This window comes from Stenella coeruleoalba (assembly GCF_951394435.1).
Source record: "Stenella coeruleoalba genome assembly, chromosome: 11".
NCBI lineage: Eukaryota > Metazoa > Chordata > Mammalia > Artiodactyla > Delphinidae > Stenella > Stenella coeruleoalba.
Genome location: NC_137157.1, coordinates 101,067,345 through 101,124,032, shown reverse-complemented (window position 1 = coordinate 101,124,032; position 56,688 = coordinate 101,067,345). Strand labels below are relative to the sequence as shown.

The window sequence follows — 56,688 nt, the reverse complement described above, 5'->3', positions numbered from 1 at the left end:
GGCTAAGAATCCGCCTGCCAATGCAGGGGACACGGGTTCGAGCCCTGGTCCGGGGAGATTCCACATGCCGCGGAGCAACTAAGCCCGTGCACCACAACTACTGAGCCTGCGCTTTAGGCCCTGTGAGTCACAACTACTGAGCCCGTGAGCCACAACTACTGAAGCCCGCACGCCTAGAGCCCGTGCTCCACAGCAAGAGAAGCCACCGCAATGAGAAGCCCGCGCACTGCAACGAAGAGTAACCTCTGCTCGCCGCAACTAGAGAAAGCCTGTGCACAGCAACGAAGACCCAACACAGCCAAAAATAAATAAGCAAATTTATTTTTAAAAAAAGTTAAATTAAACCAGGGTCCTCCACTGTGACAAGTCTGTGCACTTAGGAAACTCCTGTCCCCACTGGGCACGTAGCACCCTGTGAGCCGGGGTCCTCCCACTCCATCCCGCCCCGCACGGGACTCCAGCCTCGGTGTCCCGAGCTCTGCCAGCCCCAGGGCCCCCCTGGGTCTCTCTGCCGGGAATGCTGCTTCTCCCGCTTGTGTCTGACTCTTGTCACCCTCGGGCTTCATGTCCTTGTTTCAGAAAGGCTTCCCCCTCGGGGCTCCTTGCTCTTCCCTCCCACTCCACCGTGATGTGTAATGACCATGTATTTAGTTCTGCGGGGCCGCCCTCCCCCACGCCGCCTCCCCCACGCCGTCATCTCCCCGTGGACAGGCACGAATGACCGGTTCACGTCCACCGCGAGCCCGGAGCCCAGCCCGTGCCCAGTCAGCCCCCAGTAAACACTGTGTTGCAAGAACGGACGTGCCCTGTTCGTGCTGAGCTGGGGTCGGGTCCCGGCTCCCAGCCTGGTCTCTGGGAGAAGGTAGGCGAGGAGCTGGCCCTGGCCTCACGTGGCCCCAGGCTGCGAAGGAGAACCGAAGACGTCATTACACGTGCCCTGTGGATGCGGAGAAGCCCACCCTCTCCCTGGCTCCTGGCTCCTGGTGCTGGGACAGCCTTGCTGACTAGGGTGCTCAACCACAGGCTGGTATCCAGAGGGAACCAGATGCCCTTGAAGACCTTTTGATTCGTGGCCTTAACCAATGCCAGCAGGGGGCACATGGGTCCCAACTGAGCTGACTTCGATTCAATGAATGGTGACAACGGAACTTAGCAGAACGGGCTTCGGTAGCCAGCTGCCACGGTCATGGGGGTCTCCCAGGGGTGTGGGGTCTCTGATTTGGGAAAACTAACCGGCTGTGGTGCCTTCGTGCTGGTTCAACAGGCAGAGTCCCCGCAGAGAAACAGAAACACCAGCAGAGCCAGACCGGGACTCGCCAGGAGGGAGGGGCCGTGGCCCGCGGGTTCTGCGGCGGGCAGAGAACGTAGAACCTGTTTCACTCACTCCTCCTGTGACTTCCCAGAGGGGCCCTGACATACAGGTCTTCGGGGAAAACTTGTGTTAGTTGAATTCTTATAAGCAAAACCTTGCTGCACCCGGGGGCTCGCTGTTTCTTTAAAGGAAATCTGTAGCAAAACCTCCTGTTCACAAAACACCTTTTGTGATTTGAACTCCTGGAGTCTGTATCTATCTGTTTTTAGAGTGAGGTCTCCTTTGTCAGATGAAGGGTCTGGGCTGGAAAACCAGAGTCCCCATCGTCTGGCCCCGATGGGTGCCCTGGCCTGGCCTCCCGGCCCTGGAGTTCTGCTTCCGTCCAGGACGGCTTGGGGTGGGGGGCGGTTCTGGAAGATCCAACTGAGGGAATGCCGTTGGAGATGTGAATCATCCCCTTTCCCAGCAGTTTAGAAGTTGGGATCCAACCTCAGGGAAAACCATGGAACATTTAATCTTATAATCTTGAAATAATGTGAAACTTCAGAAAAGTAGCAAGAATAGTACAAAGAACTCTAAACATAAATAAATAAACCATGTTTATTAGTTTCTTGTGTTTCTTTGTACAAAATAAACAAATGCACGTGTAAACTCTGTTTCCTCTTTCTGTGATGAAAGGCACACATTGCCCACTGTCCTGAGCAACTGAAAACATAAATGAAGAAGGTGATAATCAGAAGATCCTAGAATAACAGGAAGGAGAAACGACACTGACCTCTGATGAGAAACTAGCTTTAGGCAAGAGAGAATGTGTATCCGCTGAGGATTAGTGTCTGAATCGAGACATTACTCCCCTCGAGGCTGTTTTAGTTACCTAGTGCTGTACAGTAAATTATCCCAAAGTTTAGTTGCTTAAGAAAGCAATAAGACGTATTGTCTCTCACGGTCTCTGTGGGTCCGGGATTTGGGGTGGGCCCAGCTGGGCAGTTCTGTTTGCAGCAGTTCCGTCTCTCTCGTGCGTTGGAGGGGTGGGAGCGGCTGGGGGCTGGCTGGGACCTCCTTGTCTCCACATAGCCTCCCGCCTCAGCCAGGGGTCTCTGCACAGGCCCGGGTGGGCTTCCGCACAGCATGGCGGCCGAAGGCTTCAAGAGTACGTGTTCAGGGAACAAAGCAGAAGTTCTATTGCCTTTTCTGATATAACCTTGGAAGTCCCCTGGCATCACATCTGCCATACTCTTGGGCCATATCTCTCTAGGCTAAACCCTCCCGGTTTCAAGAGGAGGGGGAGAGACCTTGCCTTCTGATGGAAGATGGTCAAGGTCACATAATAGGAAGGGCATGTAAGATGCCGTAGAAAATATCTGGAAGAGACAACCACCAGATGGTGGTTTTTCTGGTGCTACCATTTCTTCCATATGTATGAGCTGCCATTCTGCTGTAAGAAGAACTTTCTCTGATCGATCGATTGGTTATCAGGTGCTGCCCAGAACTTCCTCAGGAAGACCTGACTGTTTAATTTTTAAAGTTCACCAGAACAGGTTTCTGCGACCCATCTCGGCCACCTTGTCCAGATCCCCAAATGTCCCTTTCCCCAGGTCAGGAGTTTGAAGCACTGATGTGAGCCATGCCTCTTGCAAAACTGGACTCCTTGAGGTCTGGCTACGTGTAGATGCATCTATCGGCCGAAATTAAGTCAGTTTGCTAGATTATAAATACCACTTTCACATACATAATATATGCTATTTTAATTAGCACTCATCCTAAAATAATGTAACCTTCTTTGTTCTTTCTTCTGCGTCCTGAAGCGCGGACGTCAGAGGTGTGGGATCTGGGATCACGGTGGGGACAGGCAGCGATTTCAGACGGGTTTTACCCTGAGAAGCTTCTGTAGTTCCCGATTCTCCCCGCCGATGGTGCGGCTGGGGCAGAGACGCTGGGTTCCACGGGGTCCAGGCTTTTCAGCCAATAGCCTCTTCCTCTTCCTCCTTCAGGGTGGCCAGGATCCAACCTCCCAAAGGGCCTTTCCTTGGGGACTGTCCGGAGACCGTATGTTAGGAAATGAGGTCTGCCCAGTCCAGCCAGACCTCCCAGAGAGGAAGAGGTGGGAGGACTGGAAGTTTTAGATTCACAGAATATCAGAGCGGGGAGAGGCCTAAAGATCATTTTATCTACCCTCTCTGAGGGACAGAGGGCTCAACTGGGGCCCAGAGAGGGTCAGTAACTCTCCCAGGTCACACAGCAGGTGATAGCAGTTTCCTGAGTCTTGCCTCAGTGGTCACCCTACAATACGGGGCTGTTTTCTCTCCTGTCAGGGGCCCATCACCCTGGTGGGCCTGGGTCAGTTCTCTGAGGGTGGGGTTCGCACTGCTCAACCCCTAACCCACACACGACAGCCGTTTCACCCCTGCTCTGGCTCCATGAGGCCGGGACGCATCAGCCCTCGGGGGACAGGTTGACCGCTCTCATGACCCCTGGCTTCCCTTGGCCTCGGCTTCCTGTGGCCCCGGACGAACGGATTCTTGCCCAGAGCCTTTGTCCAGGGTCCTCCGCCCCCGCCCCCGGGGACCTCCGTTTGGTGGGAAGTGCCCGGAGGAAGGAGTCTGAAAGCGAAGGCGATGCTTGCGGCCCGCACCTTCGGCACCTGCGGCACCTGTGGCGGCGGCAACTGCGGCGGGCGGCGCGCTGCTGACCCCTGGTGGCCACACGCGGCAGCGCAGGTGCCGCCGCTCGCTCCCGGCGCCCTTTCCGCCTCAGACCCACAGGGGCAGGTGCGCTCGCTTTGAAAACACATCGGCCGGAATTCCACTTGCTCCTTCCCATGGTGACCAGACCTGGGGTCCGTTCCCCTGGCTCCGGCCGTCTCACTTGCACTACCTGCCTCCCCTGCTTTGCTTTTGCTCCCCATCTCCTCCGGGAGAAAGGCCCGCTCCTGCCATGGGCGTCCTGCCCTCTGGCCACATTTAGAGCTCGTAGCAGGACGGGAGGGCAGGGCCATCGACGTGTTTACATTTTGTTATAGTAAAATAAGAAGTTCGAATAGGTATGGAATCACATTTCAAAAATCAAAAAAACATGAAAAGGGAAATGTTGAAAGATTTATACCCACCTCTACTCCCCACGCCTCTTTCCCACCCCACCTATGTTTCCCACCATGTTTATTAGTTTCTTGTGTTTCTTTGTGCAAAATAAACAAATGCACATGTAAACTCTCTGTTTCCTCTTTCTGCCATGAAAGGCACACGTTGCCCACTGTCCTGAGCTTTGCTTTTAGCTGAGGGTCTTTCCCCACCCTCTGTCTCACTGTTTCTCAGTGGGGACACACCAGAGCTTAATAAACAAGGCCCAGATAGCTGACACCTGGATTGTTTTCAAATAGCTGTTATTATAAACTCTTGGGAATTCCCTGGTGCCCCGAGGGGTTAGGACTCCACGCTTCCACTGCAGGGGGCACAGATTCAATGCCTGGTTGGGGAACTAAGATCCCGCATACCTCATGGTGTGGCCAAAAAAACCCCTAAAGCCAAAAACCAAACAAAGAAACCATACACAACCCCCCCCCAAAAAAAACCCACAAAAACTCTTGCAACGTAATAAGTACCTACTATATGCAATGACTGAATAAATGGCCAGGTGACAGAAGCCCTGAGGCCGCCTCCCTGGGTTTATACACACGCCCCTTCCTCCAAGGCACCAGCTCCAGGGAAGGCTCTAGGACGTTGAAACAGTCATCTATGCAGCAGGGGGAAGCAGGTCTTGCTTTATAGGTCAAACACCCGGTCCAGGCAGATTATAAGTAGAAATGAAAAAAGGAAAATATATGAACAACATTTTGAAGGAAAAAATAAGAAACCGGACATAATTTTCTGTAGATGAGGGACACCTGCAATTCTGTCTGCTCAGAAGGGGGTTGGAGGCCGAGGGGTCAGCGCCTCAGTCTGCGACCTCCGGGAATGCCGTCTCTCTGACCCCCTCAGACCTCCTTGCCCCAAACATCCTCTGACGCTGGGAGCCGTATCTGGGGCCCCAGACCGCTTCCAGAAAAGCCCACACTTCAACCCCAGTAACTCACCCAAGGCCAAATGCAACAAAGCGGCCAGGAGGAGAGGTGAATGGGTCAGAGCCTGGGAGGAGCGTGGCAGGGCCGCGAGCTCTGGTTCCACGTGGATTCCTGCCCCACAGACTGGGAGGCCCGTGGGAGGTGAGGGGTCAGATGGGGGTGCATCTGGGGAGGTCAGCGCGGGAAAGAGAGAAGAATGCTGGTCCCTGAGGTCTGAGCGCCAGCCAGAGGTCTCTGCCACCGTGTGCAGCGCTCCGACCCTCGTCCACGGCTCACAGGGCTTCTGGGCTGATGGCCTCATTTTATCACAGGAGGTGCTGGGCCCGGTGTGCTCTTAGAGCCCTTTCTGGCTCTGACGGTCAGTTCTGTACTCTGAAGGAGGTGTTACCACTGCAGGGAGAAAACTTGGTCCATGGGGAGGCGGTAGCGCCAATGGCTAGAGGGGAAGGAGGTGCCAGCCTCTGAGTGAAAACCGGCCCTGAGTTCATCTCGGCAGGAAAGCCTCTGGTGAGGACCGGGGTGCAGCCGGGGCCTGAGACGAGAGGCCGGCCAGCTTCCCCAGGAGGACAGCAGGCATTACCGCGCACCATTTCAGCAGCACCTCTGCAGGCTCCGTCACTGCTCTTTTTTCTTTTCTTCTGTTTCTTCCAAGCTGTTTGTCCTGTAGAGCGACCCCGTCCGGAGCTGAGGGCATCCCCTCGATGCTCCTGACCCGTCCCTCTGCCCTTTATTTCCTGTCAATCGGTGGTTGGACCTAAAGTCCTGGTGAGATGTCACTGATCCTCTCGCAGGCAGGACTAGGTCATGAGGCGTAACAACGCACACCAGCGCGCAGCAGCCAGGCTCAGGCTCAGGCTGTGCCCCGCCCAGGGCTGGAGACGCGGGGCAGCCCCCCCATTTGCTTCGCGCAGCCACCTGTGGGAGGACAGTCAGACTCCCCAGGAGCCTCCTCTCCCCCCGTCCCCCGAATGCCCTCCCCTCCGTGTGAGGCCCAGGGCCGCAGCCCTGCGTTCATCTGTTCACGGAAGACGTTCTATAGGACTTCTAGGAGGGGCCAAGGTGTCAGAAGTCCCCCTTCCGCCCTCTCTGCAGTCGGGGCGGGAGGGCAGAGGTGGCGGGCGGGGCTCGATGACACAGTGCTTTACCTCAGCAGGTTTTAAAGATTTTCTGTAAATGTTACCTGGCTGCAAATCAGGGCCAGGTAATCCATCTGACACTGTCCCACCTGGTGGACCAGGGCTCCCACCCGGACCCACTGCAGCACGAGGTCATCCAGGAAGCAAACCCTGTCACCCAGGATTAACACAGCCATGTCCCCTGCCTGCCTTTCCCGAGCAGGGGGCACAGGTGGGCCTGGAAACACGGAGCAGCACAGTGACCTTGTGTTGGGGGATCTGGTGGGAGCTGAGCTCTGAGCCCTCGGGCCCCTGTGGGCCTTTGCTCTGCCCACTGCCACCCTGTGGTGCCTCGACGTCCCCCTCCTGCCCACTTACAAAGCCCGCATTCAGGATGGGAGCGTCAGCCATTTATACCATGGAGTGAATTATCTCAACTTTCTGTGTCCCTGTTTGCCCCGTCTTCAGTCAACGTTCTATGCAAGGTGTAGACGGTGATTCCTTGGGGGCTTGGGGGGAGGGGTCCGGGAGCTGGCCTGGGCACTGGGGGACCTCCCAGCCACACTGGAGGCCACTTATTCCACTAATCGGCAGGGCATGTGAAGGCAGTGGGAGGAGGCTGTCGGGGTTTGGGGGCTAAATCATAACCGACGACCTTGCTTTCCTGCTTACATCTAACTCGGTTGGAAAACAGATGTGGGGCAGATGGAAATAAGGTCAGATGTATTCCTGCTGAAAGCTTGTTGGAGAGCATGGCTTATTTGGGAGACGAATGGACTTGCTGACACTCTACCCTTGAATTATACTTATCTAGCCTTCCCTGGCACAGCTGAAACCCCAGCCCCGGTGTTCGGTATTACTGGACCGAACACCGGGGCCCCTGATGGGGCAGCTCCCAGAGGGAAGAGAGGCCGAGCCGCAGCCACCCATTCTTCCTTCCAAGCTCACCCATCAGGAGAGTCCCGTGTCCTCGGCCTGGGTGGAGAGAGGCCAAGTGCTATGGACCGATGTTCCTCTTCAGGGAAACGCGGGGAGGGGATCAGCCTTCCTCCCAACAGAGGCGAACACACCCTCCTCTTGGGATTCTCCTGCAGCACCACCCAGGGGGCCTGGGAAAGTAGTTGTGAGATAAGCCCCCCTCTGTGCCCTCACTGACCAACCACCATGCCCACCCGCCTCCCTGCTGCCCATCCTCCACTCTCCTTCAAGCCATAGCATCCCTGCCTTTCCTCGACTGGGAACCCACAAGCTCTCTGACTTGTTTCTTTTGTCTGCTTCCTCCTGGTGTGAGGAATAAAATGCCAAACCCCTCCCCCCCACATATCCTTTATTCCCTTCTTATGTGGAAAAGGAACCCCTGATTTTTAGCCAGGCATAAAGCTACATTTCCCAGCTTCTTTGCTGCTAGATGTGGCCACGTGCTTAAGTTTTGGCCAGTGAGGTGTAAGCAGAATGGGTGTATAAGACTTCTTGGAATTGTACCTGTAGGGAGATGGCATCCCCTTTTTTGTCTCCTCTTTCCTGATGGCTGGAATGCGAACATGATGGCTGGATCTTGAGCAGCTATCTTGGACCATGAAGTGGAAGCTGTGCAGCGAAGATGGCAAAGGAGAAAAGCAGGAGCCTGGGTGCCTGACAAGTTTGTGGAGCCACAATACCAAGCTTGTGCTCTTCTCTCCCAGCCTTGTTCACACGAGAGAAACAAATCGCTTTCTTATTTAAGCCACTGGTCTTTGGAGGTTTCTGTTAACGGCAGCCAAACCTAACCCTAACTAACACAAAGTCTGTGCACGGGTGTGAGCCGGCTTACACTCGCGTGTGTGCACGCAAACACGCGTAAGCGATCCTAACTAACACAGTCTGTGCACGGGTGTGAGCAGGCTTATGCACACGTGTGTGCACGCAAACACGCGTAAGCGATCCTAACTAACACAAAGTCTGGGCACGGGTGCGAGCCGGCTTATACACACGTGTGTGCACGCAAACACGCGTAAGCGATCCTAACTAACACAAAGTCTGTGCACGGGTGTGAGCCGGCTTACACGCGCGTGTGTGCACGCAAACACGCGTAAGCGATCCTAACTAACACAAAGTCTGTGCACGGGTGCGAGCAGGCTTACACGCGCGTGTGTGCACGCAAACACGCGTAAGCGAGTTTATGGGGAAGTAGCAGTGTGGATAGTCATCCACTTGCCTGTTAATTTTTTTTGGGGGCGGCGGGTAGGAGTTTATTTATTTTTGCTGTGTTGGGTCTTCGTTTCTGTGCGAGGGCTTTCTCTAGTTGTGCCAAGCGGGGGCCACTCTTCATTGCGGTGCGCGGGCCTCTCACTGTCGTGGCCTCTCTTGTTGCGGAGCACAGGCTCCAGACGTGCAGGCTCAGTAGTTGTGGCTCACAGGCCTAGTTGATCCGCGGCATGCGGGATCCTCCCAGACCAGGGCTCGAACCCGTGTCCCCTGCATTAGCAGGCAGATTCTCAACCACTGCGTCACCAGGGAAGCCCGCCTGTTAACATTAATTGTACATCTGTCATGTGCACCTCACCCTGACAGGCCTTATGAGAGAGACAAAGATGAACAGAGAGGGACCCTGCCCCCAGGGATTTTTGTTGTTGTTGTTGTTAGAGGATGGTTCTTAACCTCTTCTTCCTGAAGAACCCTAGAGGATCTAAGGAAAGCTTATCGATATTTGAACACACAGGCACACAGAGTTTGGATTACAATGATCAGGTTGGAACCCCCCAGAATGCACCTTCTGTTCTGTCATCATTTCTGAAAAACACCAGCCCATTTCTGATCCCTGCCAGAGATGGAGCTGAGTTCACAGCCAAGGAAGACTGAAAGCAGGGCAGACCCAGACAGGGACAAACCTGACCCAAACTGAGAACCCTGGAGATGAAAGAGCAGTGATTACAATACAATTTTGGTCACCACGTTGCATAACAAATTTCCCCAAAACTTGATGACTTAAAGCAACACACATTTATTATCTCCTAGTTTCTGAGGGTTAGGACTTCAGGAGTGACATAGATGAATAGCTCCATCTTGGGGTCGTTCATGAGGTTTTGGCCAATATGTCTGCCACAGCTGAAGGGTCTGCCTTCAAGATGGTTCTCTCACTCAACTGTGGGCAGGAGACTTCGGGTCCTCATCTGTGGGCCCCTCCAGAGTTTGCTAGAGTGTCTTTATGACATGGCATTTGACTTCCTTAGAATGAGTGATGCAAACAAAGGCAATGTGGAAGCCACAATATCTTTTATGACCTATTAGCCTTGGAAATCACATACCATCACGTCTGCCCCATTTTACTTATTCAAAGTGAGTCGTTAAGTGCAGCCTACACTCAACGGAAGGGGAATTAGATTCCACCTCTTGAGAAAAGTATTGTCAAATAAACCGTGGACATATTTAAAAACCACTACACCAAGAAATGCTCTAATTACTGAAGTAGTTTGATAGCAGGAAGAAATTGAGAACATTCTAATCCTGGAAAGCTATGTCCCCTGGCAGGGTTTATGTGTTGGGCTATTGTAGGTTTGAGTAATGTGAGTCAGTCTTCCAGATCCTGCTTAACTGTGGGTAAGCTGACATTATTAAGATCTTGGTATGATTCCAATCTTTTGAAATTTGTTAAGATTTGTTTTATGGACTAACATATGATCTATCCTGGAGAATGTTCCATTTGCACATGAGAAGAATGTGTATTCTGCTTCTGTTGGATGGAATGTTCTGCAAATATGAGACCATCTGGTCTATCGTGTCACTTAAGTCCAATGTTTCCTTACTGATTTTCTGTCTTGGTAGGCTATCAATTGATGTAACAGGGGTATTCAAGTCCCTTTCTATAATTGTATTGATCTCTATTTCTTAACAAATATCTTTTGTAACAAGTGTTAACAAATTTAAGAAGACCGAAATCATATCAAGCATATTTTATGACCACAATGGTATGAAACTAGAAATCAATTACATGAAGAAAACTGGGAAATTCACAGATATGTGGAGAATAAAAACCATGTTACTGAATAACCAATGGGTTATTAATTAACCCATTAATATTGAAAGAAAAAATTTTAAATGCCTGGAGACAAATGAAAATACAACATACCAAAACTTATAGGATGCAGCAAAAGCAGTTCTAAGAGGGAAGTTCATAGCAATAAATGTCTAGCTTAAAAAACAAGAAAAATTTCAAATAAACAACCAAACTTTATACCTCAAGGAGCTAGAAAAAGAAGAACAAACAAAGACCAAAGTTAGCAGAAGGAAGGATATAACAAAGGTCAGAGCAGAAATAAATGAAATAGAGACTAAAAAGACAATAGAAAATATCAATAAAACCAAAAGCTGATTCTTTGAAAAGACAAACAGAACTGACAAACCTTTAGCTAGACTCACCAAGGAAAAAAAGAGAGAGGACTCAAATAAATGTCAGAAATGAAAGAGGAGATGTTGCAGTGGATACTACACAAATACAAAGGATTATAACAGACTACTATGAACAGTTATATGCCATGAAATTGGGCAACCTAGAAGAAATGGATAAATACCTTGAAACATACAACCTTTAAAGGCTGAATCATGACAAAATAGAAAATATGAACAGACTGATAACTAGTAAGGAGACTGAATGAGTAATAAAAAAAAACCAACCTTCCAACAGGGACTTCCCTGGTGGTCCAGTGGTTAAGACTCCATGCTTCCATTGCAGGGGGCACAGGTTCAATTCCTGGTCAGGGAACTAAGATCCCACATGCCACATGATGTGGCCAAAACAAACAAACAAACCCTCCAACAAACAAAAGTCCAGACCAGATGGTGAATTCTACCAAATATTCAAATAATTAATACCAATCCTTCTCAAACTTCCAAAAAAACAGAAGAGGAGGGAACACTTCCAAACTCATTTTTCAAGACCAGCATTACCCTGATACCCAAACTAGACATGGACACCACAAGAAAAGAAAATTACAGGCAATATCCCTAAAGAATGTAGAGGTAAAAATACTGAACAACAACATATTAGCAAGCCAAATTCAACAGTACATTAAAAGGATCATACACCATGATCAAGTGGGATTTATTCCAGGGATGCAAGGACAGCTTGTCATCCACAAATCAATCAATGTGATACACCACATTAACAAAATGAAGAATAAAAATCATATGGTCATCTGAATAGATGCAGAAAAAGCTTTTGAAAAAATTCAACATTCATTTATGATAAAAACGCTCAAAAAAAAAAAAACTCTCAACAAAGTGGGCATAATAAAGACCATATATGACAAACCTACAGCTAACATCATACTCAATGGTGAAAAGCTGAAAGCATTTCCTCCAAGATCAGGAACAAGACAAGGATGCCCACCCTTGCCACTTTTATTCAACATAGTATTGGAGGTCCTAGTCAGAGCAATCAGACAAGAAAAAGAAATAAAAGGCATTCAAATCAGAAAGGAAGAAGTAAAAGTTTCATTATCTGTAGATGACATGATACTATACATAGAACTCTAAAGACTTCACACACACACACACACACACACACACACACACACACACACACACCCTGTTAGAATTGCTAAATTAATTCAGTAAAGTTGCAAGATACAAAATCAATATACAGAAATCTATTGCATTTCTATATACTAATAACAGAATATCAGAAAGAGAAATTAAGAAAACAATCCTATTTACCACTGCATTGAAAGGAATAAAATAGGGACTTCCCTGTTGGTGCAGTGGTTAAGAATCCGCCTGCCAATGCAGGGCACATGGGTTTGAGCCCTGGTCCGGAAAGATCCCACATGCCTCAGAGCAACTAAGCCTGTGCGCCACAACTACTGAAGTCTGTGTGCCCTAGAGCCCATGCACTGCAACTACTGAAGCCCGTGCACTCTAGGGCCCACGTGCCACAACCACTGAGCCTGCATGCTGCAACTACTGAAGCCCGCGCGCCTAGAGCCTGTGCTCTGCAACAAGAGAAGCCACTGCAACGAGAAGCCCGTGCACCGCAACGAAGAGTAGCCCCTGCTCGCTGCAACTAGAGAAAGCCCACACAGAGCAACAAAGACCCAACGCAGCCCAAAATAAATAATTTTTTTTAAAAAAAAGAATAAAATACCTAGGAATAAATTATACCAAGGAAGTGAAAAACCTGTACACTAAAAAACTATAAGACATTGACAAAAGAAATTGAATACACAAATAAATGGAAAGATATTCCATGCTTATGGATTGGAAGAATTAATATTGTTAAAATGTCCATACTACCTAAAGCAATCTACAGGGGCTTCCATGGTGGCACAGTGGTTAAGAATCTGCCTGCCAATGCATGGGGCACGGGTTCGAGCCCTGGTCCGGGAAGATCCCACATGCCGTGGAGCAACTAAGCCCATGCGCCACAGCTACTGAGCCTGTGCTCTAGAGCCCATGAGCCACGACTACTGATCCCACGTGCTGCAACTACTGAAGCTCATGCGCCTAGAACTTGTGCTCCACAACAAGAGAAGCCACAGCAATGAGAAGCCTGTGCACTGCAATGAAGAGTAACCCCCGCTCGCTGCAACTAAGGAAAGCCCACGTGCAGCAATGCAGATCCAATGCAGCCAAAAATAAATAAATTAATTAAAAAAATAATAAAGCAATCTACAGATTCAATGCAATCCCTATCAAAATTCCAATAGCATTTTTCACAGAAATAGAACAAACGATCCTAAAATTTGTATGGAACCTGAAAAGACCCGGAGTAGCCAAAGCAACCTTGAGAAAGAATAACAAGCTGGAAGCATCATGCTCCCTGATTTCAAACTGTATTACAGAGCTGTAGTAATCAAAACAGTATAGTATTGATATAAAAACACATAGATAAATGAAACAGAATAGACAGCCCAGAAATAAACCCACATACATATGGTCATTTTATTTTTGACAAAGGATCGAAGAACATACAAACAGGGAAGGACAGGGTCTTCAATAAATGGTGTTGGGAAAATTGGACAGTCACATGCAAGAGATGGAAACTGGACTACAGTCTTACACCATACACAAAAATTAACTCGACATAAAGACGTGAATGTAAGACTTGAAACCATAAAACTAGAAAACATAGGCCGTAATGTCCTTGACATAGGTCTGGGTGATGATTTTTTTGAATCGATACCAAAAGCAAAGGCAACAAAAGCAAAAACAAACAAGTGGGACTACATCAAACTAAAAAGCTTCTGCACAGCAAAGGAAACCATTAACGAAGTGAGAAGGCAACCTATGGAATGGGAGAAGATATCTGTAATTCATATGCCTTATAAGGGGCTAGTATCCAAAATATATAAAGAAGTCATTCTACTCAATAGCAAAAAAGCAAACAATCCAGTTTAGAAATGGGCAGGAGATCTGAGCAGACATTTTTCCAAAGAAGACACACAGATGGCCAAACACAAATGAAAAAATGCTCAACATCAGTAATCATCAGGGAAATGCACATCTAAACCACGAGATAACACCTCACCCCTGTTATAATGGCCATCATCAAAGACAAGAGGTGACAAGAGGTGACAAGTGTTGGTGAGGATGTGGAGAAAAGGGAACCTTCATGCACTGTTGGTTGGGATGTAAACTGGTGCAGCCACTGTGGAAACCAGTATGGCGGCTCCTCAAAAAGTTAAAAATAGAACTACCATATGATTCAGCAATTCTACTTTTGGGTATTTACCCAAAGAAAACGAAAACGCTAACTTGAAAAGATATATGCACCTCTATGTTCATTGCTGCATTATTCACAATAGCCAAGATATAGAAGCCACCTAAGTGCCCCTCAGTGGTTGAATGGACAAAGAAGATGTGATATATATACATATAATATATAATATATAGTATTCAGTCACAAGATAATATTATAAAAATTATAAGTTTAAAATTATAAAATATTATATATCATTATAAATATATTATATATATAAAAAACAATATTATTCAGCCACAAAAAGGAAATGCTGCCCTTTGCAGCAATGAGGATGGACCTTGAGCATATTACACTTAGAGAAATAAGCCAGAGAAAAACAAATACTGTATAAGTTCACTTGCATTTGGAATCTAAGAAACAAACTAGCCAAGCTCATAGATCCAGAGAACAAAATTGGTGGTTGCCAGAGGTGGGGGGTGAGGTTGGCGAAGTGCGTGAAGGGGTCAAAAAGTACAAACTGGGCTTCCCTGGTGGCTCAGTGATTGAGAATCCACCTGCCAACGCAGGGCACACGGGTTCGGTCCCTGGTCCAGGAAGATCCCACATGCCACGGAGCAATTAAGCCCGTGCGCCACAACTACTGAGCCTGCGCTCTAGAGCCCGTAGGCCACAACTACTGAGCCTGCGTGCCGCAACTACTGAAGCCCACGTGCCTAGAGCCCGTGCTCCGCACCAAGAGACGCCACGGCAATGAGAAGCCCGCGCACCGCAACGAAGAGTATTCCCCGCTCACAGCAACTATAGAAAGCCCACGTGCAGCAACGAAGAACCAATGTAGCCAAAAATAAATAAATAAATAATAAATAAATTAAAAAAAAAAAAGAAGTACAAACTTTCAGTTATCGGATAAAACCCAAAGACGGAGGCGGAACAAAACGGAGTTTGTTTTGCTCCCGAGATGCCCCACGCCCCACCCCACCCCAGACACGGAGGCGGGACTACAGCTCCCGAGGTGCCCCGGGCGCCACCGGTCCGTGATTGGCTGAGCGGCGGTCAGGCGTGCGCGGTGCGCGCAGGAGGCGGCCCATGGCTGCCCTCGGCGAGGCGGCGGCGCGGTGGGCACCCGGACTGTGGCGGCGGGCGGCGCGCTCGGCCACGGGGTTCGGGGGCCGCCGTTTCGCGAGCGGCTCGCAGGTGAGGGCGGAGAGTGCGGGGCGGCGGCGGCGGGAGGCCGTGAGGCCTCGCGGGCCGGGCTCGGAGCAGGGTGTCCGGCCTCCGGACGTCACTCCCCCCGCTCTGCCCGCGTGTGGTGACATCACGTCCCCTGGGGCCCCGCCGCGCGGGTCCCTGGCTCCCCGGGGCTCCGTCCACAGAGCCCGGGGGCGAGGCGTGACCCCGTCGCTCGCGGGGGCGACCGGGGGGCGGGGACGCGGGACCCCGTGACTCGCCCGCCGGGATGTGATCCAGGAGGACTCTGCGGCCCCCGCCCCGCGGGTCCTGACTTTCCGGACTTTCCCGGTGGAGAGAGTAGGAGGAGGGAAGAAAGGATGCGGCACCGGCTAAGGGATCAGTGCTGCCCGGGCCGCTTACTGCCTGTTTGACTTAAGGCAAAGTGCCGCTGCCCCTCAGTGTCCGCAGGGGACCCCTAAACCCGCGGGTGCTCGAGTCCCACAGCCGACCCTGCTTCCGCAGACTCGGCATCCGCGGAACCGGCACCCGCGGATCCACCAACCGCCATGGTGTGTGAGGTTTGCGATCAGCAGTTGGTTGAAACCACACGTGAGGAGCCCGGGGTTACCGAGGGCCGACTGTATCTTTATTGGAAAATATCCGCCTGTGAGTGGATCTGCACAGATTAAACCTGTGTTGTTCTAGGGTCCACAGTACTTAGCTTTCTAAGCCTGGCTTTCCCCGTGTGTGTACCAGGGTTGGTCCTTACCTTGCAGTGTTTTTGCTAGAGGTACTTGGGGTACTTTGTGTGATGTGGGTGCAGTGCTTTGCACAGTCACCGCATGTAGTAAATTCTTACAAACATGGAGCTGGTTGGAGTGGACAGTGTGCTGGACGGTAATTGTGATGCTGTTGTTGGAAGCACACCAGCCAGTTCCAGATAAGAAGCAAAAACACAAGGAACATCTTAGTGGTCCCTTCATTTAAAACTAATCCGAAGACCACACTTCTTTTTTGTTTTCTTTTTTTTTGTTTTTTGCGGTACGCGGGCCTCTCACCATTGTGGCCTCTCCCGTTGCGGAGCACAGGCTCCGGACGCACAGGCTCAGTGGCCATGGCTCACGGGCCCAGCCGCTCCGCGGCATATGGGATCTTCCCGGACCGGGGCACGAACCCGTGTCTCCTGCATCGGCAGGCGGACTCTCAACCACTGCACCACCAGGGAAGCCCCCACACTTCTTTTTTTTTTTTTTTTTTTTTTTTTTTGCGGTACACGGGCCCCTCACTGTTGTGGCCTCTCCCGCTGTGGAGCACAGGCTCCGGACGCGCAGGCCCAGCGGCCATGGCTCATGGGCTTAGCCGCTCTGCGGCATGTGGGATTCCCCCCGGACTGGGGCACGAACCCATGTCCCCTGCATCGGCAGGTGGACTCTCAACCACTGCGCCACCAGGGAAGCCCAACACTTCTTTTTTTAAAATTTAAATTTTTTTTTGGCCACGCCATGCGTCTTGTGGGATCTTAGTTCCCCAATCCGCGATTGAACCCAGGCCCTCGGCAGTGAAAGCACGGAGTTCTAATTCACTGGACCACCAGGGAATTCCTAAGGCTGCACTTTTAAAAATTCATGTATAGTTGATTTACAGTGTTGTGTTAGTTTCAGGTATACAGCACAGTGATTCAGTTATACATATATATTCTTTTTCAGATTCTTTTCCATTATAGGTTATTACAAGACATTGAGTATAGTTCCCTGTGCTATACAGTAGGTCCTTTTTGTTTATTTTATATTTAGTAAAAATCCACACATTTTATCACTGCCACAAATATGAACTTTAATTAGAAGATCTGCATAAATCCCAGGACTAGTTTAAAAAAACATGAAGTGAGAAAGAAGAAAAATCAAAATACAGATACAGAAGAGAATGAAAAGAAAAAAAAAGAATGAAAAGAAAAAAACCTAACCCTATGTCCTTTTCTCGAGGTGCCTTCACTCAAAAAAATATTTAATAGATGTTATTCTTTTAAAGCAGTTTTAGGTTTTCAGGAAAGCTCAGCAGAAAGTGTAGAGAAGCCCCACATACCACCCCTCCCCCTGTTTCCCCTCTTGCTAACATCTCACACGAATGTGGCATGTTTGTTAACAATTACTGGGGGCCTTTCATTTCTAGGTGGCTGGGTGCCTGGTTCTCTGTGTGCACTCACCTGAGGGGTTGGGGGTCGTGGTTACACACTGCACAGAACAGATGAGGGAGCGTCGGGGATATTGCTAAATTGTCCAACAGATGAGGGAGCATCAGGGATATTGCTAAATTGTCCAACAGATGAGGGAGCATCAGGGATATTGCTAAATTGTCCAACAGATGAGGGAGCATCAGGGATATTGCTAAATTGTCCAACAGATGAGGGAGCATCAGGGATATTGCTAAATTGTCCAACAGATGAGGGAGCATCAGGGATATTGCTAAATTGTCCAACAGAGGTGGGAGCGTCGGGGATATTGCTAAATTGTCCAACAGATGAGGGAGCATCAGGGATATTGCTAAATTGTCCAACAGAGGTGGGAGCGTCGGGGATATTGCTAAATTGTCCAACAGATGAAGGAGCGTCGGGGATATTGCTAAATTGTCCAACAGATGAGGGAGCGTCGGGGGTATTGCTAAATTGTCCAACAGATGAGGGAGCGTTGGGGGTATTGCTAAATTGTCCTGAGACTTCCTTGTTCTAAGTAGCAGGGTCTGTGTGTTCTTATGTCTAAGGGAGCAAATCTTGTGACTATTTAGGATATGGTCACTAAGACCAGTAAAACTGTACGGTTAACTTTGGCAGCCATCAGCACAAACAAGCTGTTTTATTTTTTTAACTATGTAATTGTCAAAAATCTAAGAACAATATTATGAACTCTAAAACCCATCTTCCAGATTCAGCAGTTATTAACATTTTGCCGCACTTGCTTTGCTTATCTCCCCCCCACACTTTTTTTGTGTGTGGCTCTAAGATTTTAAAACAAATCCCTGATTTCTTGTCCTTTGAACCCTAAATTCTTCTGTGTGTACCTTTAGGAAAATAAGGGTATTTTGAACATAAGTACAATGTGTGTGCGATGAAAGTGGCTTGACTTAGCTGGCGCCAACAAAAGGAAAATGACAAACAGGTTAGGTTGGATTTTTCTGACAACTGAAAAACATCGTGTATGTTAACGGTTCATAAAATAAGAAATGGGATGAATTTTTAAAAAGGATAGCGTTCAACTTTGTAAATCCAAGAAATGCAGATTGAGAGGAGATAATCACTTCTTTAAACTTTGAAATTAACAAGATGTTTGATACTTAAACTCTTTGATACTGTGAAAATCATCCTTGGCAAGGGTACCAGGGTCCATGTGAGTTGATACTGTTTTGGAAAACAACTTGTCAGTAGGTGTTATGTCATTGTAATGTTTGCACTTTTTTGGCTTATTACTCTTGCTTTTAAGAATCTAGTTTAAAAGGGCTTCCCTGGTGGCGCAGTGGTTAACAAGCCACCTGCCAGTGCAGGGGACACGGGTTCGAGCCCTGGTCTTGGAAGGTCCCACATGCCGCGGAGCAGCTAAGCCCGTGCGCCACAACTACTGAGCCTGCGCTCTAGAGCCCGCGAACCACAACTACTGAGCCCACGTGCCTAGAGCCCGTGCTCCGCAACAAGAGAAGCCACTGCAATGAGAAGTCCGCACACCACAACGAAGAGTAGCCCCCGCTCGCCACAACTAGAGAGAGCCCACGTGCAGCAACAAAGACCCAACGCAGCCAAAAATAAATAAATTAAAAAAAAAAGAATCTAGCTTAAGGAAAAGTCCATAATATGGAAAAATCAGTAAGCATGAAGAGTTCCTTATAGCATAATTTGTAGTCGCAGAAATGTGGAAAAACCTAAATGTCTGAAACAGGGGAAACCTAATGTTAGCGGAGTATTCACTCAGGGTATTATGTAGCCAGAAACGTGTGTAGGTGGTAGGTCTGCGTGTATCAATATGGAAAGATAACCAAGGGATACCAACGAGAAAAAGCAAGACGGAAAAGAAAGCACAACACAGTACCATTTGTGTGTTAGCTAAAAGGTAAGAAAGTAGAACCATCCATGAAAAGTTTCTGGAAAATACACAAGAAGGGATGGTACTGGGCAGAAGTGGAAGCAAGAAACTTAAAATTTCTTTTTCTGTATCGTCTGTAGCAATTGAGTGTTTTTTTAAAAAAACTCTGTGTGTGTTGTTACGATAAAACAAAATTCTAAAAGATGGTTATGAAGACTGTTGTAACAGATAAAAATGCTTCATGTCAAGCAAAAAAAAACCAAGATGCAAAATTGTACGTATAAGGTGCAGTCATAGCCGCGTGACAAACGTAAGAATAGAGAAAGGAGATGAAAGGAAATACTGGTCGGTTGCTTTAAAGTGCTCGGCTTGTTTCTGAATTTCTCTATTTGCCAATTAAAAACATTCCTTTTTATTAATTATGCAAAAATAACTTGAACAAAATAGTTATATGCTTAAAAATACCTGAAAAGGCTTAATTCTTTGTTGCAGATGGATTTGCCCTGTCGGCAACCCCGAGTCCTCACCTTGCGTTCGAGGCCCGGGCCGGCCCGGGGGTGGGGATGAGGCTCCCCCGTCCCCTCTGCCTCGACTCAGGGGCCGTTCTCGTCTCCCCTCCGTGCAGAGCCCTCCCACCTTCGGGTTCCTGTTGGACATCGATGGGGTGCTGGTTCGGGGCCACCAGGTCATCCCCGCTGCGAGGGAGGCCTTCCGCAGGCTCGTGGACCCCCAGGGGCAGCTGCGGGTGCCCGTGGTCTTTGTCACGAACGCGGGGAACATCTTACAGTGCAGCAAAGCCCAGGAGCTGTCAGCCCTGCTGGGCTTCCAGGTAAGGAGCGGCTGGAGGCAGGAGGCTGAGGACCTGGTTCCCATGGAGCCCCCTCTCCAGCCCTGTGTCGCCTGCCCTGTGGGGGGACAATATGGGTGAGCCCGGTACGCATCTTCCTGCTGGAAAAATAACCTGAAGTTCAAGGCCGAACTCAGAGGGTAGCGCCTCATCATCAGGGTCATTTTTTATGAAAATGTACACGTTGAGCACAGAAATCCCACCTGTGGACTTGGCCGTTTCCATCTTTCCTCCTGGCCTCAGGGACGTGTGTTTCTAAATCCCTGTGCACCAGGTGGGACTCTGCAGTACAGCCCTTGTTCCTCATAAGTAAGATGACAGCTCAACGAGCTCTGTCCCTCGTCACCCCCTGCGGCTCCCACCGTCCCCACATGGACACGTTCTTCGTTGGCAGTGGCTTTGGTTCTTGGAAGGAGCCCTTTGGAACCGAGAGAGTAGATCCCATGCCGATCGGCTGGGAGACACTGCTGGGGAGGAGACCGGTTCCTACCCTGGTGTCTGGACAGTGGGGCTGCGCAGTTGCCATGAGCATAAATGCTGAGAAGCCAGGTCTTCACGTAGAGCTGAAAATAGTCAGAGGTGGAGGCGGGTCTGAGCTCATGCATGAACCCTGTGGTTCCCGTCGGGCTGAGAAATCGGGGTGTTGGGAGCTGGGCCGGTGGGGCCCATGGTGGCCACATCTCCTGTGGGCTCTGGTGTCCGGGTCCCCTCATACCTGTTGGGGTAGTTCTGGAAGGGTTGGGCCCCCCTTCTGGGCAGGTTTCTCCTTCCTGGGCCAGGGAGCCAGCTCCCTGCTGCTGCCCTCACATGCGTGTCCTCTGCTCTCCATCTCTCGGCGGCCCTGCAGGTGGAGCCCGACCAGGTGATACTGTCCCACAGCCCCATGAAGCTCTTCTCGCAGCATCACGACAAGCGGATGCTGGTGTCTGGGCAGGGGCCCCTGGTGGAAAACGCCCGAGCGTATCCTTTTGCTGCTTCCTGCTCTGCTGTCCTTGCCCAGCTGAAAGGACCGGGGTCAGAAGCTCTGGGCGCCCGTGGGAGGGAGGGAGGGAGGGCACCTCCCAGGGTGGCCAGCCCTGGTTCCCCGGGGGTTCCTGGAAGCCAGCCCACCGCCTCGGGGCCTGCTGGGCAGCTCACAGAGCAGATTCCTGCCCGTTCCCTGCAGAGCCTGACTCACGGGGTCTGAGAACCCAGGCGGTTCTGTGGTTCGGTTTGGGACCCATGGCTCCCTGAGCGTGTCTGCAGGGAGCTCAGCCCCGGGCGTGTGCTCAGTGAGAACGTGTCCCTGCTCTGAAGCGGCTCGTTCCTCTGCTGCTTCCGCAAACCAAGGGGGCTGAGCACCGCCTGTGCGTGGCCGCGTGCTCAGGGCCGGAGCAGCACACGGCTAGTGCTTCACCAGGGCTCCCGCTTGAGGTGGCGGAGTGACACACCAGGAGCCGTGCAGGCGTGCTTAGGACGGCGTGTGGCTAGAGGCTGGGAAGAGCAGAGTGGGTCCGAGTGTCACAGATGCGGGGGGGTCCACCCTGGGGCGGGGGTCCCCTGTGGCTTCATGGGGGCTGGCTGTGCCGCAGGAGGGGGCGTAGCTGGGGAGCCTGCCGAGAGGAGGCTGGGAGGATGCCCGGAGCAGGAGGCCGGGATGGGGTCGGGTCGGGAGGGGGACCAGAAGGACAGCGCTGGGCTCGGGAGCCTCAGACGTGAACGCTGAGGAGCACGGGTCTGTGCGGTCGTATTGCTGACGGAAGCATCATTCTGGGGAGATGTGTTTTGAGGTGATCTGAACCTGCGTCCAGTTAAGACTGCCAGTGGGGTCTGAGGACAGGAACACGGCGGCAGGTGTTGGAGGGTAAGGCTGCAGCGGGCGTGCTCCCCACGGCCTCCCTTCTGGCTGAATTGGGTCCATCGTCCAGATTTAGCTCCGGTCTGGCTTCTCCAGACCCTGCTCGGCTTCCTCCCCGCCAAGGAGTCTCCTCTGAACTGTCCTCAGAGCCCTGGTTCTCGTGGCCCTGGGCCAGCGTGAGCTTGAGGATGGGGCTTCCTGTGAGCCTTTGCATGGGCGGTGCCCAGAGTCGGCCAAGCCCCCGGGTGTCCCCACCGCCTGCGCCCATGCCTGCCTGCAGCGCTCCTGGTCGGCGCTGGCCTCACAGGGCTCTGTCTGGGGTCCGGGCGGGTGGGGTTGGTGTGGGCTGCGGTGGGTCCCTCACTTTAAAGGCGTCTCCCCGGCACTGGGCAGCTTTGCTTCCTGACCTCCTTCCAGACTGGGCTTCAAGCACGTGGTCACAGTGGACGAGCTGCGGGCGGCCTTCCCTGTGCTGGACATGGTGGATCTGCAGCGGCGGCCCAAGACCACGGTAATGGGACACGCTCGGGCCTCCCTGCTGACCCTGCAGCCCTTCCCTCTCCGAGCTGCCTTCTCGGAGGGCAGGGCACATCTGGCCGAGGCCTTTGTTCCCGGACACACGTTGTCGGGGGTGGTGAGCAGGGCTGTCCCCTCTCTCCAGAGCCCTCGTGTCCCCTCCAGGTGGTAGTTTTGTGATTTACCAGCTTTCCTAGTTGCTTGGAGAACCGCTGGTGTTAAGTTAATCGCTGCTCTGCTGTCCTGGAGCTCCTTACAGATGGCTGGCCTGGTGGCAAGTGGCTTCCTGTGAAAGCACTGGCGGCTTGAGCGTCTGCTCGGGGTCCTTTGGGTTTGGCTCACATTTGAACCTTATCTTTTCCGACCAGCCATCACGGGGCCTCTCGTTGACCCTCTAGGGTGACCGCCCGTCTCCTGATGCCCCTTCGCCCCCTTCTTCCCTGCGTGAACTCTGTGTCTATCACAGAGTGTCTGTCACCGCCTGTTCGAAGTCAGTGCATGTCAAAGTTTGATGAACTGCAGTTATAAACAGACAGGCCTGCTTTTGTTTGTCTGTGTAACTCTAGTTCCCCCCCCCACTGAGCTTTCCGAGGGCTCCCCCACCTTTGAGCTGCGCACGTTATGTGCAGAACCAGGTGCCAGAGTTGGCATGGCTCTCAGAGCAGCGCAGAGACAGCCCCGCCCCCTGCCCAGGAGCCCCCTGCCGCGGCTCGCCCCAGGTCTCCGCTGGTTACTGGCAGAGCCGAGGGCAGGGGAGCTGTTCCTAGAAGGAATGGGCCCCCAGGCCGTGGTCCAGTGATGGCCCTGCCTCCTGAGTGATGTCAAGCTCCCGTCCCTTCCTGGGCTCACCTCGTCCTCTGCCACCTGATTCCAGACTCTCACCTCCTGTCCTTGCTGGAGGAGGACAGCTGAGCAGCCGTCCCCTGGCTGACCTACACGCTTGGTGCCCGCTGGCCTGGGGTGTGGCCGGCCGGAGCGCGCTCTCCTCCTGTCCCCGAGGACCTCTGCCCTCGGTCCTGTCCCTTTCTCCTCGGCCTGAGCTAGACCGAAGGGTCTTCCGTCTGTCAGGCACGTGTCTCTCCTCCCACCCCTTGGAAACCGGGTGTGGAAGGTGACCGTGGCATTGACGGGCTTGCTCTTTGTCTCTCGCAGCCCCTCCCAAGGAACGACTTCCCTGCGATCGAAGGTAATGAGGTCCCTGCGTGATGTGGGCGGGCTGTCCCCGCAGGCTCTGCAGCCGGGTGGTGTGGCTGGGACGTTGGGCGCTGGGTCTCCTGGGCTCTGGTCTCGGGTCTGCCGGTCACTGCCTCTGAGACATTAGCTGCTAAGCTTTCCTTCCCCGCGTCACTTGCCCTGTTGTTCCAGGAAAACCTAAGTGTGGAAAAAAGCTACCTAAGGAAGCCTGGTGCGGTGTTTCTCAGCCCTATTAAGTCCAGTTCTCCCTGGGTAACAAAAATATTGTAATGTCCCCTTTACTACCCTAAATGAATGCTTTCCTATACGCAAATATTAAAAATTAATTAATTCATGGTAAAGCCCTAATTGTAATAGGGAGAAATAAAAGGAAACGTTTTTTAGTAAGGTCATCTGCATTTCAATATGTAGTAATTATCCAGGAAGGCATAATTAAGTAGTGAAATGATTATACCAAAAGTAGAATCCCCATGAACGTTACAGCTACCAATGCAGTGTGTTTACAGGTGTGTTTCATTGGTGACTCAGAAATTAGGAGCAGTGTTGTCACTGGTGATGCGGTTTTCCAAAATGGGGAATAGCTCTTGGCAAAGTTGTGAAAAAATAAAGTACGTCTTCTCTTGACTAACATGATAGTTGTATTTTTGGAAAAATCAGTGCTTATGAAAAGTCTAGCAAAAAATACTTTGTGTGGAATAGAATTAGGGTTTCGGCTCAGTTAATTACAAGCAAGTTGTTCTCCTGTGTGAGTGTCAGCTATTAATAGACGTGGGGAAGGTTTTGACTCTGCAGAATGTCCTGAGCCTCTTGCATCCCAGTCTTCTCCCGGGCCTCCCCAGTAGTGTCAGTCCTTGTGACAGGTGAAACATGTCCCGGGGGTGGCCTGCGCACTGGGGCCACGGTCTGGCCCAGCTCCCCAGTCTTGCAGCTGGCCTTGCTGACGCGTGTGCAGCATGGCTTCCGTGCTCTGTCAGGTCTCATTGTATCCTCCTCCCAGCGTGGGTGTTGTCCTCATGTAGCTGAGGAAGCTTAGACATGGTGAGAACTGGCCCACAGTCCCAGAGGGACGTGGACAGCGTCAGACCTGTGACCCCGTCTCCCCGCCACGTGGCCGAGTGACCCCTGGGGCTTGGGGGACGTGGCCGGGCAGGTGGGGTGCTGTGCAGGGCGTCGGTCAGCAGGGGCTGCTGCTTCTCTGCCTCTAACCCTCAGGACGTCCTGGTGGACACACTGAGGAGCCCTCGGGAGCTCCTCCTGGGCTCGGCTTCGTCCACCTCCTGGGACCCACACCCCCAGCAGGGCCGTGCACCCCAGGCCTCCTGAGGCCCTTCCACGCCCGGCTCACCCCACCCCCACTCTGCAGGGGTGCTTCTCCTTGGGGAGCCCGTGCGCTGGGAGACGAGCCTGCAGCTGATCATGGACATCCTCCTCAGCGATGGGAACCCCGGCACCGGTCTGGCGATGGCCCCCTATCCCCACCTCCCTGTCCTGGCCAGCAACACGGACCTCCTCTGGATGGCCGAAGCCAAGATGCCCAGGTGAGGACTCGGGGTCCCTGCCTTGGCCCTGGGGGCCACCTCCAGCTGCCTCCTGGGCAGTCCTGCTGACGGCGCCTCGAGCCGCCCCAGTGCTCTGGGCTCAGACCCCTCCTCTAGGCCCTGGAGTTGCCATGGTAACCTGGCCTCTGGGAGCGGTCTCCAGGGTCACTTCACATACTGATTGATAAACGAAAACTACCACTCAGTGAGCACGGAAGGTGGATCGAGATGGTCTTAACCCCCGGCCCCGACAGAGTCTAACAGGACGTGCTTCCTCTGGCTAGAGGAACCCAAGTGATGCTCAGTTCCTGTTATCTAGCTGCCCTTCCCTCGCTGCCTTCACCCTGTGGTGCTGGCTCTTTCACTTCTTTGTTTCCTTCTGCCCATAAGACATTGGGGAGGGGAGAGTAGGCGTGATTCCGAGGCCCCTGGAGCAGTCACTTCCTCAGAGGCCCTCAGGCTCCAGGCCGGCCCCCACCCCGTCCGCCCGGCACTGAGCACAGCACAGGCTGCCGTTTTGCTGGCCCTCAGGTTGCCTTCCTGGAGGGGCAGCTGCCGGTGCCATGTGGCTGCTCTTGCCTGCGAGGCCAAAGCCTGGAGTTTCTCCCCCTGCCCTGCCTCCCAGCGAGCTGTGTGGTGGATCCGCCACTGAGGGCCTGAGGGCCCAGCACTGAGCCCAAGGAGGTGGGGATCACCGTGTTCTCTCTCAAGTGCATTTCTGCAGCTCGAGGTCAGGTCTTTTTTCTGGAACATTCTTCCTAGAGTTCGGGTTTGCTGACACTAGATGAAGGGGGTTGGTTATGTAGCAGATTTGAGATCACTTTTTCATTCAATAATTTCAAAATTGAAAGTAGAATTCAGTATATGCATAAGTGACACTGAAATGTAACTTCAAGATACTGAACCGTATCCAATAGGATTTGATTTAGCAGCAAGGGATGAAAACCCAAAAGAAAAGAATCTTAAACGAGATGGAAGTTTGCTATTGTGAAAAAGTCCACCCATCAGGGACACAGGCACCTTAGCCCTTTACTATGTAATCCAAAGGGCTGCCTGATCTCCAGCCATCGTGTCAGCATTCCAGTCAGCAGGAGGGAGTATGGGGAGGGTAGAGAAGAGCACTCCCTCCCCAGTTTCCAGGCTCCTTTCCAGGAGGGTAGTCCAGCACTTGTGATTTCATTGACTCTTAGGCTGTAGCTTAGTCACTGGCCATACACTTAGCTGCAGTGGGGGCAGGGAGGGTGCTTTCTGACACTCGGTGGCAGTGTGCTCAGTGAAATTGGCACTGAGGAGTGAGGTGGGATGCCAGCCAGTATTCTGCCCAAGTCTAAGGCAGAATTGAAGCTGGGTCTCTGGTTCCAGCTCCACACCTTGGGCAGGCTACTCCATCTCTGGGCCTCAGTTTTCTCACCTGTGCAATGAGGAGAATGAACGCCACCTCATCGGGTTTTTCTGAGGGTTGAACGTGATGTGCCTGCCATGTCCAGCGCTGGGACAGCGCTCAGTAGACGTTGTCAGAGTCGCAGGCCATTGATGCACATCCTAAGCGTGGCGGCCTCTCACCGGAAGTGATCCGCTTTGCCCTGTCACCGTGCTCTGTGCCACCGCGAGAGGGTGGCACACAGGGCATGCCTGAGCCTTGGGGCCCGGGGAGGGGACCGAGCGCCGCTTTTCCTCTGGCAGGTTCGGCCACGGCACCTTCCTGCTGTGCCTGGAGGCCGTTTACCGGAAGGTGACGGGCAGAGAGCTCTGCTACGCGGGCCTAATGGGCAAGCCCAGCCTCCTCACCTACCAGTACGCGGAGGGCCTGCTCGCCAGGCAGGCGGCGCGGCGGGGCTGGGCGGCCCCGATCCGGAGTCTCTACGCCGTGGGGTGAGCCCCGCACCCCTCCTCCAACCCCTGCGACGCGCCCCCCCCCCCCCCCCCGCAGTGGTCACCCGCGGGCCCCTGTGTCCCCGCCCCTCCATCCCCAAGACGCGCCCCCCTCCCCCAGTGGTCACCTGTGGGCCACCCCTCTCCCCAACCCCCTGCCGTCCCTGCACCTCCACCAGCGCACTGAACTGTGCCTTCTCTCCCCAGTGACAACCCCATGTCCGACATCTATGGGGCCAACCTGTTCCACCAGCACCTGCAGACAAGGCGGGAGGGGGCGGCCCGGAGCTGCGCCTCCATCCTGGTGTGCACCGGCGTGTACAGCCCCCGGGCCTGGGGGCCCGCCTCTCCCGCCCTGGGGGGCGAGGGGCCTCCGTTCCACGGGCACCGGGACCTTGGCTTCAACCCGGGGCTCCTGCAGGCGGCCCACGTGGTGAGCGACGTGCACGAGGCCGTGCGGCTGGTCCTCGGCAAGGAGGGCTGGGCTCTGTAGCAGGGAGGGAGGTGGGCCCGCTGGCTGCCCCCTGCCCACCGCCTCCCCGCCTCCCGGCCAGCATGGTGACACTCTCGCTCCTCCTGGGCGGGGCCGCACGATTGTTCCCGGGGTAGCATTTGGGTATCCGCCTCAGATTTTTCTAGGCTGGTTCCTGTCTGCCTGTGCTGGCAGCCTGACCCCAGGCTTGTCCTCACTCTGGGGGGTCTTCTGCAGAAGAGGAGGCGGTGCCGCCTCTGCCTGCTGCCAGCACAGGCTGTAACTCACTCGTAGACACTACTTTTTATGGGAGTTTAGCTTATTGCCCAGAGACTTTGGACTTATTTTTTTAAGTTAAAATAATTGTAATAAATATTCATTTTGCTGTCTCTTGTGAAGCTCTGTCTGGAATGTACTAAAAAGTCCTGTGGAGGAAGGCTCGTGGGCTGGCGGGGTGGGTGACCTTGAGGCCCAGGCGCTGGTGGCATTTCAGTCCCGTGAGCGCTGACCCCAGCACACCGCAGTCTGGGCCGCGAGCCCCGAGGCCTGCCATTGACTTAGCCGCTTCCTTGACGTGGAAAGAAAGGAGCTTTTCCTCTGGCGGCTCTGAACCCGTGTGTCTCGTACTTCTCCCTGTTGTGGTGGCCCGGTGAGACCCTTCAGCACAGCCCCGTCTGACCCCAGCAGCACCGGCCAGCTGCTCCCTCCCCTCTCCAAACCCTTGTCCCTGGGCAGCAACTGGGCTCCAGGGAGAGGCGAGCGGTGCCCTGCCCTTGAGCGCCAGGGCTGGGCCAGCCCACCTGCGCCCCCAGCGCCCCCAGACAACAGCAGCTCCTCCCCGTGTGCAGCCCGGCCTCACCTGCAGAACACCCGGGCCAGGGCCCCTCCAGCCCCCAACGCCCCCGGCAGCCTCCCCACTGGTCTACCCCACAGGCCCAGTCAGATGGGAGGTCTGGTCTCTCAGAGGGTCAGGCCCCCTGTGACTTCTCACCACAGCATGGGTGCCTCCCCTCCATCCTGTTCCACCACTTTCCCCTCCACGTTTCGTGGGTCCCCCACGTGCCCTCCTGCCTCAGGGCCTCTTGCACTCGCGGTTCCCTTCCTTCTGACATCGCGAAGCTCTGTCCCTTCTTAAGGGTCTGGGAATTGTCCCCTCGGAGAGACTCCCTCAACTTCCTATAAAAAGCAGCGCTCTGGGACTCCCCTGGTGGTCTAGCAGTTAAGACTCCGCGCTTCCGCTTCAGGGGGCACGGGTTCCATCCCTGGTTGGGGAACTAAGATCCCAGTGCAGTGTGGTGCAGCACGAAACAAAAAACAAGACAAAAACAAACAGCGCCCTCTGCTGGCCTGCGTCACGTTCCCCACGGTCCTCATCACCCATGACCTGTATTTACTCCTTATTGCCCGTCTTCTGCTAAAATACGAGCGCTGAGGACTGTCCACGCTGGTTCCTTCTCGAGTCTCCACACCCCCATGCCGGGCGCTTGCAGGCCCTGTGGGGCGTCCCACGTCACAGGCAGATGTGGCTTCTGGCCTTTCTGTCCCTTGGGGGTGGGCTGGGGCCCTAGCTCCCCGCTCACAGCCATGCAGCCGTGGGCGATCCCCTCCGCTCTCCAGCGCCTTCCTGTCTGCGGACTGGCGTTGGCGAGGTGGGCTCCACAAAGGAGCTATTTTAGGCACCTCACTGTGTCATGTGGGATTTTGTTCAGCTGCCTGTTTCAGAAGCCTGACCGCAGTGGCTTGAATGCTTTCGAAGCGTCAGGACATTGGAGCAGGCGCCTCAAGCCCCCCGCTCGCCCACCGCGCTGGTGTGCGGCCCGCCCGCCTGCAGCATGGCCCCAGCCTCCACGGGGAGAGGAGGAGAGGGCGAAGACAGAGCAGGTGGGGCTGGACTCCCTTAAAGAGCTTTCCCGGAAGGCGCACCTCGCTGGGGACTCCAGTCCTGTCCGGCTGACCAGAGGCGGGGCCCAGAGGCGGGGCCCGGGCACACCATCGTGCCAACAGAATCAGGGCTTGTCCGTGAGGAAGGCGAGTAGAGGGGACGGCGGGCAGGCGGGCAGCAGTTCAGCCCCTGGGACCGCGCTCTGCACTCGCTCTCCGTCTGAGTGCCCAGAGGACGTGTCTGTTGGGCCACTGAGCCACTGGGTCTGGAGGCCTGCGATGCACGTGCTGGCCTTTCCCAGAGCCCCTTACACAGGCATCACTGGTCCAAGGTTTGTCAGAGCCTCTCAGAGCCCCTCGCGGAGACACGGTTCTCACCACCCCAGCTTATAAATGAGGGCACGAGGCAGGCCAGCGATCCCTTCCTTTCAGAAACACTGACTGAGGACCCACTTGCTGCCAGGCCCCATGCCGGGCGCCACAGCAGCGACCAGCCATTGGCAGCCACACCTGCCTTCGTGGGGTTCGCCTGGTAGTGACCACGCGTCTGAGGTCAGTTAGGAAATGGAGGGGCTGGGCTGACAGCTGGGCCTCCTACTCGGCCGTGTCCTCCCGGGACCCTGCCCACCCTCAGCCAGCCCACTGCCCTTCCCGTGAGTCCTGGAGCAGCTGCTGTTGTGGGTACAGCCCTGCGAGCTTGCCCTGGGCCCAGGAGGCTCACAGGGGTGACTGGGGAGGAGTTGGGAAGTCAGCCGGTGTGGCCACGTGCCGAGGAGTCTCGCCGGAGCCCGGGTGGAAGGGACGGGGCGACAGCGTCTGTGTGCCTGCCCCTGGCTCTGCCCCGTGGCTGGCAGCCGCTCTCTGGGGCCCTTTCTCTCCCTTTCTTACTCCTGGTTTCCTGAAGGTGGCAGGAGCCCCTCCAGACAGGGTGCAGGAGCGCAGGCGACTGCAGCAGCATCACGCAGGTGCAGGGCCAAGGGCAGCCCTGGGCACTTGGCTCCGGACGGGTCTCGTTGCTCAGGGGCTTTGTCTGGACCCTGGAACCAAAACCCACAAGCAACCGCTTCACTGCTCAGTCCGACTGGGTGAAAATGTTATCTTTTTGTGTTTTGAAGCGGCCAAGCGATTACAGACAAGACGCTGTGAGTCGCTCTGAACGGGAAGTAAGTGCGTGTTCATAGTAAAGTGATCAGCCTAGAGCAGGACTGGACCGTCAGCTGCCCACTTGGGTCCCCAGTCCCGAACCCCGGCACTTTCTCAGTGCCCCCATGGTGGCGGCAGCTTCTGGCCTCCTGAGGACACCTCTGGGCTGAGGCAGGTGGCGAGCCAGCAGGTAGTCAGGGCTCCCAGCAGAGCTATGGTTGCTGTAGCAACCGGATGCTGCCTTGAGGGCGGAGTTTTAAAATATCTTGGCTATAATAGTTCTTTCCCCCCAATCTCTCTGTCACTTCCCCCGTGCCGCGTGGTGTGGCGAGGCTGGGTCGCCCGGGGACGCCTGCCTGCTCTCTGCCTGGGGCTCCTGGCAGCTTCTTGGGGGGCTGGATGTGGGAGGAGTGTCTCTGGGTGTGAACTGCTGCGAAGCTGTCAGGCTTTTGCTTCCAGCCTTCTCCAGCTCTTGGATCCAAAAACCTTCTGTCATTTTCTCTTTTTGGAGAGGCAGAGAAGAGGGGTCTAGCTTGAAACTCCCACCGCCCCCCCCAAAAGAAACCTCCTCTCCCTCCTCCCACCCTGGGCCATACCCCTACCAGCACAGCCGCAGCATCCTGGGACCACTCTCTGCGGGGGGAGGGGTGTCCCCTCTTGTCTGCTGTTTCCTTTGGTGTTTCTAACTTCCTCTTTTGGCTTCATTTATTCACTCAACAAATGCCTGTAGCGCACCTACTAAGCCCCTGAAATAAATGAAAAACTGCCTTGTCACGGGGATGTTCATCCCTGTCTTCATCTTGGACTTGGTCCTATCAGATTTCAAACTTTTTTCTAAAGTTACAGTAATTAAGACAGTGTTCTCTTGGCAGAGGGAGGGGTACAAACCAATGGGACAAAACAGCCCTCAGAAACACATACATGAAAGTACGGCTTAACAAACCAAATGTGTATTTCTCGCTCATTTCATAGGCCGCCGTGGGCTGTGTGCTGTTCTTGGCCTTTCCCTCCAGGTGGTGACTCGGGCATTCAGCCTCCTTCCATTTGTGATGCTGTCATCTTCAAAGAGGGAGGGAGGGTGGATGAACGTGGAGGGACTTGGGTGAGACGTGGTCTTGGTGGTCAGCACTTCTGTTCATGTCCACTGACCACGCACGTGGTTCCAGTGCCACTCCCAAGAGGACAGGGAATGTGAGGAAAAGGAAATGGGATCAGTCGGCGTCTAGCCTGTCTCTGTTGCCCTATTACTGTTTACTAGGATAAAGAAAATTGGATTTGCTTAGTTTTGTTTAAATTCATGAATATATGTTGCAATTTGTTTCTGTATATTTATTGAGTTGATCATAAATGTTTTTCTCCTTTAAACTGTTCATTTGGTAAATGAGATTCATAAATTTTCTTTTCATCTTTAACTCTGCCTTTCATTCCTGTGATAAAACCTAATTGGTTATGTTATATGTCGCTGTCTACCATTAGCTAGAATTTCGTTTATGTTCATAAATGAGACTGGCCTGTACAGTTTAACTTTTTTCTACTGCCTTTGTCTGGTTTTGATATCAATTTTGTATTAGCCTCATAAAATAAATGGTGACGGGGCTTCCCTGGTGGCACAGTGGTTGAGAATCTGCCTGCCAATGCAGGGGACACGGGTTCGAGCCCTGGTCTGGGAGGATCCCACATGCCGCGGAGCAACTAGGCCCGTGAGCCACAACTACTGAGCCTGCGCGTCTGGAGCCTGTGCTCCGCAACAAGAGAGGCCGCGACAGTGAGAGGCCCGCGCACCGCGATGAAGAGTGGTCCTCGCTCGCTGCAACTAGAGAAAGCCCTCGCACAGAAACTAAGACCCAACACAGCCAAAAATAATAAATAAATAAATAAAAATTAAAAAAAAAAATGGTGACACATTTCATCTTTTCCTATTTTTGGAACAGTTTGTTTAAAATGGGATTTTCAGTGCCTTGAATATTGGTAGAACACACAAAACCATCTGAACCTGGTAAATTTTGGAGGGGAGACTTAATTACTGATTCAATTTCTCTAATAATTAAATGTATATTCAGACTTTTCTACTTAGTTTAGGAAAGTCATGTTTTTCTAGGGAATTTTCCATTTTTCTCTAAGTTTTCAAATACAGTGGTGTAATATTGTTCATAATATTCTCATCATTAAAAATCTGTTTCTGTAGTTAGACATCTTTTTCATTCCTATTATTGCTTTTATTTATGTTTTCTCCCTTTTTTTCTTAATAAATCATGTCAGATCTTTGTGTATTTAAACATCAGGGGTTTTTTTTGTTTTTTTGTTTTATTTTTGCGGTACGCGGGCCTCTCACTGCTGTGGCCTCTCCCGTTGCAGAGCACAGGCTCCAGACGCGCAGGCTCAGCGGCTATGGCTCACAGGCCAAGCTGCTCCGCGGCATATGGGATCTCCCTGGACCGGGGCATGAACCCGCGTCCCCTGCATCGGCAGGCGGACTCTCAACCACTGCGCCACCAGGGAAGCCCTAAACATCAGTTTTTATTATTTCTGTTTTTTTTTTAATTTATTTATTTTACTTATATTTATTTTTGGCTGCGTTGGGTCTTTGCTGCTGCACGCGGGCTTCTCATTGCGGTGGCTTCTCTAGGTGTGCGGGCTTCAGTAGTTGTGGCGTGCTGGCTCAGCAGTTGTGGCGCACGGGCTCAGTTGCTCCACGGCATGTGGGATCTTCCCGGACCAGGGCTCGAACCCGTGTCCCCCGCACCGGCAGGCGGATTCCCAACCACTGCGCCACCAGGGAAGCCCTTATTTCTGTTTTTATCTTTAATATTTCCTTCTTTATGTTTTCATTGAATTTACTTGTTCTTTCTTCAGTTTATTAATTTGAATGCTTAGCTTATTAATTTGTAGTCTTTCTGCATTTGTAACAAACATTTTAAGGCTATACATTTTCCTCTAAGTTTTGCTTTGGCTGTATCTTGTTCATTTTGTCAAGTAATATTTTCATGATCATTTAATTCTAAGTATTTTCTAATTTTTGTGTGAGTTATTTGGAATAATGTTTAAAATTTTCCAACTGTTTGGGGAGTGATTGGTGATATTTCTGTTGCTGTGTTCTAATCTAATTGCTTTGAGGTCAAAGAATATAGTCTGTACATGATCAGGTTTTATAAATGTTGCACATACATTTGTGAACTGTGTGTGTATCTAATTTTTTGTAGAGTTCTACATTCAGCCATTAGATCAACCTTGTGTTTAAACTTGTATATGTATTTACCAATGTTTTATCTGTTTGATCTGTTAATTACTGAGAGGTGTGTTTACATCCCCCACTATAATTAGGTATTTGCCAATTTCTCATTATAATATTATCCATTTTGCTTTATATATATTTTAAGCTATGTTATTATGTACACACAAGTTCAGAATTTTGCTGTCTTTCTGGAACTTGGTTCTTTTATAGCAGCAAATACTTATATAGTACAACATGCCAGCATTTTCTAAGTGCTCTCAATATATTAATTTACTTACCCCTCATAAAAACTCTACGAAGTAGGTGCTATTATCGTCCCCATTTTACAGATGAGAAAATTGAGGACAGAGAAATTAAGTAACTTGACCAAGGTCACCCAGCTTCTAAGTGGTGGAGTCAGGATTTGAACTCAGAGAGTCTGGCTCTAGCGTGTGTGCCCTTAACTACTATGCTATACTGTCTTCTTTATCACTATATGGTGAAATTCTTTATTTCTAATAATTTTCTTGGGTATAAAGTTTATTTTTTTCTTTTCTTTTCTTTTTTGGCCATGCTGTGTGGCATGCAGGATCTTAGTTCCCCGAATAGAAATTGAAACCGTGCCCCCTGCATTGGGAGCACGGAGTCTTAACCACTGGACCACCAGGGAAGTCCCAAAGTTTATTTTTTACCTAAAGTTAATATAGCCATGCCAGTTTTTTTAGTTAACAGTTGCCTGGTTTATTTATATAAATGCATTAAAAATATATATGTCTACATATTTTCTTCAACATTCACTTTCAATCTGTCTTTTTGTTTTAGAGTTATTTCTTATATAAAAGCATATAGCTGGGAATTAAAAAAATCGAATCCAATAATCTCTGTTATTTAATAGGACATTTATTGTGATTACTGATATATTTTGCTTTATTTTTTACCATCCATTGCATTCTGGCTCCTGTTATTTCTAATGTGAAGCCTGCTGTCAATCTAACCGTTGTGTTGTGATTTACTGCCTGGTCTCTCTTAAGATCTCTTCCTTTAGATGCTCTCCAGTTTCACATCTGAGCACATGGGAGCATATTTATTTTTATTGATCCTGTTTAGGATTCATTGAGATTCTTAAATCTATGGGTTGGAGAAGTTTTTCCACCAGCTTTGGAAAATTCTCAGCCAAAACTTCTTTCTTATCTTTCCCCCACTCTTTCAAGCTTCTCCTTCTGGAACTTCTATTAGGCATATTTTGAATCTTCCCAATCCACCCACCTTGTCTTTTGATTTCTTTTTATATGTCACAACCTCTAGCTCTCTCTACTGCATTCTAGAAAATGTCATCAGATATGTTATGACATTTACTAAGTCTCTTTAGTTGCCTCTAATCTGCTGCTTAATCCATCTATTATTTAGTTATTTATGTATTTATGGCTGCGTTGGGTCTCTTTTGCTTCGCGGGTATTTTTCTGGTTGTGTTGAGCGGGGGCTACTCTTTGTTGCGGTGCGCGGGCTTCTCATTGTGGTGGCTTCTCTTGTTGCAGAGCACGGGCTCTGGATGCATGGGCTTCAGTAGTTGCAGCACGTGGGCTTAACAGTTGTGGCTCGCAGGCTCTAGAGCGCAGGCTCAGTAGTTGTGGCACACGGGCTCAGTTGCTCCGCGGCATGTGGGATCTTCCCAGACCAGGGCTCGAACCCGTGTCCCCTGCATTGGTAGGCAGATTCTTAACCACTGCACCACCAGGGAAGATTCTTAACCACTGCACCACCAGGGAAGATTCTTAACCACTGCACCACCAGGGAAGTCCCCATCTATTATTTTTTTTCAATGACTATATATTTGAAATCTGAAGTTCTTTTTAAAAAAATTGGTAGGCAGATTCTTAACCACTGCACCACCAGGGAAGTCCCCATCTATTAATTTTTTTCAATGACTATATATTTGAAATCTGAAGTTCTTTTTAAAAAAATCTTCATTTTTTTTGTATTAAGAGATTTTTTTTCTAATATAACATTTAATTCCATTAATGATTTTTAAACTGTTTTTTAAACATTTTCTTAGCGGTTGCTCTAGGGCTAATAATATACATCTTAGCTTATGATTTATACCAATTTAGTTTCAGTGAGATATAGAAACTATGTTTCTATATATTTCTGTTGCCCTCTTCCCTTTTTAGTACTATTATTGTTGCACATATTAGATCTATATATGTTACAGAACCCAATAATACAGTCTTACAATGATTACTTTTTTTTTTTTTTTTTTTTTTTGGTGGTACGCGGGCCTCTCCCGTTGCGGGACGCGCAGGCTCAGCGGCCATGGCTCACGGGCCTAGTCGCTCCGCGGCATGTGGGATCTTCCCGGACCGAGGCACGAACCCGTGTCTCCTGCATCGGCAGGCGGACTCTCAACCACTGCGCCACCAGGGAAGCCCTACAATGATTACTTTTATACAATTTTATGTCTTAAAGAAGCTGAGGTCTACTCTCCTTCTATGGGAGAGAAAGTACATATTTATAAAGTTTGTCATACTAAACTTATTTACCATTTCTGGTTCACTTCATCTTGAGGATTCAAGTTACCATCTGAGGCCAGATCCTTGCTTTATTACAGTTTCGCTCCCACCCACCTCCTTTGTGCTCTCATGGGCAAATATATTACATTTTTATATATTAAAGTTCCAACAATACAGTTATAATTATATGGTTTTATGCGATTGCTTTTTTTTTTAAAGACAATTTTAAAAATAGCAGTTTTATGTCCACAGCAAAATTGAGAGGAAGGTACAGAGATTTCCCACATACCACCCACTCCCGGCCCATATGCATAGCTCCCCCCAACCCTGCTATCAGCATCCCCCACCAGATGGTACATTTGTTACAATCAAGGAATCTGCATTAACACATCATCATTACCTGAGGTCCATGGTTTACGTTAGGTTCACTCTTAGTGTTGTACCTTGTATGGGTTTGGACAAATTGTACTGATATATATCCATTACAGTGTCATACAGGGTGTTCTCACTGCCCTCAAAGTCCTCTGGGCTTCACCTATTCATCCCTCCCTCCCTCCTGGCTCCTGGCAACCACTGATCTTCTTACTGTCTCCATAGTTCTGCCTTTTCCAGAATGTCATATAGTTGGGATCATACAGTGTGTAACCTTTCTCAGATTGGCTTCTCTCGTTTAGTAATAGGCATTTAAGTTTCCCCATGTCTTTTCACGGCTTGAGAGCTTTCTTTTTAGCGCTCAATAGTATTCCATTGTGTGAACGTTCCCGGTTTATTTATCATGTCACCTGCTGAGCCAGGCACCTTGGTTGCTTCCAAGTTTGGCAATTATGAATAAAGCTGCTATAAATACCCAAGTGCAGGTTTCTGTGTGGACATAAGTTTTCAACCCCTTTGGGTAAATACCAAGGAGCATGACTGCTGGAAAGCAATATGTTTAGTTTTGTTAAAACTCCAAACTATCTTCCAAAGTGGCTGTACCATTCTGCATTCCCATTGACAACGAACGAGAGTTCCTGTTCTGCATCCTCACCAGCGTTTGGTGTTGTCAGGGCTCTGGAGTTTGGCCATGCTCATAGGTGTGCCGTGGTATCTCACTGTTGCTTTAATTTTCATTTCCCTGCTGACCAGTGATGTTGAGCATCTTTTCATGTGCTTATTTGCCATCTGTATATCTTCTTCGGTGAGGTGTCTGTTAAGGTTCTTCGGCCCATTTTGAATATTGGGTTGTTTGTTTTCTTACTGTTGAGTTTTAAGAATCCTATGTACATTTTGGATAACAGCCCTTTATCAGATGTGTCTTCTGCACACATTTTCTCGCAGTCTGTGCTTTGTCTTCTTATTCTTTTGACAGTGTCTTTTGCAGAACAGACATTTTAAATTTTAATAAAGTCTAGTTTACCAATTCTTTCTTTTATAGATCATGTCTTTTTGGTGTTGTATGTAAAAAGTCATCGCCAAACCCCAAGATCTAGGTTATTTCTCTTGTTATCTTTTGGGACTTTTATATTTACTTTTGCATTTTACATTTAGGTATGGAATCCTTTTTGAGTTAATTCTTGTGAAGGGTGTAACGTCTGTGTCTAGATTCACTTTTTTGCTTGTTATTGTCCAGTTGTTCCAGCACCATTTGATGAAAAGACGGTATTGCTTTTTAACTAAGTTAGAAGAAAGGAGAAGAAATACATATTTACATTATTTCCTATAATTACCTATATAATGACCTTTACTGGCAATCTTCGTTTGTGTGTGTGTGTGTGTGTGTGTGGATTTGAATTAGTGCTTCCAGCCTGAAGAACTTCCTTCTATATAGTATTTTTTATAAGGCAGGTGTGCCAGCAACATTTCTCATTTCTTGTTTATCAAGAAATGTATTAATTTCACCTTCAGTTTTGAAAGATAGTTTTGCTGGCCGTAAGAATTTTTCCACCTTTGCTTTCAGGACTTCTAATATGTCATCCCTCTGGCTTCTGGGCTCCACTCTTTCTGATGAGAAGTTTACTGTCACTCTTCTTGGAATTCCCTTGTTTGTGATGTGGTTTTTCTCTTGCTCTGTTCAAGATTTTCTCTTTGTCTTTATTTTTTTTTTAAGATTTATTATTTATTTATTTATATTTGCCTGCGACACGTGGGATCTTAGTTCCCTGACCAGGGATCGAACCCGCGTCCCCTGCATTGTAAGGCAGATTCTTTACCACTGGACCACCAGGGAAGTCCCTGTCTTTATCTTTTAACATTTTGATTGTGATGTGTCTGGCTGTGGGTCTGGGCACTTATCCTGCTCAGAGTTTTTGAGTTTCTTGGATGTGTAGATTAATGGTTTTCATCAAATTTGGGAAGCTTTCAGACAGTTTTTCCCTGAATATCTTTCTTCTGCTCCCTTTTTTCTCTCCTGTCCTTCAGATGCTCCCACGTATGTATGTTGATGAAGTCAGTTGTATCCCATCTCTCTCTGAGGTTCTGTTCCTTTTTTTCTTAATTCTTTTTTCTTTGTTCTTCCGAGTGTTTAATTTCTATCAATGTGTCTTTAAGTTGGCTGATTCTTCTGCCCGCTCAAATGTACAGTTGAGTCCCTCATTAGTTTTATATTTTAGCTAATGTACTTTTCAACTCCAAAATTTCCATTTGGTTCTTTCTTTTTATTATTATAATTTCTATCTCTTTATAGACATTCTCTATTTGATAAGACATTGTCATCATACTTTCCTTTAATTCTTTAAACGTGGTTTCCTTTAGTTCTCTGAATATATTATAATAGCTGCTTTGGAGTCCTTGTCTGGTAAATCCAATATCTGGGCCCCTCGAAAGCAGCTTCTATTGTTTGTATTTCTTTCCGTGTATGGGTCACACTTCCTATTTCTTTACATCTCATAATTTTTTGTTGAAAACTGGACATTTAAGATAATATATTGTAGCAACTCTGGAAACTGTGATCCCTTACCTCCCCCATCCCCCCGCCAGGATGTTTTGTTATTGGTACTTGATTTTTTGTTATTTAGTGATATGGGTAGATGAATTCAGCGAGGTCTGTTTCTCCCGTAGTGTGAAGCCTCTGACGTGTACGCAAATCTCCCTGCCCCCTGGGATGGCCACAGTGTTAGCTGGGTTCTCATTGACTGTCTTTTCCCCAATCTCTCCCTTTTTTTTTTTTTTGTCATGATCACTTTTTCTTTCTTTCTTTCTTTTTTTTAACATCTTTATTGGGGTATAATTGCTTTACAATGGTGTGTTAGTTTCTGCTTTATAACAAAGTGAATCAGTTATACATATACATATGTTCCCATATCTCTTCCCTCTTGCATCTCCCTCCCTCCCACCCTCCCTATCCCACCCCTCCAGGCGGTCACAAAGCACCAAGCTGATCTCCCTGTGCTATGCGGCTGCTTCCCACTAGCTATCTACCTCCCCAATCTCTTTGTTAACCTTCGGCAGCTTTGCCTCTATTGGTATCACACTGAACCGTTAAGCTCCACTAATTGCTACCTGATTGCTCTGTTATTTTTGACAATGTCCTGGGACATAAACTGCTCCACATCTGATCTGATAAAGTTGGGCCCCTTTGCAGGGGTAGTTCTTAAGACCAGTCTTTGAGGCTTGCTCCGACCCCAGCCGGGTTCTTTTCAGCTGTCTCTCTGTTAAACTCCTGGCTGGTTTGTTTCACTTGTTCCATCAGGGAATGACCAGCCTCCTTTAAGTGACTCACCACCAAGGTCTTCCTTCTTTTCAATAGTGCCCTTAGGCTTGAACTTCCCTGCACTCTGTTCCAAGTGAGCCAGTCCCCTTAGCCTGAGCTACCGAACCCTCTGTTTCTACACCCAAGGCAAAACTCCATGCCAACACTCTGGACCTGGGTACAGCAACCTGCTTCTCTTAGAGTGATACATCTTTTCCATGAGTTGGAAGGGGATGGGAGGAGGGGGTAGTAGCCCCTTGTCTTCTCAGTTTGCCTCTCCCTGCACAGAACCTCTACCCTACAGGTGAGCTGGGACAGGAGATTGGGTTAAGGTAAGCAAGGCCTGCCACCCCTAGATTAGAGCTTCCAGTCTACAGGTGGGGACTGGGTGGAGGTGGGGAGCCACAGGCCTCTCAGCTGTGCTTTTGTGGAACAGTTTCTGCACATGAAGCCGTGGGGCAGAGAGAGGGGAGATGAGAAGTGCAGTGACCAGCCCCTCCGGAGAGGAACGATTGTCCTACACTCGCAGATGGGGAGGAGGGGCCCCTTCTTGGCCACGCCCACCTGGAGGTGAGTTTCTGCCACACTGAGCTGGGGGAGGGGACGGGACAGGTTGTGGCTTCAATGCCACAGACTCTCACTGTTCTTAAAGAGATTTAGCAGATTTCTTGAATAAACGTTTTTCCATTTGCTGTGTGCCCTAAGACAATTTTCAGAAAATTTAAATGGGGGAATTCGCTGGTGGTCCAGTGGTTAGGACTCCACACTTCCAATGCCGGGGGCCCGGGCTCCATCCCTGGTCGGGGAACTAAGATCCTGCATGCAGCGTGGCACAGCCAAATTAAAAAAAAAAAGAAATTTTAAATGTTTTTTTTAAATTTATTTTTTATTGAAGTATAGCTGAAGTACAACGTTGTGTAAATGGTTGTTTTTTATAATTTCCGCCAGTTCTGATTATTTCACTGCGGAGAAAATTCACAGAGATCCACACGCTGTGATTCTTGGATGCACTTCTCCCCGCCTTATTCCTTCTTTTTTCTCCACTATTCTTTTTCATAGTATTTTATTCTTTTTTATGTTCTTAATCATTTTAAACCTATTGGTATTATAGCCACCATCATCTGAAGTTCCTGGGGGTCTAATCTTGCTATATGTTTCATACACTGGCTTGCATTCATGATGGGTTATTTCCTTGTGTGTTTTGCAATTTGGTATTGTGAACTGACTTTTACTGGTGCTTTATCCGTGGGAATCCTCTAAGGCTTGGTTTGACGGTATGTACACCCAGAACTGTTTTGTATTTGCTTTTGCTAGGTATCCATGGTTATTACCAGCCTACAACCAATATTTATGTTACTTTCTCAGCTTGAGATTGTGCAAATCTCAAATCTATGGGTGGTATAGTCCAATGGTTATGAATTCCCAGGAGAGATTTTTTTTTTTGCGGTACGCGGGCTTCTCACTGCTGTGGCCTCTCCCGTTGCGGAGCACAGGCTCCAGACGCGCAGGCCCAGCGGCCATGGCTCACGGGCCCAGCCGCTCCGCAGCATGTGGGATCTTCCCGGACCAGGGCACGAAGCCGTGTCCCCTGAATCAGCAGGCGGACTCTCCACCACTGCGCCACCAGGGAAGCCCCCCAGGAGAGATTTTTATGCCACTTCAAGCCTAGGTCAATGCTTATTCATTTGCCTGTGGCCTTCCTGTTTGGGTGGGAGATCTAGTTTTCTGTTCGCCCTTTCGCTGAGTCCTTGATTTATGCAGGAAGCTCAGCTCTGTGCTCTTGCCTCATTTGGCTTGAACGCCAGGTGTCCACGTGCCCACCAGTGCTGCCCAAGAGGACATGCCACAGTGATGCAATTGCTCTGTATCTGCTGTTCCGGGTAGTAGCCACCAGTCACATGGGGCTTCTGAGAACTGGAAATGTGGCGAGTGAGACTGAGGAACTGAATTTGAAATTTTAACTTATTTCAAATGATATTTATTTATTTATATTATTATTATTATTATTAATTCATTTATTTACCTTTGGCGTCGCCATGCAGCTGCAGGATCTTAGTTCCTTGACCAGGGACTGAACCCGGGCCCCTGCAGTGGAAGCGTGGAGTTCTAACCACTGGATGGCCAGGGAAGTCCCAGCTGATATTTCTTTAAATACATTCAGATTTAGGTAGCTGCTTGTGGCTGGTCCCCGCTGTATCAGACCAACCACACATCTGAAGCATCAGGTACTTCACTCGCCATTCCAGTTTCCTCTTCATGGACGGCCCCCGGGGTTCATCTCACTCTCTTAACTACTCACTTAGACTGTTCAGTTTTACCTGGTGTTTTCGGTAAGCTGGGAGGTCTTATGCATTTTGTTCACAATATGGCCAGAATGGAACACAGTCTCTGCTTCCATTTTCTCTCCCCTCCAGCCCATCGGTTCTGCTGCAAAGTAATTTCTCTATGACGCAAATCTGTCCATGTGACACGTCTGCTTTCAAGAGGTCCCTGTTCTCCTGGAATGTAGCCCAAGCTCAGCCTGGCCCCCGAGGTCCTCTGTGACCTGGCCCTGCCTATCCCCTCCGTTTACCCATCATGCCCTTCTCCTTGGACTTCATACTGAAGCCGAGCATCCGGAACTCCTCGGCGTTGCCTGGCGACGTCACGCTGTGCGTCCTCCGTCTGTCCTGCTCCTCCCTGAAATGCCCACCAGTCCCGAGTCCGCGTCCCAGCTGCTAACCAGCCTCTGCTCTCCTTTCCCAACAGTGCTCATGTCCTTTGCTCCTCTAGACCCCATATAGAATTTGGCCGTAACCCTCACAATACTTGACTGTGTTTTCTTGTTTATGTGTCTGTCCCCTGCCCAGCCTGGACTCCTAGGAAAGGACTTGCTGTTTTTAGCCTCTGGAACCCTGGCTCCAGTGACACTTGCAGGCACTGATGCCGGACCTTCTCCTTTGCCCGCGAGGGTAGCGCCTCGCTGTGGGCCGTCCATGGGGTGGCCCAAGCCACAGCCTGGCTCCGGGCCTTAGGGGCGCTCTGCAGTGGGCAGCTGGAGTGCTATTGTCACAGACTCTCCAAGGAGTTCTGAGGCTTCAGTTCCTAGTGAGCCGAAGCTCGCAGCCCCGTCCTGCTCCAGCCACAGCCCCCCGCCCGCTTCCCCTCCACTTCCGGCAGTCGGCACCGTGACTGTGAGATTGGGCACCAGAGGGCCTGCTGGGCCTTTCCACGGGGGCCCCGGTGAGGCCCCACATGCTCGTCGACAGCGCCCTTCGGCCCTGCCCTTCATTCTCGCTGTGGAGGGAAGAGGGCAGGCTGACAAACAGACGGTGGGTCCGTGAGGACTGGGCCTTGGTTCAGTGCTGGGAGGGCTGGCCCTGCCCGCTGCGCTTCCCCGGGCTGCTGAGATGACGGGGGCATCTCTCCTCCCTCCCGGCCCATCTGCCGCTGCCCCAGGAGGATGAGGGTGTCAGGTCTCCAAACGAGCCTTACCCAATGACAGGTAAGGTTTAACAGGTGCTCAGGGAAATGACGTTTGGATTGAAAACTGCTTAGTTTTTCCCTGACTCCCAGGATGCCATCCTAGGCTTGTGAGAAGGAGCGTGGTAGGTGGGTGAGAGTACTGGGCTGGGAGCCAGAGGCCTGCCCGTGAGGAGCTGTGTGGCTGGGAGCAGGGCGCCCTCCTTCTGTCTCTGTCCCCAGGTATCGCACGTAAGATGTAAGCACAGACCTCGGGGGCTTAGGAGCTGCTCGGTGACTGTGTTTTCCCTTTTCCAGATCCTTGAGGGATGTTTGTACTTACTTTATATATGAGAAAGTCTTAACTTCCTTCTTCTCATCCTAGCCACATCTTTGTCAAGCCCATCACGGGCTGAAGCGAAGGGTCTCTGTGATTGTGTGCGTGCGTGTATGCGCCCAAGTGTGTACACAGATTTAGACATAACCCAGGGCAAAGCCGAGGTCCCTCTGGTACCCAGACCACCAGCACACTCTGTCGTGTGCCCTGATTTCTTCCCCTTATTATCTGTGGTCTTTTTATTCAGAGCCTCAGACCTGAAAGAAATCGGGTTAAAGAGTCTCATACAGAAGTTACTCTGAGCAACTGAAGCCCATTTCCCAGAAATGCAAGGATAACTTCAAACGGCTGGTACAGCCCAAGTTCCCAGGGAGGAAACCCGTCCTCAGGAGGTACCCTGGGCGAGGGCTGGCCTGATGGGCAAGGGCAGGAGGGAGCTGGGCGGGTGGCCAGGGCAGCAGGTCTGGGGTGGGGTGGGGACAGATTCGCCAGCGTCCCCTCGGCAGCCCAGTTCTCAGCCTGCATCAGCTGCTCCCGCTTCTCCTACTGCTTCGTTGACGTGAGCAGGAGTTGTGGGCCAGCTTTCAGGTTAGCGGCTGGCTGGTGTCCTCCCTGGGGGAGAGCTGGGAGCCAGGCTGTAATCTGTCCCATTAGCAGTTGGCAGCTCCCAGCCCGCTTTTTCACCTGCCGGCTCCGTGCTGACATCGCTGGACCCGCTGTGACGCTCCTGGATGCGGGCCACGTGCGCTGTTCGCTCCCCCTTGCCCCGTGTGGGTGGCCTTGGCGCCAGCGGGCAGGGCTGAACCTCTCACACCGTGAAGCCTGCGACCCGCTCCAAGAACCGCTGCTCCCAGCGAGAGCCGCTCTGCTCCCTGGCGCGTTGCGAAGCACAGAGCTGTCGGGGAGCTGAGCCCGGCTCCAGCCCAGAAAACAGTCATGAGTAGCCTGTGCTGTGAGTAAATGTTCCCGGGGCTTGAGACACGAGCTAAATGGAATTGCGATGGTCACGCCAGCTACCTTTAACACACTCCGGGACAGGCATTGGGCCAAACCCTTCGAACTCGTGCCCTCTCTTAATACAACAGCCTGGGAAGGTAGATGTTGGTCCCTTTTTACAGTTGGATAATCCTAGGGTCAGAGAGGCGAAATAACCGGTGCAAGATCACGCAGGCCACATGGCAGAGCTGAGACCACAGCCCGGAGCTCAGCTGCCCCCCACACCTGCTGGGCTGCACGACGACTGGACACGGAGCCGGCGCGTGCCCGGGGTGGGCTGCGGGTGCTAAGCCCACATCTGCCGTGGATTGTTCGTACAGCGCTCTGCACTTGTGGCTGCAGGGCTGCTGTGCTCCCGTCCACGGCCCGTCTGTAGCACATTCACCATCGCAGCTTCGGGCCTATTTTCCACGGAGGCGCCTCTAGGTGCTTAACTTCCTCTGCCAGCTGCCTCTGCCTACTGTTTCCCATTCCCGCTTTAAGACCGTCAGAGAATACTGAAAACCTTGGCTGGGGCCACACGCGCCGCACCGTCCTTTTACTGCTCCTTTCTTCCCCAGCATTTATATTAGAGAGCTGCTCCACTCACTGGAAATTGCTCCCTCCCCCCGGGCCGGTCACTGAGCCGAGAGCAGGGCACATGGATATGTAGAAACAGATGTTTGGGGCTCCCGGTCCTGGTCTCTGTAATCAGTGCGGCCTGGTTCCTCCTTCGGTTTTCAAGGGCCTTAGGGAGATGCAGGACGGCCCAGCGGAAAGGGCACCGGACGAAGTAGAGGCTGAAGCTGCCCTGGTGCCTGCAGAGGTCCCAGCCTGGCGCTCAAAGGCATGGTCTACACTGAGACCAAGGCCACCCGGTCCCTAACGCCCCATGGGTTCAGCTGGTGGGACCTCGCCGACCACCTCCCATCCGGCCGCCGGGATCCCATCGCTTCCCCCGGATTCCAACGCTGCGTCCTCCCCGCCCCAACTCCGTGCCCCGGCACCCCTCCCCTTCCTCCCGCCGACACGGCGGCCGGGCTTTCCCGCCTCCCGGCCCCGAATCCAATCCCGGTTTCCCCGCCCCGCCCCCAGCTCTCGGCTGGGCCGCCCCGCGCGCCGTCACCGCCGCCGTCACCGCGCGTCGGCAGCAGCCCGCGCGCGCCCGGCCACGGGGCTCGGCTCCGGTGCGCGGCTCCGGCCGGGTAGGCGGGAGGGAGCCGAGGACAATGCGCCCCGCGCCCGGCGCCCCCCGCGCGGCCCCGCCCCCCGCCCGGCTGCAGCCCCGGTTCCCGCGCGGCCGGAGCGGCTCGGGCAGCAGCAGCGGCGGCAGCGGCGGCGACACCGGCAGCAGCAGCAGCAGCAGCAGCAGCAGCGCGGGCGCCGAGCGGGAGGACGACGACGAGAGCGCCAGCATCAGCAGGCCGCTGGTGCCCGCCGGGCCCCCGGGGAGCGCCGCCGCCTCCTGCGCCTCCACGCCCACCTCCCCGCGTAGCATGACCGCCGCCGACCTGGGCGCGGGCGCCGTCGCCGGGGCCGTCGGGGGCGCGGGCGGCGCCAGCCCCGGCCCCTCCTGCCGTTTGTGTTGCTGCTGCTGCGGTCGCCGGGCTCGGCCGGGCCGCGGCGGTGGGCGCCGCGGCTGCGCCCCCGGCCCGGGCTGTCGCTGGGGCTACCAGGCGCTGTCCGTGGCGCTGCTGCTGGCGCAGGGCGGCCTGCTGGACGTGTACCTCATCGCTGTCACCGACCTGTACTGGTGCTCCTGGGTCGCCACCGACCTGGTGGTCGCGGCGGGCTGGGCCATCTTCTTCGCCAAGAACAGCCGGGGCCGTCGGGGCGCCGCGCACACCCACCACCCGCACCACCCGCACGCCGCGCCCCTGCACCTGCCCGCCGCCCCCGCCGCCGCTGCCGGGGCTGCGGGAGCCAAGGCGCGCGGCGGCCGCGGGGGCGCGGGCGGCCTGGGGCCGGCGGGGGCGGCCGGCGCGGCCGGCGAGTTCGCCTTCGCCTACTTGGCCTGGCTCATCTACTCCATCGCCTTCACGCCCAAGGTGGTGCTCATCCTGGGCACGTCCATCCTGGACCTCATCGAGCTGCGCGCGCCCTTCGGCACCACGGGCTTCCGCCTCACCCTGGCGCTGTCGGCGCCGCTGCTCTACTGCCTGGTGCGGGCCATCGGCGAGGCGGGCGCCACCCCCGGCTCCGCGGGCCCCCTGCTCCTGCAGCCCCAGCGGCACCGCGCCGCCGGCTGCTTCCTGGGCACGTGCCTGGACCTGCTGGACAGCTCCGCCCTGGTGGAGCTGATGCTGGACGGCCGCGCGCCGCTGCCCGCGCACCTGCGCTACCTGCTTCTCGCCGCCTACTTCCTCGCGCTCGCCTCGCCGGTGCTCTGGCTCCACGAGCTCCACGCCGCTGCCGCCTCGCCCCGGGGCCGGGCCTCGCGGCCGGGAGGCTGCAGCCGCCTGCTGCGCCTGCTGGGCGGCTGCCTCGTGGACGTACCCTTGCTGGCGCTGCGCTGCCTGCTGGCCGTGAGCTACCAGCAACCGCTCTCCGTCTTCATGCTCAAGAACCTCTTCTTCCTCGGCTGCCGCGGCCTGGAGGCCCTGGAGGGCTGCTGGGACAGGGAGACCCCGGCGTCCCCGAGTCGGGCTCGGGCAGGCTACGGCGCTCCGCCCTCCGCCCCGTTGGTGCCGGGAGCCCCCCAGCTGGGCCACTGCATCTCGGAGGACGAGGGGGGCGCCCACGGCTACGTCAACACCCTGGCTGTGGCGTCCCAAAACTGAGGGGTCTGGGGGCTTGCTCTGGAGTTGGGAGACCCCGCTCCCTGTCCTGCGACCTTCCCTCACCCAGACTGGATCAGCCTCTGTTTGGGGGAGGTAACTGTAAACAGGGCTGAGAGCCAGCGCGCCCCTCTGAACCCCTTGGGTCAAGACTGCTTGGAAGGAGCCAGCCGCTGAAGAGAGGGAGGAGGGTCGCCGGCTCTCTTCTCCTCTCGACGCCCTTCCCCAATCCTTCTCTCCAGGGGCGGGGCACCTCTGCTTCTCGCTTCTCCCACCTCCTCTGATTCCTCTCCCTTGCAGGGCAGAATGGAGGAAAGGGGGGCCCAGGGCCTTCGGCCACCCACCTTGCTTGGACGTGCCAGCTTCTTTTAGGCTGTGGTTAGTGGTCCTTGACCCACACCTTGAAATGACCCAGAATCCCATGCTCCCCTGATGTGTCCATTGCATTTCTTCCAGATGGTAGATGCAAAGTCTGTGTGTGTGTGTGTGTGTGTGTGTGTGTGCGCGCGCGCGCACATGCGTGCGCATTCACGCGTGTGTTGTTTCCTTGTGTCCAACCTGTGCCCCTCACAATCAGTAGGAGATCTGGGGAGGCCCGGTGCTCCCCACCACACACTCCTCATTCCTACCTGAATCTGTGGCCATGAATTCCCAGACAGAGTTGGGCTCCTGGGGGCTGCCCAGTGGCCCTCCTCCGAGGGAGACGCTCGCCCAGGATCTTCCTCGATGCCACTCCTTTCCTCTCAGCTGGGGGAGGGGGGGTCCATACTCCAAGGACCAAACTACACCTTTTCTTGGGTGTTACTACCTCCGCTTTCCACTTGTGTCGCATCACACACTGATGCTGCTTGCAAAAGCTAAGGACAAATACTCAGATGTTGCATTCGACGTGGCCACTGGATCCAGCTGGGGCTCGGTGCCAGTGTCATTACAGGGTCTGCGGAGGGTCAGCCATTGGCCGCCCTCCCTCTCTCCCTCCAAATGTGCCCGTAGCTCCTGTCCTCCCTGCAGCTGGTCGCTGGCTGGGTCATCTTGGCTCAGAACGGCTTTGGTGGGGTTTCTGGATAGAAAACCATGTGAGCTGGGCCTCCCATGGGCCCACAGCAGTAGGAAATCCACCTCCCCACCTGTCCTTCCTTTAGGAAGCATGGTATACATGAGAAAGGGCGGTGGTGACCGTTGTCCTCCGCTCTGGTCACGGGAGCCTCTAGGGAAAAGCAGGCTGCGTGGAGTAGGGTGGCTACGCCCCACCCGGCCCAGCCTCCCTCCCTAGTGACAGGTCACGTCCAGGGGCTGCCCACGTACAGGCTCGATGTGGGACCTCTCTCGGCATCTTTGAGGCAGGATGAGTATCTTGGGGGGAGGTCAGAGTGCAGGAAGAGTTGAGAGCCAGGCCAGGGGTACCTACTCCCCTCCACCCTGCGGGAGGAGGGGGCTGGGGGAGGTTGTAGGAATCTGTTTCCCTCCCTCCCTGTGCCTGGGGAGCTCTGTGTGGTGTAATAAACTCTGGCCAGAGGGTCAGAGGTCATGGGTTGTGGCTTTGACTGTCACCCACTAGCTTCAGTGACACGTGACTTCCGCTTTCTGGGCCTCCGTTTGGCACTTGGGGCTCCTCTCTCTCAATTTCTTGGGGGCTGCTCTCACGGGTGAGGGGGCGGGGAGGGAGGAACATGTTTGCACTCGATGTCCCTGCTCCCAGCCCCTTGCCCACCAGGTCCAGGATCAGCTGGTTGGATTTTGCAACTAATTGTTCTTTTCCTGCCTTCTCTCCTCCCCAGGACCCCCCTTCTTGCCCTTTGAATTCCATGTGGTCAAAGTTCTGGGGCCCAGATTCTGGGGGGCCCAGGAACTGCTCCCTCTGTTCCCACACCCTCTCTCCAGCTTTGCTGTTTCTCTGCTACCTAATCTCAGCGACTGAGAAGGACTTTGTGTCCGAGCCATGGCCCCAGGCCGGCCCCCTGCCCCACCCCCTTCTCCTGTTTGGACGGCCGTCTCCTGCTGAGTGACCACTGCTGCGACACCTCCAGGGTGCCCGGTATTCTGGTGGGAGGCTGCGGTGGGTTCCGGTGGGCTGCGCTTCCCGGCACCCGGCTGGTCTGGCAGAGGCCAGGCCTGTTCCGGTCCGGCTGCCAGGCGCACTCACCGCGGGACAGGCGTCCTCCTCCCGCCACTTGCTGCCAGCACTTGTGCTCAGGGCGTCAGCCCCTTCCTTCTGGTGTGTTTTTCTTGAGTCCTTTTACTTACTTCCCTTGCCTCATTCACAAAAAGAAATGCCCCGAAAGTTTCATTTTTCTTGTTTTCTGGGAACACCTGTAGCGCGGGGTCCAACCAGAGATGCTGTGGTGTGTCTAGCATCCCCGGGCCCGCGCCCGCGCCCACCGTGCCGGTCACGGAGAAGAAGCTGGGCACGGGTCCCGGGCTGCCCGCCTCTAACGTTGGGCAGGTCAGGCCGTCCTCCCCTGAGCCTCGGACTCCTTATCTTTTTGGAAAGGGCTTGGGCCAGACCTTCTCTAAGGACGGCTCCGAGCCCATGAGTTTTCGTGGAAGAGAGCGAGCTGGCAGTCAGAGCCTGGAGGACGGAAGTGGTACCTCGCTGGCATTTATCACGTTCTTTTCTCCTTCTCTTTTTAAAAATAAAACCAGCTTCTGTTCTGAAAATAAAAAACTTGAGACTTGTGACAAGCTTCCTGTGTAGTTTCTTTTCAGATCTTTCCTGTCCTGGTTTCCTTACTAAACTCTTAAATGTCACCGTGGCATCTGTCATCATCTTGCGGGTCTGTGTTAACGTTATGGGTGCACCTTGGCTACTTCCTTCCAGGCGGTTGGCGGGCTCTTGACCCGGCCGGCCTGGTGTGGCCCAGCCAGGCTTCCTCAGCACAGCCAAGTCCCCTGGGCTCTCAGCCCGAGGGTGATTCCTCAGCTCCTGGGCTCTCACTCCTTCTTTCTGAGAATAACTCGTCAGTGGGAGAAGGGCTGAGAAATGACTTTACATGCTCTGCCCTTCTCTCCCCAGCCAGAAGCACAAATGCCATCACAAAGGAGAACAAAATGACTTTACATGCTCTGCCCTTCTCTCCCCAGCCAGAAGCGGAAATGCCATCACAAAGGAGAACAGGCCGTGCTTGTTTTGTTCTCAACACAACGGAGTCTGGGGCGTCTAGGAGAACATGGGGTCTGCATAAAAATAAGACTACAGTCGGACTTCCCTGGTGGCGCAGTGGTTAAGAATCCGCCTGCCAGTGCAGGGGACATGGGTTCGAGCCCTGGTCCGGGAAGATCCCACATGCCATGAGGCAACTGAGCTCGCGTGCCACAACTACTGAGCCTGCGCTCTAGAGCCCGTGCTCCGCAACAAGAGAAGCCCCCGCTCGCCGCAACAACGAAGGCCCAACGCAGCCAAAAATAAATTAAAAAAAAAAGACTACGGTCGTTGTTCTTTAGCACAGAAACACCTGGTGCTATTCAGGGGCTATTCAGGTGAGGCCAAGGGCCCGCCTCTCTTGCCCGGCCTGCCCCCCGCAGCTGGGCGCTAGCACCACCTGGCCTCCAGGGCCTTCCCTCACTTGTAAGACAGCAGCGACGTCCCCTCCCTCACGGGCTGCGGTAATGGGGCGATAGGTGCAAAAACGGTCCTTTCCGTCAAGACATTCACAATCATAACGGGGACAAAACTTACATATACAATAGTTTCAGAACAGCAAAGACCGTGTCTTCATTTCTCCCTAAATGCGGATGGACGGTAAGGTGACCACCTTGACTACGTTCCTCGTGGCTGAGCTGCCCCTCACCTGCTCAAGAGGGGAGGTCGTGTCGGGTGAGTCTGGCCCTGCAGCCGGCCTGGGGTCGGGGGACTCGGGGGCCTGCACTCCGCTGGCCGGCCCCTCCGGGTCCTCGCAGCCCCTCTGGGGGGGCCTCCCCTCCACCCCCGAGCCCAGAAGGACAGAGCCACTTGCTGGAGGCTGCACTGCGGTCAGGAAGGGAATCCGGGTCTGAACCGCATCCGTCGGCCGCGGGCAGCCTTCGGATGTGGCCTCCCTTCCGTTCTGCGGCTCTGGCTAAAAAGCAGGGGCTGGACCCACACCCTTTGAGTCCCGCAGGCCCCCAGTCAGGCCGCAGGCAGACGCTCTTCTCAGGAAGGGAAGGAGCCAGGACACTGCGTCACACTTAGGCGTGAACAACCGAAGGTGACTCCCCCCAGGAAAGGGTGCCTGGGTGTGGGGGCATTGGACTAGGCTTCTCCCTTCCTTCCCCATTCCTCTGACACTTGGGCCCTCACCGGGCAGGTCTTCGCAGGAGGCCCCTCCGTCGTTTACCTGGGAGGGGAGACTGCCCCCCGCGGAGTGCAAAGGCTGTAGGATGGAAACCGCCATCGTCCTGTGAGCATCATACTCCCCCTTCTTTCCGATTCAAAGGTAAGCAGGCAATCAGTAAAACCCATCACACCTGGCGTTCAGAGGCCCGGCTCAACCTGCCGAGTGGATGTTTAAGGGATGAACAGAACCCCCTCCGAAACCTGAGGACCTTCCTGAGCAGAAAAGAGAAGCTGGTTCAGAACCAACGAATCCCGCAAGGTCCACAGCCCCACGCAATCACTCCTCGTCTTCCTACAGGAAAAGCCGTGGACATCCACGAGGGTCACGTGGCCGGGGGTCCTCCTGCCTCCTCGAGTCCCTTCTGTCACTCTGTCCAAGAGAGGAGTCCAGGGGTAGTGGTCACAGACCGCAGGACGTGGGCTCTCGGAGGACCTCTCTGGGTGAGGCAGGATTTTATTAGCCGAGGTTCAGAGCAGCACGAGAAGAGAGGCCTGGCCTTATTCACACTTGATGCTCTTGGTGTTGGCAAATGGCTGACACCACATTCAGGCTGACGGAATCTCCAGCACTTGCGGCCAGCAGAGACCAGTGTGAGACTGGGGGCTCTGGGGGAGGGGGAGGGAGAGTGGGCAGAACAAGGTTGAGCACCTGGGGAACTTCACAGCTCCGTTCACACCCGCCACGTCCACACAGGCACACCACGGAAGGGAAATTAGTGCTTGCCTAGCGACGGGAGGTTGGGGGTTGGGGTGATGATTAGGGGCTGGGTTTCTCTGGGGGCATAAGAAAAACGTTCCAAAACTGATTATGCGGAAGGTTGCTGAGCTCTGAGCCCCTAAAGCCTTGAACTGTACAGGGTCCACGGTGAGTTGTATGAGCTGTGAATCCTATCTCAGTAAAGCTGTCGGGAAAAAAGGCAGGAGTCCTGCTGACAAAGGGAACATAGTGGACAATGCCAACTGGGGACATCTGGCCTCAAAGGCCAGCGAAACAAGAATCTGAGGTCTGTGGGGAAGGCGATCCACATGGAGAGCGTGCTCCCGGGACCAGGACCACGTGGGCTGGCCATCCTGCCACACGGCAGAGCCCCGGCTCCGGCTGTGGAATCCACACTCTGTATGTTGAACACGCGCTGACTGGAAGCAGGGGGAATGTCTCAGAAAGCCTGTGGGAGTCTGGACCCAATGACACCCACCTGCATCATCAGAGGGATGGTGCCTCAGAGGCTGGCGGATGGGAAGGCTCAGCTCCTCTGTCCCCGTCCTTGTCCGCTCGGGCTGCTGTAACGGAACACTGCGGACTGCACAGCTCATCAACGACAGAAACACCCCTCACGGTGCTGGAGACTGAAAGTCCAAGGTCAAGGTGCCGGCAGATTCCTGCTTCACAGACGGCCATCTCGCTGTGTCCTCGCACGGCAGAAGGTCAAGGGGGCCCTGTGGGGTCTCCCAGAAGGGCACTCGTCCATCCACGAGGCCCCACCCACGCCCTCACCTCCTCCCAGAGGTCCTCCCCAACACCATCACACAGGGGATTAGGTGTCAACCTCAGGATCTGGGGGGACACTGACGACAGTCTATAGCACTCCCGCACCTGGTCCTCTGCTACCAGCGGGCTGGCTGTGAGCTAAGCACCGTCCGGGGCCTGGGCCTCGAAGGCCTGCTGCTACCAGCCACAACCTCACCACGAGAAAGGCCTCTGCCACAAGGAACTTGTTGACCTATAGCAACGTGTGACTCGACCGCCAGGAATTCTGAGTTAACAAATTTATTCATTCCTTCATTGATAAGCTCTTTCACACACGCACGTGCGCACACCCTGGTATCTGATTTCCCACCGAACTTCAGAATCCTCTCCTCCTTGCAGGAGCCTGGAGCTCCAGTTCAGGACTCAGGTACAGGCAAAGAGAACCCTGAATCCCAGGGTGGGGACCCCAGCGTGCACAGGGCTGGGGGCTCCCTGTGCTTCCCGAGCTCGGGCGCTGCAGCCCGGGGGCCCAGCCTGCGGCCCCGAAAGAATCCTCGGCCGTAGGTCTCCCGCTGACCGAGGCCACGCTGGGCTCACGCCACGCTGATGCCGTCAGGCGCCATGACCCACTTCTATCTGGTCTCTTTCCGAAAATGACTGGGTGTGTTTGGCCCTCAGCCTCCTGACGGCAGCAGCTCATCCTGGTGAAGGAGCCCCAGCTGCACCCAGCCTGGCCCCGAGGCCTCCCCAGGCTGCGCCCACTGCCCCACCTTCCGTGGCAGGCTCTGTCACGGCCCTGCCGCGCTCGCCTGCAGCCCTCAGCCCGGGAAACGAGCTGCTCCTTCGGCTCAGACACGTCCTCCTCCAGAAGCTTCCCCCTGGGCCAGGCACCCCTTCTGCGGACTTCACGGCCCCGGGCGAGCTTCTGGCAGCCTCTGCATCTCGCGCCCCACCCCGTGTGCTACCCCGTCCCGCTCACTGGAAGGGCAGCTCCCTGATGGTCAGGGCAATGCGGGGCACAAAATAAAGGCTGAAGGAACGAATGACGGACACCCAAGGACACCGCCATTAGCTCCTGGGAACAGGCTGTGGGTTCTCGCGGGGACGGTCACGGGAAGAAAGGTTAAGGGGACAGAGCCAAGATGTTTACTTTTTTTTTTTTTTTTTGCGGTACGTGGGCCTCTCACTGCTGTGGCCTCTCCCGTTGCGGAGCACAGGCTCCGGATGCACAGGCTCAGCGGCCATGGCTCACGGGCCCAGCCGCCCCGCAGCATGTGGGATCTTGCCGGACCGGGGCACGAACCCGTGTCCCCTGCATCGGCAGGCGGACTCTCAACCACTGCGCCACCAGGGAAGCCCCAAGATGTTTACGTTTTAAAGGTACACATCTCACACATGAGCATACACACGTCCACACGTGCACACCTACGGACACACGTGCTCACCACCCTGGGCAGGGGAGGCCCCACGCGGCGGCCCCTTGGGCTCCAGGCCAGGGTTCTTGTGAAGCTCCTGGAGGAAGAGCAGGAGCTGGAGGCTCCGCAGGCTCTCCAGGCCCTCAGGACACAGCGGCTGCCCGCCCGGCCCCCCGCCCCCGTCCCCGTCGGCGTCGTCCGGGAGCTGCGGGGAGCTCCTGGAGATGTAGCCCTGGTCGGACTGCACAGACCGCCGCTGCTCCCCCCCAGGGGGCGTGCGCACATCCTGGCAGCGCGGGCTCTGCTGCAGGGACGGCAGCATGGAGCCGTCTGGCCGCCCCGTGGGGCTGCTGCGGACGGGCGGGTCCTCGGGGTGCATGGGGAGGAAGAGGATGCTGTTCCGCCCCGGGCCCCAGCCGCCCAGAAGCGGGCAGGCCTCGTCTCCCCCAGCCAGGGCCAGCCGGCTGGCGGCACCGCTCCTGACGGCCCGAAGGATGGGCTCCACCGCCTGTGCCGGAGGGGCCCCGTCCACCGGGACCACCGTGGTCTGGAGCGTCTGGGCCGCCGGCTGCTCCTGGGGCCAAGGCTGGGGCTCCAGCCGCGACGGGCCCCCTCGTTCCCCCGCAAGGAGCAGCTCCACCAGCAGGCTGCCCTGGGAGGCGGGTTCCAGCACCAGCGGCTCCTGCCGGACGATCCCTCCTCCCGGCGGTGGCTCCTCGAAGGCCTCCTCGTCCAGGGACGGGAGGTCCTGGTCGTCTGCCGGGCAGAGGTTCTCGAGCTTGAACCAGTCGGGGCGCTGGGCCTGCCAGCGGCGGAAGCGCTGCACGGCCTCGCGGAGCTGCTGGCCGCTGGGGCTCTGCAGGTAGTTCTGGGCCGTGAGCGCCCCGACGCGGTGCATGCGGCCCGGCCCGAACATCTCCAGGTCCTGGATGCGGAAGTAGACCTCCTCAAACTTGTCCATGAGCGCGTAGCAGGAGGTGATGTTGAAGAGCTCGGGGATGTCAGCCTCGCAGCTGATGTCGCTGAAGTAGCAGACGATGTAGGTGCCGAAGCAGGCCGGCCTCTTGAAGTCCGGCAGGATCATGTTCATGGCCGCCGTGAACAGGTCCCCCGCGGGCTTCCCGCGGTCACAGCGAAGCTGGACGGCGGCGTCCTCCCAGCCGAGGATGGCCTGCCACTTGGCCCGGGTGCCTCGGGAGCACAGGACGATGATCTTGGAGTTGCCCTCCACCACCTCCTGCTTCCGGCGGCCCACCCAGGTCATGACCCCCGCCTCCGAGATGGCCTGCTCCTCCAGCAGGTCGAGGGCCACTTCGGTGCCGCACACGGTGAGCAGGAACTGGGCGAACTTCAGGACCACGTCCACGTAGAGGGGGTGGTCAGCCGAGTAGACGATCCAGACCTTCCTGGGCTTCAGGGGTGGGGGGCTCAGGCTGATGGCAGCGGGCAGGACGTCTGAGGGGAACAAGGAAGCCAGGCCGAGGGTTCAGGGCGCTGACCACACACCCAGGCCGGGGACAGCCCCGCCCGGCTGGCCGGGAGACTCCCGAGCCCCCAGAATGCAGCTGAGACCTCAGAATAAGCCCAAGGCAGCCGCCTGGACGTGCTGGCTGCCTGCGAAACAGCCTGTGCCCTCGGGGAGGAGTCTCTCCCTTTTTTATCTGGCCTTTAGCCTCCATGTTAATTAAAATTGCTTTTTTTCTTACAAGACACAAAGGCCCGTTTACACACAGCTGCTTTCGGGAGGACCTCTTTTCACAAAACACGGTGCCCAGCCTCGCTGTTGGAGGTCCCCTCTGTTCGGAGCTAGAGTGGGTCCCCGGCAGGTGTCATCTCCTGAGGGACAGGAGCTGACTGGGTGGCCCCTCCAGGCCGCTGTGAA

General features: G+C 53.4%; 3 protein-coding genes across 4 annotated transcripts in view; 2 read left to right on the top strand and 1 right to left on the bottom strand.

Moving 5' to 3' along the window:
• Positions 1–14,612: 14,612 nt before the first annotated feature.
• HDHD5 (haloacid dehalogenase like hydrolase domain containing 5) lies at positions 14,613–28,160 on the top strand. The gene is made up of 8 exons (XM_079938183.1): positions 14,613–15,353; positions 20,022–20,225; positions 21,091–21,203; positions 22,498–22,591; positions 23,749–23,782; positions 25,154–25,328; positions 27,012–27,200; positions 27,408–28,160. The coding sequence occupies exons 1-8, from the start codon at positions 15,246–15,248 to the stop codon at positions 27,691–27,693; spliced, it is 1,203 nt and encodes a 400-aa protein (XP_079794309.1). The 5' UTR covers positions 14,613–15,245; the 3' UTR covers positions 27,694–28,160.
• A 17,670-nt stretch (positions 28,161–45,830) lies between these two features.
• TMEM121B (transmembrane protein 121B) lies at positions 45,831–47,727 on the top strand. Its single transcript, XM_079937918.1, has one exon. The coding sequence runs from the start codon at positions 46,064–46,066 to the stop codon at positions 47,612–47,614; it is 1,551 nt and encodes a 516-aa protein (XP_079794044.1). The 5' UTR covers positions 45,831–46,063; the 3' UTR covers positions 47,615–47,727.
• Positions 47,728–53,685: 5,958 nt separating this feature from the next.
• The window catches only part of IL17RA (interleukin 17 receptor A), an 18,602-nt gene continuing 15,599 nt past the window's right edge, over positions 53,686–56,688 (bottom strand). For both annotated transcript variants that reach the window (XM_079937042.1, XM_079937043.1), the window contains exon 12: positions 53,686–56,261. In XM_079937042.1, coding sequence (XP_079793168.1) covers positions 54,817–56,261 — 1,445 coding nt within the window. In that variant the 3' untranslated portion in view covers positions 53,686–54,816. The remainder of the gene's footprint in view (positions 56,262–56,688) is intronic.

What these genes read in the sequence shown, in the direction of transcription:
- HDHD5 (XM_079938183.1), top strand. Translation starts at nt 15,246, where the DNA reads ATGGCTGCCCTCGGCGAGGCGGCGGCGCGGTGGGCACCCGGACTGTGG. An exon ending in AGCGGCGGCCCAAGACCACG is followed by an intron (nt 22,592 to 23,748) that starts GTAATGGGACAC and finishes TGTCTCTCGCAG; the next exon opens with CCCCTCCCAAGGAACGACTT. An exon ending in GCCGAAGCCAAGATGCCCAG is followed by an intron (nt 25,329 to 27,011) that starts GTGAGGACTCGG and finishes TTCCTCTGGCAG; the next exon opens with GTTCGGCCACGGCACCTTCC.
- TMEM121B (XM_079937918.1), top strand. Translation starts at nt 46,064, where the DNA reads ATGCGCCCCGCGCCCGGCGCCCCCCGCGCGGCCCCGCCCCCCGCCCGG.